Raw genomic sequence first — 72,089 nt, 5'->3', positions numbered from 1 at the left:
ACAGGGAAGTGCATTGATTTCAGGTAAAAGATTTTGCCATTAGAACGAATTCTTGACAACTTTACATTATTTACATATTCGGTTGTCTCGGCAGGCATCAATTTACGTACTTTCACTTTTCTACGAGCAGCACGCAACATTGAATCATGCAGCGCGAATGCAACTACGGATCACATAAAACACGTCTGCGTGCATGCCAAATGCGTTGACATGCTGCAAAACGTGCGTGATGGCACAAATGAGCTCACGACATTTTGAAGTATGAGGAAGGATGTAAGTAAAAAAAAAACGCTGAGAAAGGCAAAAAAATAGGTTTGAAAAGCACTTGCTCCTCAAGACGGGAGGCAACACTCACCAGCTTTTCGACGTACCGTGCTGACCCGCCGTGATGACCCGCCGGTAAGCAGAATGGCGTGAACGGCCCTCACGACCGACATCGAGGACAGGGTGCCTCATCGCCACCGTTGCAGCCTAGATCAATGTCTACACGCGTTGAAATTACCAGCTTTCATAAATTGAGTTCATCTTATTTGACATGTTATTCTTGAAATGAGTTGCAAACTTTAGACCGCTGGCGGAAGCTTGAGGCCACGCGGAAAGCAGATACGAGACAACGCAAAACAACGTGCAAAGATCACAGAATCCCAGCGTGACGTAACATGCAATAAACACAGTGGGCAACCGGTCATTACTGAAACGCACGAAAGACATGATCAGCGTCACGTTGAAGAAAAAAAATACCAAAATCTTGGCAGCCTTTATGTGACTAGAAAACCGGGAAAAAAAGATACAACAATATTGCAAATCATAATCGTGAAGAAGGCGAAAGTTTAAAGTATTTCTGCAGCCTTCATAGCTTTACAACAAAAGCTGACTCCAAAGCATCCGATGATTCTCGGAACCACGTTAGCAGGACTCGGTGTCCAGAAACCCAACAGTCGTTGAAGTAATGCTGGAAGTGCTATAGGTCCATTCCCCGTGAGCCATGAGTGAAACTGTGCGAAATGATGTGCCGGCGCCTGTTTCACACTAGATTCTGTCCAGTGTGAAATATATATATATATATATATATATATATATATATATATATATATCGGGTACGTGAGCTAAGGCTTATTACGCAGTCCTCAATCTTATCAGTATCAGTACAATAGGGGAATAATTTAATAGGGCAGTGACATGCGCGCCACAGACGTGCATACCACGTTATGGAGATTGAGTACTTGCAAGGAGGCGCCATGGCAGTTTAAATGTGTGACTAAAATATAATGACACCATCCAATAGAGAGAACATAAAACGGTACGATGTTTTGATCGATAACAAATGCGCGCTTGTATCAACGTCTGGCCCCCTTTATCCCGATTAAGTGCATGCGTTCCTACGTTGTAATACACCGGGGCCCAGTCCGGAAGCTGGAGATATTGTGCTATGAGATAAGCGGTGAATTTCCCGACGTGAAATCGCAGCATGTGCTACTCAAAACTGTTTCCTCCACTCACTAGACTGTCTGTTACAGCACTGCTGTTGGCACGGGAAATTTCAGCACTTTTTGTCAGTATAGGACTATAACCAATCCGAAACCACGTCGTACAGAAGAGCGCTGACGCGCAGAAAGCTTTGAGATGAAAGGACGTACATGTTTTACAGATATATTATTCTGGCGGCCAGAATAATACCCTCACAGTTGGGCGGTGTGCAAACCGTCCCATTATTCGCGATAAATCAAACTCCTTACTTTTACAAGAAGACGTATCATATCCTGAGAGGTTGACTATCTGCCTTGTTATCAGCCATGACGCTCCTGCCACGATAGTTTACACCACGGATGGGGGCCAGACGAAAGAGGTATCACAAAATGCAGCTACTGGCGGACTGCGCACCTGCACAAGAAGCACATATATCTGAGAAACATTGCATAATCGACATTGTTTTACGATCGATATATGTATACATAGGTAATAGTCGTAGTGGAGCGCCCAGAATTAATTTCGCATTACAGTGGCCCTTCATGCCGCCGTAGCACAGGTGGCGCGTTCACGGAGACGATCAGCGCAGAAACCGTCTTAGAACTCACGAACAATTAACGGTTGCGTCAATGCTCGCGAAGCTTTTCTAAAGATTCAATATTGACGGCAGTCGGAGTGCCATATTTCCTTACGCGTCGCAGTATTTTTCTTACCTGCGCTCTCATAGCCGACATTCATGTTCCTGGCAGTTGGCCGGTTCTACGATCAAAGTTATACCGGTGTCATACGGGGTACTTTCGGTCGCCATCAGGACCGGCCCGGACCGCATTTGGCTATCGCGATTGGCTCCCTTCTTCAACTTGTGTAAGCGAACCAATCGCAATGGAGAAATTCGATCCCTATCGTGCTCGATCGCGATCAAAAGTGTCCCGTGTGACACTAGTATAACTCGCTGACGGTCAGAGACTACGTAGGTGAGCGGCCATTAGCGTTCAACACTTTGCAGGAACACAGGACGCAGCAGACGCCTTTTGTGTAATCTGGGCCACGTCTGGAAGAGCTTCTCCTATCGTGGCCCGAGACTATGATGTTTACTGCAAGAACGCTCGGCAGTAGTCAGGCCAATATTCTCCTGATGAATCTCCAGATGCAGTTGATCCAGGAATCCTGCGCAAGCAAAAAGAACGAAGCTTGCAAAACGGGCATTCAATGGGTTCAAACGAATTAATAGGGCGCGTCCATCATGGTGCAAAGTTCTTTTACAATGGCTACTGCTGCTGCTACTGCTGCTGCAGACATCAGCCATTGGCAGGCGCCCACCATGGTGGTGGGTGCATGGTAATGATGATGATGACCTTAACGTCTTTGGCACATACCCACTCATGGGGATTTTGAACTTTTTTGGACTTTGAACTTTATTTGACAAATTCTGGTGCTACAGAAAAACATGGTTATGGACATCTGGATCCGTAGCATTATGCTAGTATGGATCCATGCAGCAATAGCATGCAAAAGTTTGCAGGCAGGAAACACGTATATATAGTAGTTTAGCAACATATCAAGTTGTTGGCCAAGAGTCGAGCAGATTTTACGTACGGGCCAATTGAATAAATTTCGAAAAGATATAATTTTGATGAATACATTAAAGCGAGTAAATTTTAAGACAATTCAGCGGACAGTTATTCAATATTTAAACGGAAAATATATATATTGTAAAGATGAAGAGATGCACTTGGGCTCGGGCGCACGGACACCGGGCGCTAGGAGGCGAACGAGTAGACGACGAAGAAGAGAATAGAACAGGTGCCCAATTCTAGTTAAAAATAAAAGCCGTCATAGCGACAGATGCCTCGCAGTCAGAAGAAAAATCTGGAATTGGAATTTTCTCTTCCGCTTTCGACTGGTCGTTCTCCTTAAGACTTCCAGACTATATACCAGTATTTCTAGCTGAGTTTCTTGCGGTTACATTGGCTCTACGAAAAGTGCACTCATCAATCTCGGAAGTTGTAATCGTAACGATTCTTTGTCATTGTGTTCAGCTCTCACTGCAAATAGTGGCTCACAAGTTTCGCGTACATTCCAATGTCTCATTCCTTCTAACTTAAAGCTAATTAGATTGGTATGGGTGCCTGGTCACAAAGGCTTAGTTATTAATGAATTAGCTGACAGCTTAGCGAGCGCTGCCCTTAGTGGTCCAATCCTTCCGATTCCTCCTGTATCAGCTTACATAACCGCGGCTAGGTTCAGGAGACGGGCAGTCATGCAAGACTCCTGGAACCTGCCATTAACAAATCTAACTGATTATCGACACCTCCTATTTCCTTGGAACAGAAAATTCTGCCATAATAGAAAACTTGAAGTCCTCTTTACCAAATTCAGATGTCGCATTCCTACATTAAACTTCTATCTACATCGGTCTGGTCTGGCGCCCTCCTCCTTGCGCTCATACTGTGGTGAAGACGAAACAATAGAACACTTCTTCCTGTCATGCCGCCGTTTTTCCTCATTAAGAAAACATGCTTTAGAAGCAAAATTTAACAGTGCTGGATTAAATTTAACGATACCCAATATTCTATCTTTTGGTGCCTCTTCTCGCGGACACTGTCATAGGGATGTTGGTGCAGCTGTTGTGGGGTACATAATTGAATCAGGACGATTTCCGTGCTAAATTCTTAATTTTTACATGAATAATTTCATTTCGTCATTCAAAAATTTTCAAAGGTGATCCTGATTAAACTCCGATAATTGTTTTCCTTAAATCACCCGATTCTTGGTCAATCCCCCATAGGGGGTACGAGCCACATTTAAAGGCCAGCAAGCAAGCAAGCAAGCATGCCCAATTCTTGGCCAATCCTCCGGAGTGGGTACGAGCCATGTGTTGAGAATATCATCATCATCATCAACAGCCGGCCCAGGAACGGGTGCTGTCTGTTTCCTTTGCAATGGCGCCGTCTACAACGAACCTGCCTTAAGGCGTTCCGGCTTCCTCGCACGGTTCTTCGGCGTGCCAAGTCCCTCCTGCCCAGGAACGCAGTCCACGCTTCCTCGGTTATGAAGCCGGCCGCTCTACCACCGTCGCAAGCACCGACCACACCATCCGGGGACGTTGTCCAAGCCTCCTCGGTGGCTCTAAGGCACGACTCTACCGGTGATGTCGTCCAAGCCATCGCCAAGCTGAATCACCAGCTCGCGCTTTTGGCGAATACCTTCGCATCCGTCGGTCGTTGCGCCGTTGCACGTCACACACAGAAAGCGCTTCGCCCCCCCCCCCCCCCCCCCGTCTTGAACTTGTCCTGCCTAGGAACGCCGTACACGCTTCCCTTGGCCAGACTATCATCCAAGGAACTACTTCGACTCCTCAGCTACCAAGGTATGCCGTTGATGCTTCCTTGGTGGTAGAACTGACTGCCGCAACTACCACTATGACTGCACTGTCCGTGGACACCGGCCCTGGTTCCTCGGGTAGCTGGAGAATCAGCCTGGCGGCGATGAGGCACTACAACTTCCACTAGCTGGCTTGCGTAAAAAATACCGCCGTTTCGCGGTTTTCAAGATGACGTCATCCTTTGGGTTCATACTATCAATGCCTTGGGTGATCGTCATGCTTGGCCAGACCACACAAGATGGCTGATGGCAACAAAACGACTTTGCGGTGCCGCAAAGGCTTCGGACAACTTCGAAGGCAGTCAAGCAGCAGTCCTGGCCTGAATGGAGCGCAGCTCTTATGGCTGCTTTCGGCCCTCTTCCTTATGCCTGCGCGGCCCCTACATCCCCAAGCATCAGCAGCGGCTCGTCGTCGTCGAAGATCGCGGCCGAGAACCAATGGTTCAACAACAGCGGCAGCGAGTCGAGCCCTCACCTGCCACTGCATCAGTCACAGGCCTCCGCTTCGAACTCCATGTCGGCGTCCTCCAACATCCATAGCAAACCCAGCAGCAATGCCTCCAAGACAGTGGATGAAGCTGCATCAGCAGCAGCGTCGGCAACAGAGGCATGCGGCTATGACGCGCGCTGATGTGCAGCACTGCGACCCTTGGGACACCGGACCAGCCGCCGTGGCTCTGCGGCTGCTGAGGGCCTTAGAGCAGCGCAACAAAAGCCCCACTCCATCACACGCCATCCCTGCTGCAGGGAGGGCGTCGTCCTCCGACGCGATTGCCCGCCAGCGGCACATCTACTAGACTGCGTTAGACTTGCGTGTCGAGTAGCGAGTACCGGACCAGGGCTTGGATCAAATGGCCCAGGGCCATGTGCTGCTCCTCCTTGGGCTGCAGCAGCAGCCGCATGCCGGCCCCCTCCACCCGGTGCCGTCATCGTCCTCGTCTTCAGGAAGTGTCAGTTATACCAGGTCGCAAGCGAGGCATCACATGACAGCCTTCACTGCAGGATGCCTGTTACCCGAAGCCACGACCGCACGAGGGGAGCAGTTGCAGCACTTCAGCATCTTCTAGTGTTCAGCATCAAACCGTGCCAACACCTCGTGGTTCCAGCATCAGTGGCGGTGGCAAGTTCCGATTCCTGTTACCCAGCAGAAGGCAGGGTTTGGCGTTCAAGCAAGCGTCAGCGGCCGACAAGGACCATTTACCAGAACCACCCATTAACACGGTCCCATACTTCCGAGAACCCCCCTGCTGCCCCTATCAGTGATGTCGCCGTTAAGCGCCACATCCACGCAGGGGTGAAGGTGCGCCATTCAGAGTCAGTGCGGCGCCCAAGGCATGGTGGCCACCGCAGAAAAGTGCAGCCGATGGCCCTGGCACCCGTGCTGCTCAGTATGTTGCGGTCTACATTCTTGGACAATGTGAAGTCATCTTTTTCCAACAACAGTCGGCAAGGCCTGCGACCAGCGCGCAACAGCCAGTGCCGCCCGCCAGAGAAGCTGGTTGCGCGCTGGACGGCTCACAAATGACTTCAATACCTGGACCAGTTGCGTGGTTCCAAGCGCGCCGGAAACTTGCAGCGTGGCCGAGTGTAAAGATGAAGAGATGCACTTGGGCTCGGGCGCTCGGACACCGGGCGCTAGGGGACGAACTAGAAGACGACGAAGGAAAGAATAGAACAGCCAGCCGAGGAACGGGTGCTGTCTCTGTTTTCTTTAGTATATATATATATATATATATATATATATATATATATAAATGAAGCAATAAGAGAAAGATGAACGGAATAACAAGATTAGCAATGAAATCGGTTTGATTCAACAATCAATTTCTCAAGGGCGACGCATACATCCCTGTGTGAGTGTCCAAGCACAGAAGCTCCGGAAGACAGTAGTACCGGATAGTTCAATGGCAGGCCGAGATGTCGCAGCGTAATTGACAATGTCCTTTACCTCAAGGATGAGAAACGCCGGCAGTCCAGTAAGTTGTGGTCAATCGTGTCTAATGCGTTGCAGAAATGACATGAAGGAGAAATTGCCGCACCAGATCGGGTGCATGTAGAACGTGGGACTCGACATCGCCGTGTCGTTAATGTCACTTCTGTCTGTCTGGTTTTGCAAAATGTCCTGCTCCAAGGGAGTTGTGAGTGATGCAGTTGCGTGGATGATGTTAAATTTGATTTTGATGTCAAAAAGGTGTATCATCTAAACCCAACAGACGTGATGCAACCAGTCGTTGGAAGAAGGGCAAACACAGGACCTCTAATTGAAGGCTTCGCCAAGCTATCTGTCGCTTCATTCATAAATATGCCTTTGTTGCCAGGTACCCATACTAATCGCAAATTCCGCAAATGACTTGGAGACAATTAGGGCAAAGTTTTTACTATATGCGACTCGCCGGGAGCAGTAACTGAGGTGTACAACGATAACGATTCTATGATTATTACCGTGGTTGTCATGGAAAGCTGTAGCTTACGCAAAGCTAGGACAACAGCTAGAAATCCCGCTAGTAATATTGGAGTGTAGTCGGGGAACCGAACAGAAAAAGACCAATCTCATGACGACGAAAAAAATCCAACTCCGGCCTTTTCCTCATTCTGCGAAGCATCCGTTGCTATAATTACGTTTGTGTGGAGCTGATTCAAATGATTCTGGAGTAAGTCGTTAAGAATATGCCAGGGAAGGCTGCTTTGCATTGTCCGGGTATATGTCATCATAGGTCATCATCATATGTCATCATTATACTCAACCAATGAACTTGGGATACTGCTTAACGTGATATCATTCATATGTACATTTAACAGACTCAATAGTGGTCGTGCTCTATTCACCTGTGGTGTGTGAATCCGAGGCCATGAGACTCCAAAAAGTAAAGCTGGCTGACTGATAAAGATCGACTGGGACCTTCTCATTGGAGATTCATAGAGCCTTGTGAATGTTTGAATGGTGAGTGTTTTAAATCTCATTTCTAGGGAAGGTTGTCGGGATTCCTTGTAGAGCACGGCGTTTGCTACAAACTTTGGCAGCCCCAGACATTAGCGAAGCACTTCCCGTTCCAGCAGAACCAGTGGACGTAGTTTATAACAATGTTAGCCGTAGAATAAAACACAGCCGAACTCTAGTATAGGTCGAATATGCATGCGGTAAATCATTATAAGTGTGTCTCGGCGCATGCCCCATCAATTATTGTTTATCTTTCTCAATATCCCCATTGCACGGAGAGATATTGAACTTATGTGTTCAATGTGTTGACGCCAGTTAAGATTTCCATCATAAAAAATTCCAAGGTACCTTACTTTTTCCACTTGTGGAATAGTGGAATGGTGGTATGAAAGGTATTTAATAACTGGGTCCTGTAGCGGAAAAACAAGAACAGCTTCTTATTTAAACAAAGCTCTAAACTTGCTTATTGAAACGATCTCTAGTATCGGAGATCGCCAAACGATTAACCGAACGCTGAAAATAAAGAAACAAAGAAACTGTTTCTACGTGTACGAAACCTGTATTGCCGCTTTTCATTCCAAAATAGTCTACGGTTCTGTCATATCCTTAAGCCGTACTCGAGGCGGGCGCGGTCGGACAGCTCTTCTGGTCAACAAGGGAATACAAAGGGTACGTATGTCATTCTCCTCGCTGCCCACCCCCGACACTTTACAAACAGGCAACATGCCTTTTCGACATCGCACTGCTACTTCACTGAAGCGTATGACTAATTCGCGGTGCCTTTTATCGACTGGCTCTCCTTTGCCATGCCTAGCACACCTCCCAAAAAACCGAACGAGAGGGAACATAATGGCCCCCTTGCTTTTGTCCGCCCACTCGTCGAACGGCCATTTCTTTTCTCCCTCACCCAGCGGCTCGGACGCGCTCTTACTGGAAACATTCCAAGCGACAGACGCGTTTCGAACTACTTGACTGCACTCCCCACAGGGATTAGGTCTTTCGTTTTATTCGGCTGCGTTGCCTTCTCCGCCGCATTACGGACTCGGCGACACCGCATCTTTCTCCAAGCATGCTTTCTGGTGCCAATTTCCGAGGCTTCCGCTCGCATCTCGTGATTACTCACACTCATCTCGTCGGTCACGGTTTCTGCCTCAACCGCTCAGTCGGAATGATTAGTGGCATTGCTACCTGGACTGGCGGAGAACTTCAAACACTTCGGGACAATGTCGGTATTTTTCTTTGTGCAACGCAGCTCGCATATGGGAGCTGTCCACAACTGCACTGTCCTGCCCGCATTGAAATTTGGCGCACTCTTTTGACCGATTGGACTCCACACTGGTGCTCTTGCCTAACTAGTTTGTGTCACTTCGGACTACTTCTGCCAGAGCTACCTTCGCGACGTACTCCCGAGATAACTGGGCCAGTTGCGTAACAGCTGGCCTAGTTGCGTGCCGGACCCGGTTTTCCATCATCCACGAGAATCGACCAGTCGCCAACACCAGCCTTCGCCCCGATCTCGTCGTGGCGTGCGGCGAGAAGGCGATCGTCCTGGCCGTCTGCTGTCCCTTCGACAACAGACCCGACGCCTTCTCCGCAGCCCACGCTGCCAAAGTCACCAAATACAAACCCGTGCGCCTCCATCTTGCACAGCGGTACCAGCGTGTGACAGTCGATGCCACCATCGTTGGTGCTGTGGGCTCGTGGGATCCAAAGAACGATGCCATCATGCGACGGATTTGTACACCATCCTACCTTAAGCTTTTCACAAAGCTGGTGGCGGATGAGGTAATCACCACATCCCGGGATATTTACCACGACCCCGTCGCTCACCGTTAGTTGATGCACCAGCTGCTGTTGACTCGACATCCATCGTTGGTCACTGAAGTCAGTCAATGTTTGGTCCTGGTTGGACTGTTCTGTGCTGTGTCTGTGGACATTTTTCACCTTTTCATGTATTTTTGACCCACTCCTTACTCCCTTCATGCCTTTTTTTTTAATTTTCCTTACCTTTCGTATTTTTCATTACCATGGGAATAAAAACTTCCATTGGCACAGTATCTTGTCGCGCTCAATCCGGTCCCCATCAACGGGTTCCCCAACAACTATACCGCGGTCTACGGATCTGCCATCACCTGTGAACGTGCATTAAGGATCACAAAGAGTAGCCTCTCTTTCTACCATCGGCAGAACCGTGCGTGCCACTTCTTCGCACATTCCGTGGGCGACTTCTACGGGCGCCTGACATTTCTGCTGCTCCCCCTGTACTTCTAGGTGCCCGTTGCTAGCCCTGTTCTCGTTGCCGCTTTAAACAAGCTGAATCTTTAATTGTAACAACAGTATTTCGCGCTCTCCAGCTTCCTTCGCCGCCACACGCTCTTTCTCCTTTTCCTTTCGCTCTTTCTCCTTTTTTTCTCTCTCTCTCTCAGGCCAACGCCAGCTCTTCTCGGGCCTGCCCCTGCAGTTCCGTAATCCATGTCCTCAACTCAGCGCCCTCTAGGCCTAACTGATTGCCTTGTTCTATTCACTTTTCGAACTTCATTCCCTCCAAAATACGGCTACACCACCGAAAACCGTGCGCTCACGATTCGCACGCACGTGCGTTCGACACTGCATAAGAATGTGTCAGAAGCACGAATCGATGAATCTCCGCAATTATCGTCCTCCGTTCACCGTGCAGCTTTTGTACAGAAAGTCCTGTCTGCGGACGCCAGTTTATGTCACGGCTGTCACCCGTTCGCCGTCGGCGCGAAGTCGATCGACAAGGTATACAATCCGGTTGGTCGTTCCGTACTCAAGCGAACACAGTGAAAGAGTCAGAGTCGGGAGTAAACAGATATTTATCGACTGACAACAATACACAAATTACTAAAATAAAATAAAAGAACACAAAAAACTAACACACCTGAACTTATTATAGCTCAATGATGACAAAGAAATATGGCGAGCAATTAAGAGTGGATATAAAAATGAAACAGGGCCCGGATCAAATATACAAGAATACACTTAACAGTAGTTCACTAAAACAAAGTCAAAAAGAAAACAAAGTTCGAAAGAAAACAATCGATGGCATAAGCATGGCTGGGCAGCAGCAGCAACTCCATAAACCGTGAAGTCGGCTCGCAGAGCTTTCCCGAAAAATGCCAACGAGCCGATCTTGTTGAGGTGGATGCGATTGCTGGGCTGGGTTTCCCGGGAGTCTAAATCTGACGACGTCCCTCGCGCTGGTTGAGCTAACTTGAGGCGAACTACCGTGAGCTTCGTTGCAGACGTTGGTTTGTCGTCTCGTACTTCAACTATTTACGCGGAGTTCCGACGTGGCTAGGCGGCCCAGACGATATTGGACGGCACTAGACCCGTACTACTTCTCAGCAGATTACAGATTCAGCTTCTAGGCTGATTAGCAGGAAAACCTGCGCTTAAATAACCTCTCCTTTCCCTAGTTCCAAAGGTGGGGAACAGCAGGTATGGGTGAAGGTTCACCTAATTATCTCATGACTCCTCCCCAAATATCTTGGCCGCGCCCCTTTTAATCAGGGGCGAGGAAATGGATGATACCCCCCCGCTGTCAGAGGTCGCACCCCCACGCTGCACTACACAGACACACACGCACACACTTGGGTCCGTTGACAAGCACAGAAGCAAAAGCGGCCGCCGGCCATACGGCGACCGTTAATCGGCGTGTCCCTGTCTCGAATCTATGCCGTAGCGTGAAACCACGACGTTTTTGGCACCCGTTAATCGGCGTGTCGATGATTCGAAACTATGCCGCTCCGTGACACAGGCCAACGTAGCGCGGTAAGGGTAAAATTAGACCAATTCAGGCTGGTGCTCGCAAACAAATATGCAGCTTTACAGCAGGAAGATGAAGACAACATAAAGGTAATGAATAAACAGCAACTAGGCTGATCGCAGAAGCAGCAATTGATGTGGGAGGTAAGGCACCAACTCAACCAGTAGGTAAGCTCTCCCAAGTAACAAAGGACCTAATATAGAAACGCCAAAACAAGAAAGTGTCAAACTCGAGAGATCAGATAGAATTCCCTAAACTATCGCAACTGATCAACAAGAAGAAAGCAAGGGATATTCGAAATTATAACGTGGAAAAGATTAAGGAAGCAGTAAAATATGGACGCAGCATGAAATCAGTGAGGAGAAAACTTGACAAAATGTATGCGTTGAAAGATAAGCAGAGTAATATCATCAGCAATTTCGATGACATAGTAAAGGCAGCGGAAGAATTCTGTACTGACCTGTACAGTACCCAGAGCAGCCAAGCTACTTTCATCCGAAGTGGTGATGAACAGGATACAGAGGTTCCTTCTATAACTAGCGATGAAGTTAGAAGGGACTTGAAAGACATAGCCAGGGGGAGAGCTGCTGGAGAAGATGGAATAACAGTCGATTTAATCGAAGATGGAGGAGATATCGTGCTTGAAAAGCTTGTGGCCCTTCATACGCAATGCCTCCCGACTTCAAGTGTACCAGAAAGCTGGAAGAATGCCAACATTATACTCATCCATAAGAAGGGAGACGCTGAAGAATTGAAGAATTATCGACCCATTATACTTTGAGTATTGTGTAGAATATTCACCAAAATAATTTTCAATAGAATCAGGGCAACACTTGAACACTTCACTTCAGCCAACCAAGAGAACAGGCTGGCTTCTGGAAGGGATATTCTACGATTGATTATATCCACGTCATCAATCAGGTAATTGAGAAATCTGTGGAGTACAATCAACCTCGCTATATGGCTTTCATAGATTATGAAAAAGCATTTGATTCAGTAGAGATACCAGCAGTCACGAAGGCATTGCGTAATCAAGGAGTACAGGACGCATACGTGACTATCTTGGCAAATATCTACAAGGATTGCGCAGCAACCTTGGTTCTCCACAAGAAAAGTAGGAAGATACCTATCAAGAAAGGGGCCAGGTAAGGAGGAACAATCTCCCCAATGCTATTCACTGCATGCTTAGAAGTATTCAAGCTCTTAGACTGGGAAGGCTTAGGAGTGAGGACCAACGGCGAATATCTCAGCAACCTTCGGTTTGCAGATGACATTGTCCTATTCAGCAACAATGGGGTAGAATTACAGCAAATGATTCGGTACCTTACCCGAGAAAGTGTAAGAGTGGGGTTGATGATTATTATGCACAAGACAAAGATAATATTAAATAGCCTGGCAAGGGAACAAGAATTCAGGATCGCCAGCCAGCCTCTAGAGTCTCTAAAGGAGTACGTTTATATAGGTCAATTACTCACTGGGGACCCTTATCACGAAAAAGAAATTTTGCTCAGCAAATTACTTGTTCAGTTTGTTGGCAGCCTTTGTCAACCTTCCAATAGCTCAGCGCTTAAGTAGGTATACACTACAAATAAAGCACTGTTAACCCAAGCAGTTAGGTTGGCTATTGCCACTGTTATGCAACATACATGCTCAGCCATTGGCTTCACCATAGCTCTCCAAGTTCATTTGGTTGAACGTTTAATGGGGAGAAGGCAAAATATAAAAAGAGACCAGAATTTTTCAAATTCCATCCCCCCCCCTCCGCTCCTTTTGTGATAATACAATCGTATATTCAACGCAACAGAAGTAAAAAAAGAACTATGGCACTAATTTCATTTTCTACCTCACTTGTAAAAAGTAGCGCCATTCTTTAATTGCACAAGTTGTGACTCACGTTTGCACCCTAATTTATTTTTCATGCTCCAACCAGAGCTAAAACTGTTACCTCATCAACAGCTATCAGAACCTTATGGCACCTTAGGACGTTCTTTGAACTGAGTAAATGCTACACATTCCATAATTTCTCAATACATTTTCACAGCTGCCTTAACCATCTTTAGTTGCTCATTAAAGGCATCATTTCCCTGGTGACCAACCTTAAAGGGCTTGTGGAAATGTATACCTACATGAAAGATGGATACCTTGTAGTGCTGGTGTGCAGTCCTAGAGAATCTTGTTTTATGTAGAAATTCCCGACATACAAGTCGGATAAATGCCGCATCCAGCATTGGTGTTTGCTATATCGCCTTGTGTGTCAATTTTACTGCATGTACACATTATACTAGTGCACCAGTAGAAAGGGTTCAAAGCTGTTCATGAAAATTTTCACGAGCACTCGTGCGAGCATTTCCCCATATAAGTGGTTTTGCTGAAAAGAATACAAGAACACATGCATAATTATACGTCCAGGACTGTGGGCAGGAACTATTTATTTTCAGCACGCATCTTTTTGTTGATGAACTGCTGCTAGACTGCTCAGAAATGTGCTTTTAAGTACACCCTCCTGCTTCATCACTCCATGCCGGGTGCAAGTATCCTGTACAAGGAAGTCAAACCAAGACGTGGGATGTTCAGTCTGAAAATAAAAAGGAGTTTGAAACATTGACGTGTAAGCACTACAGCACACTCAGAAAAATAATAACAGCACACTAGTAAATCCAACGAATGGGAATTACCTTTGAGAGCAAACAGGGTTTCTATGACCCAGTGAGGAAACCTTTGTCTTTCGGTTTCATGTGTGAGATAGGATGAAAGCGCAAGTGTTCGTCCATTTTGTGTTTATTTCACTTTTCTCACCAAAAAGATGCCTCAACGTGCCTAGCTGTTTTGCATCGCCATTTCTCTGCATCCCACCATGATACCTCAGTTAAAGACTGTAGTAATACTTAGCTTGAATGAACCTGCATGGATTGTGCTGTTGAACACGACAATGTAATTTAGGTTCATGCATAGTACATGCATGTTCTGTATATATTTGCTTTTGATTGTAGCTAAGACAAATAAAAGGTATGTAAATAATGTTCCCTGATGAGCTACGCAGAAGTGCTCTCTCATTTGGAAAGAAGCCAAATGCTAATGCAGTAAAGAAGAAGACAACTTATACAGCATGCCAAATTCGAGAAGCTCAATGTTCTGGATGTTTTTCCGAATTCAATGTCAAAAATGTAGTTATTGAAGGTCACCCAGATTTAAACAGGCCTCTGCTCAAACTGGTAATGCTTGTAATAAGCCCGCACATTTCAAACAGATCAAACAAGCGTCATGTCGCCATTTCTAACTTCTTTATTCTCCTCTTCAATCCCCCCGCTCCCTCCGATGTTCTCAGACTTCTTCTCAATCGGTACGCTTCACTCCCCCCACCTTTTTTATTCATCCCTCCTGGGATGGTATTTAAACACATTTGCTATGGAAGCCGATTCTTCATTTTCGTTCGCGCCGATATACGAGACAGTTTTTAAGTTGCCTTGCTGACTTACAGTTTTCACGACACGATACGGTCCTTTATAGATAGATCCAGTATTTGATAGTTGCTTTCTCACGAGAACCAAGTCTCCTACCTCCAACGCTGGTAACGTTGTGTTTTGCTTCTTATCGAGTTTCTTTTCATTCTTTCACGGTATTTCGCTTGGCTGTCTTCTGTCCTTCTTTCTGTAAGCTGTACCATCTTGTCGACTCCCAAGGATAAATCAGCGGGAAGATAAGTTGGTTTTCCAGTAGCAACGAAGAGTGCTGTGCATCCTAGACCAGTTGTGTGCGATCGGTTATGATGAGATACTGTTGCTTCAAGGCAGCACTTCCATCCTCCCGGGAAACTTGGGTACATGTTTATGTATTGCTTCAGGTCCCAAATAGTTCGTTCCGCCAATCCATTAGCTGCTGCATGGTACGGGGCAGGGAATCTCAGTGTTACTCCTCGTCGTTCTGCCCATTCCTGCAGTTTATGGCTTCGGAAGGCTGGACCATTATCCGACACCCAAACTTTGACGTCAAACATTTTGCGGTTGAGCAATGACATCACGCTGCTGGTGTCCTCTTTTCCTGGCTTCGCTGCTACCATCCTTGTGCACTCGTCCACGCACACAAGGAACGCTTGCGTTTTCTTCACACCTTCCGACTTCTTACGGAGTTCCGCGAAGTCTAGGTGGACAACTTCGAATGGTGTCCTTGAATGTTTCGGCAATGTCATTTGTTGAGTTGGTTGTTTGAATTTCAACTTATTCAGTGGACATTCGTGACATAATTGCACATACATCTTCGCGTCTCGTTTCATGTGGGGCCATGTAAATCTCTTCGTGAGCTTCATGTAGGTTCGCCAAAATCCATCGTGTCCACCTGAATGAAGGCTATTATGGTAGAGATCCAAGATTTTCGGCACAACTTTGGTATTTTTAGTGGTACCATCCAATACTCGACCCAAAAAGGTAACATTGTTTTTAAAGAACTCGCTCTTCTTGAAGTTGACCTTGAGCATGGCTTCTGACAAGGCAGTGAGAACATGCTTCATGTTGCTGCTCACTCTAGGAGTATACAATGATGTCGTCTACATATACATTGCAGAAGCGACCAATAAAAGGGTTCAGAACTGTATTCATCTTCTGAAACCAACTGGGCAAGTTTTTCCAACCAAACGGAAGACGATTATACTCATAAATGTCAAATGGAGTCACAAAGGCGGTGTATTGCTTGGTTTCTTCTTGAAGTGGCATTTGCCAGAAGCCTTTGCACAGATCTATCCTGGAAAACCAGGTACAGCCGCCTGTTACGTCAATGATGCTGTCTATCCGAGGCATTGGAAATGGGATCAAATGCGTTTGGTTGTGGATCGCTCTATAGTCAGTGCACAGCCTGAGGCTAACGTCTTCTTTTGGGGCAATGGTGATTGGCGATGCAAATGGTGATACAGATGGACGGATGATACCAGCATCTAACATCTTTTGAAGCTCCTCTTTTAGCCATGTCTTCTTTTCTCTCGATAGGTTGCATGGCTTTTTCCGGGGTATATTAGTGTCGTGTAATTGAAAGGGGACTTCAAACTTGGTGGTACCAGTAGGATAGCCTCCCAAGCAGAACGATTCCGGGTAGAGTTTCTGAATACTTTCTCCATTTTTCGGCCTGCGAATTCGGTTTGCATCAGTCAAAGGTTTGGAATTCTCTTCATCAAGGCTTACAGACACAGTGTCGACCCAATGAATGTTTAGCCTCAACGCTTTCATGTCCGGGTGAGAGAGAAGGAAGTCGTATTCGACACCTTCTATCACCAAGGCAAGAACCTCCGCGTACTGCGACTGATATTTTAGCTTTAAGCTTATCCATTCACAGTGTTCCGTTTCACGACCATCATACCCTCGTACAAGGACTGATCTGCCTGTGCATATGTATTCTGCATTTGCTCTGCTTCTCTTGAGTATTGACATTGAAGCTCCACTGTCGACAAGAGCTTGCAGGTTCTGTCCGTTCACTTCAAGGTGTATGTGAAGTAAACTTGAAATTAGTAGGATGGTCTCGTTTAGTTTCGGTTCAACACACTGAGGCTTTTGTGGCATTTGTTTCTGTTTCAACAGTGCTGGTGACTGCAAGGCGTCACCGGGTCGTGAGTCGGTGGCTCTAAGTCTAATATTTGCACTGTCTTTGAGTTGCGGCGACCTTGCATCCGAGTTGCTCGACTGAGTATCTGACTGGCGGGGAACATCTGGCCGCGTCTCGCAGCTCCTCTCAGACCAGTAGTGAGGGAATATTTGTAGCAGCTCTAGTAGAGCTTCGAGAGTTTGCTGCCCTTTTATTTGTGCATGCCATTGCAAATCTCTCGGGAGACCGTGAATTACAAGTGCTAAGACTGATCTTAATGGCAACTCTGGTTCAGCAAGTCGAAGCAGTCGCTGCTTCTCAAGGAAATAGTCAAGCGGTGAACCAGACCTAAAACGGTAGAACAGCGCCTGGTCCCATCGCTGTACGCTATTTGTTTTGAATGTAGACAGGAAGTTCTCTTTCCACATGCACCAAGGTTCGCAAGCATGCTCTAAGAACCGCAACTCCTGCCACTTTTTTGCTACACCACTGAGAAATTGTCGCATGTTTAAGATCCGGTCTTGGTCAGACATCCATCCGTTGTATTTCGCTGCGGCCTCATAAAAAGTCATCCACCCTTCTGGGTTATCCGAAGACCCGTCAAAAGTTTCAGGCCGTAAAATTTCAATTGGGTGGTTTCTTTTGTGGCGTAAAGCAGACAGGAGAGTTTCCGTCGTGGCATTCTGTCGCAAAAATTGTTGCTGTTGCGTCGTTATGGCCCGAAGAATTGCTGATATCTCGTCACATGATGCTGCACGACCGAATGGTCGTCCGAGTACAAGCTGGTTAAACAGAGTCACTGAGATATTCACCTTCGCCGAACCTCGTTTAACAGGCTCTTCAGGCGACATAGAAGCTCGATCCAGAACAACATCCAGGAGCTCACCCGTTGTTGTGTCCAAAGGGAGATCATCCTGGACTTGGTAGCCTTTGAATACCACTCGGTCGTTGTACGTCTCCACTAAAAAAGTCACCCACATCTTCGTTCACTTGTCGGCTGCGCCAATATATGTAATAAGCCCGCACATACCAAACAGATCAAACAAGCGTCATGTCGCCATTTCTAGCTTCTTTATTCTCCTCTTCAATCCCCCCGCTCCCTCCGATGTTCTCAGACTTCTTCTCAATCGGTACGCTTCACTCCCCCCACCTTTTTTATTCATCCCTCCTGGGATGGTATTTAAACACATTTGCTATGGAAGCCGATTCTTCATTTTCGTTCGCGCCGATATACGAGACAGTTTTTAAGTTGCCTTGCTGACTTACAGTTTTCACGACACGATACGGTCCTTTATAGATAGATCCAGTATTTGATAGTTTCTTTCTCACGAGAACCAAGTCTCCTACCTCCAACGCTGGTAACGTTGTGTTTTGCTTCTTATCGGAGTTTCTTTTCATTCTTTCACGGTATTTCGCTTGGCTGTCTTCTGTCCTTCTTCTTTCTGTAAACTGTACCATCTTGTCGACTCCCAAGGATAAATCAGCGGGAAGATAAGTTGGTTTTCCAGTAGCAACGAAGAGTGCTGTGCATCCTAGACCAGTTGTGTGCGATCGGTTATGATGAGATACTGTTGCTTCAAGGCAGCACTTCCATCCTCCCGGGAAACTTGGGTACATGTTGATGTATTGCTTCAGGTCCCAAATAGTTCGTTCCGCCAATCCATTAGCTGCTGCATGGTACGGGGCAGGGAATCTCAGTGTTACTCCTCGTCGTTCTGCCCATTCCTGCAGTTTATGGCTTCGGAAGGCTGGACCATTATCCGACACCCAAACTTTGACGTCAAACATTTTGCGGTTGAGCAATGACATCACGCTGTTGGTGTCCTCTTTTCCTGGCTTCGCTGCTACCATCCTTGTGCACTCGTCCACGCACACAAGGAACGCTTGCGTTTTCTTCACACCTTCCGACTTCTTACGGAGTTCCGCGAAGTCTAGGTGGACAACTTCGAATGGTGTCCTTGAATGTTTCGGCAATGTCATTTGTTGAGTTGGTTGTTTGAATTTCAACTTATTCAGTGGACATTCGTGACATAATTGCACATACATCTTCGCGTCTCGTTTCATGTGGGGCCATGTAAATCTCTTCGTGAGCTTCATGTAGGTTCGCCAAAATCCATCGTGTCCACCTGAATGAAGGCTATTATGGTAGAGATCCAAGATTTTCGGCACAACTTTGGTATTTTTAGTGGTACCATCCAATACTCGACCCAAAAAGGTAACATTGTTTTTAAAGAACTCGCTCTTCTTGAAGTTGACCTTGAGCATGGCTTCTGACAAGGCAGTGAGAACATGCTTCATGTTGCTGCTCACTCTAGGAGTATACAATGATGTCGTCTACATATACATTGCAGAAGCGACCAATAAAAGGGTTCAGAACTGTATTCATCTTCTGAAACCAACTGGGCAAGTTTTTCCAACCAAACGGAAGACGATTATACTCATAAATGTCAAATGGAGTCACAAAGGCGGTGTATTGCTTGGTTTCTTCTTGAAGTGGCATTTGCCAGAAGCCTTTGCACAGATCTATCCTGGAAAACCAGGTACAGCCGCCTGTTACGTCAATGATGCTGTCTATCCGAGGCATTGGAAATGGGATCAAATGCGTTTGGTTGTGGATCGCTCTATAGTCAGTGCACAGCCTGAGGCTAACGTCTTCTTTTGGGGCAATGGTGATTGGCGATGCAAATGGTGATACAGATGGACGGATGATACCAGCATCTAACATCTTTTGAAGCTCCTCTTTTAGCCATGTCTTCTTTTCTCTCGATAGGTTGCATGGCTTTTTCCGGGGTATATTAGTGTCGTGTAATTGAAAGGGGACTTCAAACTTGGTGGTACCAGTAGGATAGCCTCCCAAGCAGAACGATTCCGGGTAGAGTTTCTGAATACTTTCTCCATTTTTCGGCCTGCGAATTCGGTTTGCATCAGTCAAAGGTTTGGAATTCTCTTCATCAAGGCTTACAGACACAGTGTCGACCCAATGAATGTTTAGCCTCAACGCTTTCATGTCCGGGTGAGAGAGAAGGAAGTCGTATTCGACACCTTCTATCACCAAGGCAAGAACCTCCGCGTACTGCGACTGATATTTTAGCTTTAAGCTTATCCATTCACAGTGTTCCGTTTCACGACCATCATACCCTCGTACAAGGACTGATCTGCCTGTGCATATGTATTCTGCATTTGCTCTGCTTCTCTTGAGTATTGACATTGAAGCTCCACTGTCGACAAGAGCTTGCAGGTTCTGTCCGTTCACTTCAAGGTGTATGTGAAGTAAACTTGAAATTAGTAGGATGGTCTCGTTTAGTTTCGGTTCAACACACTGAGGCTTTTGTGGCATTTGTTTCTGTTTCAACAGTGCTGGTGACTGCAAGGCGTCACCGGGTCGTGAGTCGGTGGCTCTAAGTCTAATATTTGCACTGTCTTTGAGTTGCGGCGACCTTGCATCCGAGTTGCTCGACTGAGTATCTGACTGGCGGGGAACATCTGGCCGCGTCTCGCAGCTCCTCTCAGACCAGTAGTGAGGGAATATTGTAGCAGCTCTAGTAGAGCTTCGAGAGTTTGCTGCCCTTTTATTTGTGCATGCCATTGCAAATCTCTCGGGAGACCGTGAATTACAACTGCTAAGACTGATCTTAATGGCAACTCTGGTTCAGCAAGTCGAAGCAGTCGCTGCTTCTCAAGGAAATAGTCAAGCGGTGAACCAGACCTAAAACGGTAGAACAGCGCCTGGTCCCATCGCTGTACTCTATTTGTTTTGAATGTAGACAGGAAGTTCTCTTTCCACATGCACCAAGGTTCGCAAGCATGCTCTAAGAACCGCAACTCCTGCCACTTTTTTGCTACACCACTGAGAAATTGTCGCATGTTTAAGATCCGGTCTTGGTCAGACATCCATCCGTTGTATTTCGCCGCGGCCTCATAAAAGTGATCCACCCTTCTGGGTTATCCGAAGACCCGTCAACAGTTTGAGGCCGTAAAATTTCAATTGGGTGGTTTCTTTTGTGGCGTAAAGCAGACAGGAGAGTTTCCGTCGTGGCATTCTGTCGCAAAAATTGTTGCTGTTGCGTCGTTATGGCCCGAAGAATTGTTGATATCTCGTCACATGATGCTGCACGACCGAACGGTCGTCCGAGTACAAGCTGGTTAAACAGGGTCACTGAGATATTCACCTTCGCCAAACCTCGTTTAACAAGCTCTTCAGGCGACATAGAAGCTCGATCCAGAACAACATCCAGGAGCTCACCCGTTGTTGTGTCCAAAGGGAGATCATCCTGGACTTGGTAGCCTTTGAATACCACTCGGTCGTTGTACGTCTCCACTAAAAAAGTCACCCACATCTTCGTTCACTTGTCGGCTGCGCCAATATATGTAATAAGCCCGCACATACCAAACAGATCAAACAAGCGTCATGTCGCCATTTCTAGCTTCTTTATTCTCCTCTTCAATCCCCCCGCTCCCTCCGATGCTCTCAGACTTCTCATTCGGTACGCTTCAATGCTAAGTGTAGCGTAGATTTATAAAAGGTGTTCTACCACTGGTCCCCTAAGCTGAGGCTCCTGTCCAGCTGCAACTGGAAATCACTCAATTCTGTCTAGGGCGCACTTGAGCAAAAGGCGGACAAAAATAACTTCACTGCTGAGAATGCACTAGAGGCTCCAGCAAAGCAGCTAATTGTCTGCATCTGCATAGACTGGAGCAAGAGAAGTGCGCTTTAGGACTAGGTCTGCACAGCTTGAGCTTGCAGTTACTCATGAATGCTATTTAAAATATTTTAGATATTTCATTTAGTTATTGAGATTATACAAAAAGCCAGCAGATCCCACGCCCTGTGGGAATCGATGTTGAGCGAAGTATTGTGTGGAGAGCCTACCAAGTTAACGAAGTGATCTTGAGAGCACCAAGACATAGGTGGCTCTCTCATGACCTACATGACACGCATGTCATGAGTCCTCAAGTGTCTTTTTAGCTGCACCTAAGAGACCTTAAGCCGAAAGCCTTAAGGTCACTTCGACCATTGACCTTTAGCCTTTTCATTCACTTAATACCACATCCGAACCCATTCCATTGATTTTTGAGTGTTAATCTTTTTTTCGCTGAGTCATGCTCATGACTATAACTTCTACCACCATCCTTTAGTGTTTCCTTCAATTAGTACCCACGTCCGAAACCATTTCAATGGTTTTTGAGTGTTAATCTTTTTTGCTGGAACATTGTCATGACCTAACTGACACGCATGTCATGATGTTTCTGTCATGACCTCTCACTTATGTTTTCCATACACTCCTGTCATATTATGCCACTTTTGGTACCTACAAGTTAACGAAACGACCATGAGAGCACCAAGACGTAGGCGGCTGTTACATGACCTACATGACACGCATGTCATAAAATTCATGTCATGACATATCGTTTCTGTTTGTCATATATTCTTGTCATAGTATGCCAATTTTGGTACATACCAAGTTAGAGAAACGACCATGAGAGCACAAAGACGTATACAGACAGACAGACAGACAGACAGACAGCAGATAGATACTATCGAAGTAGAAAATGTTCGCCAAGAAATGCTTCGCATATAAAAATGCTGATGTATTTGGATCTTTTCCACCATCAAATACTCCGACCCTAGGTACCACGTTTGTTTTTGGCATCTGACTTCTTACCAAAAAGCTACCTCTCTAAACAAACCTTCACAGGAACCTCAAGCTCTCTTGAGAAAAGTCTTCACATTGTTCTTTGAACATGACAAAGCGACTAGTTACATGGTGGTTACTTGCTATGTGATATGTGCGTCTGCACCTAATAAAGTATAGGAAAATGTAATACTAGCAATATCTCAGCTACACAACAATGCAAAACATTGATGCATCACATGCTGTCAGGAATGTTTGTTTCCATTTTAATGTGGATGTTTTAGCAGCGAATATGTCTTTCATATTGTGATTGTCGTAACATCAGAGAAACCAAGGACAAGGGTCTTTGCATTCTAAACTGACAAATATGTTTTAGTATGTTTCACCGCAATACACAAAATGTGTACTGCAGTGAAGCATGCTTTAAGTGGCGCGAGTGAACCTGTCACGTTGGGTTCCAGCCAACTATGGAAGACATGTCCTGCAGTGAGGCATATTCTGTATTGTGGTAAAGCATAGTGATAGTGGCAAGAGCTAGCAATAAAACTTGTCAAAGCATCATCCTTCCGCAAAAATTTGTTTCGTTGAAACCAGAGCATTAGGTTCGTCACTGACGAAAACCCTACATGACCGATTTGCATCAACGCTTCCCACTATACACAAATACGTTACGGTGATTTACCAGTGGTCGAGCAGGCTGGTGCATACGTTTCGACAAGGGGGCTTGCCTTCATCAGGGCAACTGCTTTTCTTGGCAGCGTTCATACCTGCGACTCTACCCCGCTCCCAACGGGGGAGAATTATCTGGTAAAACATTTGCCAAGCCACGTACCGACAAGCGTTTGGTAGTGGCTGCTAGAGAGGCAAAGTTAGCTTCGCCACAGTACAAGTATGTTATGCGGTGCGGCACACACTAGTTTTGCGGTGAAGCATACCAAATGTGGAAAGGGACCACAAAGCAATGCATTAGGAGCTAAAAACATCTTGCAGGAAACTTAACTGTCGATTTAGCCAAACCAGCTAAACCATCTGCTCCAGCTAATAAGAACGCGGCCAGGAGACTTCGAATGTGAGCGATGAGCTCACCTTCGACGCGTGTGGCGCCGCAGCCCACCAGCAAGTGGGATGTCAAATCTAAAGCAAGGGGTGTCTGCAAAGCAGGTTCTCAAGAGGCACGCTGTTCTCACAGCTAGTTATTCAGTTCCACGCGTGTGAGTGAGTACCCCGCGTTCGGAGGTCTCCTTACGAGATTCAAAATAACATTCATTGACTGCATTGTAAATTGGCGAGGGGCGCCGTAAAGAATGGACACAGCATGAAATCAGTGAGAAGAAAGCTTGACATAGGACAAGGCAAGATGTATGCACTCAAAGATAAGCAGGGTAATATCATCAGCAATTTTGATGACAATGCAAAAGCAGCAGAAGAATTCTATACTGACCTGTACAGTATACCTTGAGCTGCCAAGCTACTTTCATTCCAAGTAGTGGTGAAAAGGACACAGAGGCTTTGTCTAAACTTGCGATGTAGTTAGAAGGGCCTTGCAAGACATGACCCGGGGAAAAGCGCCTGGAGAAGATGAAATAACAGTCAATTTATTAAAAGCTGGAGGAGATATCATGCTTGAAAAGCTTGCAGCCCTTTTACGCATTGCCTCATGACTTCATGTGTACCAGAGAACTTGAAAAAGGCCAACATTATACTAATTCATAAGAAAGAAGACGTTACAGAACTGAAGAATTATAGACCCATTAGCTTGCTTTCAGTATTGTATAAAATATTCACCAAGATAATTTCCAATAGAATCAGGGCAGCACTTGACTTCAGCCAACCAAGAGAACAGGCTGGCTTCAGGAAGGGATATTCTACGATGGATCATATCCATGTCATCAATCAGGTAATCGATAAATCTGAGTACAATCAACCTCTCTATATGGCTTTCATAGATTATGAAAAGGCATCTGATTAAGCAGAGATACCAGCAGTCATAGAGGCATTGCGTAACGAAGTACAGAAGGCATACGTGAATATCTTGGCAAATATTTACAAGGATTCCACAGCTAAATTGGTTGTCCACAAGATAAGTAGAAATTTACAGAAGAATAAAACTCGGTGGGAGTGCATACGGCAGGCATTGCCAAATCCTGACTGGGAGCTTACCACAGTCGTTGAAAAGTGTATAATCGCTGCATTCTACCGGTGCTAACATATGGGGAATAAACTTGGAGGTTAACAAAGAAGTTCGAGAACAAGGTAAGTACCACACAAAAAGCGATGGAACGAAAAATGCTAGGCCTAACGTTAAGAGACAGGAATAGAGTGGTGTGGATCAGAGAGCAAACCGGGAAAGCCTATATTCTAAATGACTATAAGAGAAAATAATGGAGCTAAGTACGCCATGGAATGCGTAGGAAGGATAACCAGTCGATCATTAGAGTTACAGATTTGGTACAAAGAGAAGGGAAGCGCAGTCGAAGACGGCAGAAAAATAGGTGGGGTGAGGCAGGGGCCAGTTCAAATCAGCTAGCGCAAGACAGGGGTAATTGGAAATCGCAAGAAGAAGTTTTCGTCCTGAAGTGCCCATAAAAATAGGCTGATGATGACGATAACGCGTGCGAGTGAGTACCCCGCGCTCGGCGGTCTCCATGCGAGATGAAAAATGACATTGTTTGACAGTGTTGTAAATGGGTGACGGCACTACTGGTGCACAAGCGTCGTATCGTCTTTCGAAAACTGCACATGGCTAGAACGAATGCCTTGACTTGCATATGACCAAAGCATTTCGGCAAAAAACACGAAAGCACGTAGCTAATATTATAAAATTGAAGCCTTCAGCATGAATGACTCACGGAAAGAATGGCTTGCGAGTTGGAGGAAACAACGACTCAAATCACCACGTCCAAAATAGATCTTAAGGCATGCCAGTAAACTTATTAGGCGGATGTAACATGATGGTTTGCAGTGGAAGGAACGTCATTGGTGAACGCCCACATTTTGCGCCCCCTTTGCCTGCTGGAACTCGGTCACAGCAGACCCGTAGGCTTACTTTTGTTTTAATGCACAGGAAAATGCATTCAATTGTGTGCGTGTTCTTCATGCGAGACAGCACGAAGATGTACGGCTAAAGCATACACCGTCAATGGAAGTAGCTAATAGACTGCCGCTTCTCCTCTTGTTTTCTCAGATACTCCCTACTCCGAGCCAGAGTCCGTAAGTAAATCTATTGCATATTAGCAACTCCTGGACTCATTGGCATCACGGGAAATGTTGAAAATAGGCTTCCTGTGAATACTCACAATTCGGCAGCTGTTTTCACGACTTCCTATACAAAAGCAGATGCAAAATGTGTCTCGGACGACTATGCAAACGTCTTACCCAAAGCATAAGTATTTAGTCAGATTCCATGGACAGCCTTCCGCACAAGTTTCTTCATAGCTTCGTATTCCAGATGCACACCGGTGCAATTATATTGCATGCATAGCTTCATTTACCTAATATGCTCTGCAAAACTGTCTTCTTCCAAATACCGATACATATGGGAATTCCTATAGACTGTCTTCTATATGAATCAGATAGCACAACTTTGAGATCAAAGCTTTCCTGTGTGAATTATAGTCATTTTACTGCATAAATATTTCTTCGATGATGTGATGATCCACAAGCAGGAACTAGAGCTTTGAAATTGAAACATTTAGCATGCTTATATATGAACAGTGATATTGTACACGGTTTGAGACGCAGAGTTTGGTCTATTAAACAAGCTATATTCTGTCTTTCCTTTTGGCTGATTGGCATGTACCGAGTCTTCAATTTATCTCTTCATTCTTCAATCTTCTCTACGCCTATGAAAATTTTCGTCATTATTTGTTTACATTCCATTGTTTACTTTAATGAATTCTTGTTCTTCAGCTATACGTTTGTGTACAAGTAGTGCCAAGTTTTGTCTCGCGTTCACAACATTCGTCACTGCTTGAAGAGCACTGATACTGAGTGCTAGTCACTTTGCGCATCTGCACTTTCTTTTCCTTATTTCGCCATATCTTTTTTTTTTATGAAGTCATTTTACAAGAAAATTTGTAAAACTACGCGAATAAAGATATCCTCGTTTCCATTGTCGTAAAATAAATCAAATCGCATCCAAATTTTTGTAAAAGATTAGTATTCCTGCTTCGAACTATAAAAAAATTTTCGGCTCGTGACGCCCCACCGAGCATACCCTTGGTTGTAAGTGAAGAAAGCCTGCATGGAAAAAACTTGCATAACCACTGTTGAATCACTGCCAATACTTTTCGAAGGCGACACAATTACACTCTAGATTGTAGTCTAAACACTATGATCACTGATAGGATCTACCTTTTTACTAATTTCTGCATCTGCCAGACTGACTGCCATGCTATTGTCTTTGACGCAGATTCATGTCTTATTTTTGTGTTCCAGAAAGGAAGAGATTCACAAGAATATGGAATTCCGGTAATCAACAATAAACAACAAAGTATGTCACTGGAGCCACTGTTTTAAAACGGGGACTAGTCTTCTTGAGGGTGGCCAACTTCTTTCCTTGACAGCGTTTACATGCCCTTGATATATACTGAAGAAGAAGGAAAACCAAGGGACCCACTTTTTCTGGTCACAGTCATTTCAAGCCAACAGACAATAATACCAAGAAAGCAAATGGTCAATTAGATGCATTTACTTGAAGGCTGAGTATTTTCAGATAGTACATGTACGTTGCCTGGCTGAATAAACGTACACTCGCCAACTGAAGAACACAGAAACAACAGATTGACGTTTCGGCGCCCAGTACGGGTGCCTTGTTCACAATGAACGAATGCATGGTGATCTTTATTATATATGCGTCGGAAGGCGTAAGGCGCTTGCGTACAACTCAGGGAGGGGGCCCCGTGTCCTGTTTATTGTGTTAGTCGTAGATTGTATGCAAAATTATTCAAGAAGCAATCAGGATGATAATTTCTTCTCTCTTTCGATGATGGAAGCCGAATGCCATTTAATACTGTGACCAGTCTTCTCATGATGATCTGCTAGGGCGCTGGAAACCGTGTGTCCTTTAGCTACATCATTGCGGTGCTGCCGTAGCCTTCTTTTAATCTGTCTTTTAGACGTCAATCTGTTGTTTTTGTGTTCTTCAGTTAGCGAGTGTACGTTTATTTAGCCATGTTCTTTCTTGGCCAGACGAGTTTTCGTCGAACCCTACACTTCATGTATGTTGCCTTCTCCAACCTTCATGCTCCACGTGACGCCTGCAGTAGCATGGACGTTCATCTACCGCCATGGTCGTCAGCTATGTCACTGGCTCACGCTCCCAGGTATAATTCTAGTAAACTATAATAACCAAGAAAGTGGATGAGAAAACGGTGACATGATAGCTCAATTGGTAAAAGCATAAAAGGTATACTGAAAAGATATTGGTGCAGATCCCAACTGCGGCAAGTTGTTTCCTTGTTCACTTTCATTTCCTTTTATAATTTCTACCTTTCAAATAAAACAATTTACCCTATGCTTCCTTGGTTTCATTGTCTGTTGGCTTCGTATGATGTTTGAATTTTAGATTGAAGATAAGCGGAGTCAAGGGGTATGACTTTCAAAAATTTAGCGCTGATTCTATCAAGTACAGGACAAGCATTGCATGAAAGCTGGTGTATCGAGCCGACTATGCCCTTTTGCGCTCCCAAATTTGTTATAAATTGTGTAAATTCACTTTCCCTGAAAAAATCTCCGATTTTGACAGTGACAGTGACAGCCCGGTTACGCTGTCCTTCGGGCTTACTTGTCAACAAAAACATTCAGAGGTGGCTTCCACTGAGCTTGGCAGAGTACAGTAAATATAGTTGTGTATAGCTTCGTAAATTGCGGTTTCGATTAATATTGAATCTTTTGTAGTTTTGTATATTATGTATACTAGTAGCTTTACTAAACGCTAGTAATTTCTCGCTATAACTTCTCTTCACGTCACACGTGAGCGAAGGGTCGCATGTCTTTTTATCCAAGTGTTGGGTTTGGTCAGCTGCAATATTCTATTTTTAAGGCTGCTTTTAAATAACGGCCACTTACCCTTAGCTAATTTACAACAAATGGTTTAGGATGTCAGCTGACAGAATGTAAGAGTAGGGTCGAAGATTAAAATGCAGAAGGCACATGTAATGTTCAATATTCTGGCAAGAAAACGAGAATTCGTGACGGGCAGTGAGCCTCTGGAATCTGTGCAAAAGTACATTTATTTAGGTCGATTACTGACAGTGGACTCCGATAGCGAAAAGAAAGTTTACAGAAAAAAATTCGATGCATAGGTGGAAATATGTTATATGAAACGCGTTCTTTGATGTTCACTGAAATGCCTTCCCTTCACGTTTCCTTCATTCTTTCTACGTAGGTCAACTCTTCCCGCTCACTACACTCTCCGGTTATATTTTGATCACTCAACTTGTTTTCTTTTCACTCGGCTGTTTCTGCTGCCAACGTCTTTACTTCTCTGAAGTCGACTTCATTTTTTTTTTTGTTGCCGACTTCCTCACCGCTCTGCCGTTCAGCGCTCCTCACTCAGTGTGCCTTCTGGTCCCCATTTTGTTTCCTTTACTGTTTTTTCCACACTCAGACGCTTTTGCTGCCAACATTTCGCTTCTTGCCTCTTGTTCCACGTTTCTATTCGCGCACCTACCCAATGGCAAATGCCCATCCTGGGGGATTGGCCAAGAATGCTCCCCTACTACAGTGGCACATTGCCATTTGTACACACCTGGTGGCCCAAGTTGTGCAATATGCAAGAAAGCACCAGCCAGCATGCGCACAGTGGGGCGAAGAGGCAAGTCAAGCTTCGCTCTAATAAAAGTGTTTTGGAGCGCATGCAGCGGGCATTACCAAGTCATGACTGGCAGTTTACCGCTGTGCATGAACATAAAAATGCACAATCATTGCATTTTTCGCTAATAACATTTGGGACAGAAACTTGGAGGTTAGCAAAGAAGCTTCAGAAAACGTTAAGGACCGCGCAACGAATGAAGGAACGAAAAATGTTAGTTAAGAGACAGGAAGACATCAGTGTGAATTAAAGAGCAAACGGGGGTCGCCGATAACATTTAGAGGAAGAAATGAAGCACGTCAAGCTATGTATTGTGAAGGGCAGGCAACCGGTGGTCTATGCCAAGATAGCCGAAAACGGTAGAGGTCTAGATGCTGTGATGAAATGAGAAATTTCGCAGGCATAACATGGAGCCTGGATTAAAAGGTAAAGCCAAAACGTGGTCTGCACTCAGGAACTTCTGGGCGGATTCGCTCGACAGCATCATTGAAGGGTCTGCGAAATCGTACAGGCTGTTAGAAGACCGGTGGCACGTACCAATAACACATGAAACATGCCAATGGCATGTACCAATCGAGGTCATTTTGTTCGAAGAGTCAGTGAATACAAAACAAGGTGGTTGAAATTTCTGTTTGACTGAAATTATCATACCACCTGCACGTGTTGCATCTCGGTCTTTGCGAAAGTTAGCAAATAATTTTGGCAATGAATGTCCACGCTCTGCAACGTGCTCGATGATCCACACTTCTGTGTGTGAGACAACTTTAATGAATATCCTGCAAACTGATGGCCTGTGTCTAGGCCGCGCCGGGGGCAGCAGAGAGGCCCTGTCTCTCGGTAGCTTCCCGGGCTTGCTGGATGGCCCTAAGTTGGTCTTGGAGATCAGAGCTAGTCAGTGCAGCTCTCCACCGCACCCTTAGTTCATCCGGGGGGACTGCACTTCTCCTCTGAACTAGTTCGCAATCCCAGAGTTTGTGCTCTTGAGTGGCTCCTCTAATATCACATAATTTACATTTGGCCTCAAGGTGTAAGTCCGGAAACATGCGGGCAAGATGTACCGGGTTCGTATAAGTTCTGGCTTGAAGTCGCCTCCAGTCAACCGCCTGAGGTGGATATATACACCTCGACTTTCTATATAATTGGGTAATGTAACTAAATGAGAAAAGTCTAGCCCTATCTATCCGTTCCCTCTCCTCCTCGGCCAGAGAACCCCCCCCCCCCCCTAATCGGGCACGGTTATTGAGTCCTCGGATTTCTGTGTCAGTGACAATATCAGCATCGCATGTGTGTATTAGTGCTTTTATGTTATCCATTTTCTTAGCTAAACATGAACCGTTTGCCAAGCAAGAGTAGCGGTTGATGTCATGCTGGTGATGTCTTGCTCTAAGTTTTTGAGTTGCTCTGGGCGGAATTCATTAACTTGCAAGATTGCATGGTGAAAACTAGGCCCGAGATTTGCCTTTACGTTCTCGGCAGAAAACATGAGTAGGACAAGAAATTAGGACAGTATCAATCAAGTTCCACGACCCATAGCAGTGTTAATGGGTCTATTAGTATTGGTACTTTTGTGTTATCAACTTTCGTGAGTAAATTTCAAAACTTTGCCAACATCAGCTGGTGATATCATGCTGATGCTGACCTCTTCTATTTTATTTATTATTTTAGTAGCTTGTGTGTGGAATTCGTTCACTAGGGCAATTACAACGAGAATACTAGACCCAAGATTCACCTCCACAATTACCTCACAATACTCAATTAAAAAAAGAAAGAAGGTTAGCATTCAGCAAGGTCTCGGGAAAGGAAGCGGACAAAATTTGTTTCAGTATTCAAATGCAATATTCCAACATTTTCTCGCTGACAGTGAGCGACAGAAGTGCCAGTCCGGGTGCGATGCGTAGACATAAAAACTCTTACCCTACATCATGGCAGTGCAAACAACGAAGGCAAGGATCAACTGTCACAGGCTTCACCAAATATATGATACGTCAAGAATGAAGTACCTACCTATGTAGAAATGAGGCACAGCGTAACCACTGAGATTGATGGCCATGAATCCGTAGACTGAAGTTTTCAGGGCTGTTTTCAGGCTGTGGTGGCACTCTTGTCGTCGTGACGTCAGAGATGAGTCACAGCTGTTCCGAAGTTCCAGATTCTTGATAAGGTGGAAGGGGCGCCTAGATTCTTGTGGTAGTCAGCGGCCAGGCCCCAGCAACAGATGGCACGAGGAAATGCTAAAAAAGAAACAGAGCATGGACTTTTCACTGCAAATAGTTACCGCTATGCTCAGGAGTACCACGTTCAGGTCGTTATGGAATGAATAGACAGTTTTAGCAGAGCGCCGCCTACGCTCCGCTCCGCTAAGATTTCACGCTGAGAGATACTGCAGGGAACTGCATAGATTTCGCATTTGATAAGCGCGTCTTGCTGAGACGCGAGCGACGCGCTTTCAACTCTGCTGCAAAATTACGAAGAGGCCAAGTAGACACGCTGTCACGCTCCGCTTAGTCGGTTTTGTAGCGGAGCGAGGGATGCCGTTTTCGTTCCGATGCCGGTATGAGCGTTGTGCGCAAGCGCAATGGCGTCCCCGCTAATCGGTTCTGTTGCATTTGCTAGCATATGCCGCTCTGAGCGGAGCGGACAGCAAGCACTCAGCTAAAACACTCTAATGAAGCACTCCGTCTTATTGAATCTAAACTAAGCTTATGCTAAAGCTCCAGTACATGTTTAAGTGCAATTACATGCCAACCAAGGTGCGACCCAATAAGGTAGCCCCACCGAGAATCGAGAAGGCACTCTCTCGTAAGAATTTTAGTATCTAGCTTTTATCGCCTTCATTATTCTGATGTGAAGTGTGCCAGTACTTCATCTGTTAGCCGAGATAGTGCTATGGCCCACTATGCAGCAAAGACTACGAAGTCTTTCTCCATCTCTCAGGCTGCCACTGGGAGAATTTGGCACGTAGTTTCTCGAGTGAAGCTTCATTAACGGTGACCTTTAAGGAATTACCAGGTGTTAGCGCGGATATCAGAGGCCTTCCAGATAAAAAAAAGCGTAGTAAGGGTTTTTATTTCATAAACACACAACAGGCATCAACTCTGAAATATATGGTTTATGAAGCAGTACCTTCATAAACCACAAGCAACGAAGCTAAACAACGAAGCTACACGGGAAGACAACGAAGCTAGGTGGGCATACACGAAACTAAGCTAAGCATAAACAATGAAGCTAAACGGAAACAGAAAAAAAAGTGGTTATGATGCCACGTATTATGGGAATCAGTGTAAGAAAAACTTTATGTGTTGTTTGTATTGATATACGATATTTGGTGATGGCGTGGTAGCGTGGAGCAGAGATAGAACACCCGGCTTCTAATCTGAAGGTCGTAAGTTGGAATCCTACTCCACTACATTCTCACGCATGGACTGGCGCCTGCCACCGGCAAAAAAAAAATATTGCCGTGAGCTAGTGGGGCTATACTAGTCCACGTGCAACCAAATTAGGAAGGCCCACTCAGCTTCAATAGTCATTGCCTCATCAGAACAGGAATTGGCCTCCCTGAGGTATCCGGCCGCTACCTTCCTCATGACGCGCACAATCAACCCATGGCCCTCAGTCCCCAGTGGCTGCGGAGCACCTGACCAAGGCGGCGGTCAGACCTGCTACGCAGCAAAGGGTGCTAAGAATCTCTGGGTCCGGACAGGCCGCCACTGGAACCGAACCTGGCAACGTTCAACACGTGCACTCTATCGAGTGAGGTTAGCTTAGCAGGTCTATTTGAAGAGTTATCATATATTGCCTGGGATATTATTGGCTTTCGTGAGGTTAGAAGAACTGGTAAAGCTTATACAGTGCTGACTAACGACCACGTCCCCTGCTACAGAGGTCTTCCAGACAAGAGAGAATCCGGGCCAGGATTTCTAGTCCATAAGGACATAGCGGGCAACATTGATGAATTCCAGAGCATTAATGAGAGGGCAGCATTAGTCCTAGTAAAGTTGAATAGAAGGTACAGAATGGAGGTAGTACAAGCCTGCGCCCAAACCTCCAGTTACGATGATGAAGAAATAGAACAGTTTTGTGAAGATGTTGAATTAGCAATTAGTATACTGTAGTCATGGGAGACTTCAACGCTGAAGTGGGGGAAAAGCAGACTGGTGAGCAAGCAATTGGCAACTACGGCACCGGTTCTAGGAACGCTAGAGGAAAGATGTTGATAGGATTCGCGGAAAGGAATAGGCTCCACATAACGAATACCTTCCTCATGAGGCGCAGCAGCAGGAAGTGGACCTGGAAATGCCCTGACAGAGAAACAAGGAATGAAATAGATTTCATACTCTCTGCCGATACCAGCGTAGTGCAGGATGTAGACGTGTTAGGTAGGGTAAAGTACAGTGACCTATGTTAGTGAGGTCTAGGATTTCTCTCAATTTGAAGAGACAAAGAGTCAAATTAGTCAAGAAGAACCAGGCCAACCTAGAAGCAGTAAGGGTAAAAGCAGACCAATTGAGGCTGGTGCTCGCAAATACCCAGCTTTAGAGCAGGAAGATGATGACAACACAGAGGTAATGAATAAAACCGTAACTAGTCTGATCTCAGAAGCAACAACTGAAGTGGGAGGTAAGCCGTCAAGGCAACCAGTAGGTAAGCTCTCCCAAGTAACAAAGGACCTAATAAAGAAACGGCAAAACATGAAAGTGTCAAACTCGAGAGATCAGATAGAATTCCGTGAGCTGTCGAAACTGATCAACAAGAAGATAGTAAGGGATACCCGAAATTTTAACGTAAAAAAAAGATTGAGGAAGCGGTAAAATATGGACGCACATGAAATCAGTGAGAAGAAAACTAGGCATAGGACAAGGCAAGATGTATGCACTGAAAGATAAGCAGGGTAATATCGTCAGCAATTTCGATGACATAGTAAAAGCAGCAGAAAAATTCTATACTGACCAGTACATTTCCCAGAGCAGCCAAGCTACTTTCATTCGAAGTAGGAATGAACAAGATACAGAGGCTCCTTCTATAACTAGCTATGAAGTTGGAAGGGCCCTGAAAGACCTGATCAAGGAGTACAGGAGGCATACGTGAATATCTTCGGAAATATCTACAAGGATTACACAGCAATCTTGGTTCTCAACAAGAAACGTAGAAAGATACCTATCAAGAAAGGAGTCAGGCAAGGAGACAATCTCTCCAATGCTATTCACTGCATGCTTAGAAGAAGTATTCAAGCTCTTAGATTGGGAAGGCTTAGGAGTGAGGATCAACGCTGAATATCTCAACAGCCTTCGGTTTGCAGATGACATTGTCCTATTCAGCAACGATGGGGACGAATTACAGCAAATGATTGAGGACCTTAACCGAGAAAGTGAAAAAGAGGAGTTGAAGATTATTATGCAGAAGACAAACATAACGTTCAATAGCCTGGAAAGGGAACAAAAAATCAGGATCGCCAGTCAGCCTCTAGAGTCTGTCAAGGAGTACGTTTATCTTGGTCAATTACTCACAATCATGATCATGACTGATCATGAGAAAGAAATTTAGAAAAGAATAAAATTGGGTTGGAGTGCCTGCGGCAGGTAATGCCAAATCCTGAGTGGTAGCTTACCACTGTCGTTGAAAAGAAAATTGTACAATGATTACACTCTACCGGTGCTAACATGTGGGGCAGAAACTTGGAGGGTAACAAAGAATCTCGAGAGCAGGTTAAGGACCGCACAAAGAGCGATGGAACGAAAAGTGTTAGGTCTAACGTTAAGAAATAGGAAGAGAGTGGTGTGGATCAGAGAGCCAACGTGGATAGCCGATATTGTAGTTGACATTAAGAAGCAAAAATGAAGCTGGGCAGGCCATGTAATGCGTAGGATGGATAACCAGTGGAAATTTAGAGTAACAGAATGCATACCAAGAGAAGGGAAGCGCAGTCGAGGACGGCAGAAAACTAGGTGAGGTGATGAAGTTAGGAAATTTGCAGGCGCAAGTTGGAATCAGCTAGCGCAAGACAGGGGTAGTTGGAGATCGCAGGGAGAGGCCTTCGTCATGCAGTGGACATAAATATAGGCTGATGGTGATGATTTGGTGACAGCAACGGCATACGATAGTCATGAGGTGATGTTAAATGATACCTTACGTGCACCACTTAAGTTGGTCTACGTACTACATAGAACTCGGAGGGAGATCTGTTTGCTCGAGCCGTTGTGCTCAATTGTTCATAGCCTGCTCGAATATTAGCAGTGTCATTACCTCACACAGCGCATCGCATCTTGGCTGAAGTGTTGGCTTGCCGTACGGCTGCTTGCATGTTGTCAATTTAACACCAGGGTGCTTTAATAGAGCTTTGCGTCTGTATGCCCTGCGTCAGTGGCCCGGACACACAAGCTTGCATGGATGTTATTTTTCACAAATATCAGAAAACGCCATGCCGTACCTTAAATTAAAATGTCTCCACATTGTAGTAGCATGTCCTTTGTTTTCTTTTATTATGAGACCCCTAACAAGCCATGCTTTCCGATGGGGCCTTTTTTAGTCACCCGTTTCGTGACGGCATTAGCTCTACGCATTTTCTGTACCTGTACATATGTTTTATCTGGGATGTTTCAGGGGAGTACAAAGGTAAGCGCTACAGCTTTTGCAATGCTTCTGTGGAAGAGAGGGGGGGGGGGGGCTCATACATAGTTTGCAGCCGTCCAGATGGCATTGCGTTGACGGTCAGGGAGTTCTAGAGGGCATAGTAGCAACAGCCAGGGAGCTCCAGGGGGCCTTGTGGCGACGACCACGGAGCTCTCGTGTGGCAGGTCTCCTACACCTCTCTCCTCCGCACCTGTCATGTACATTAAACACCTTCTGAGTCAACTCCCGACGCGGCATGCCAAACAGCAGCAGTAGTGGCAGTGGAAACGTTGAAAGCAGAGGAAAAGAAAGGTCCGCTTTAACAAGGCTGGTTCCACCCTTTGTACCAGCGCCCATTCAGGAAGGTGATCTAGGAAAGCATGGTGCAGACGTTAAATTAGCAATTAGAAAACTTAAGTGTCCTGTCATGGTTTACTTCAGCGTAGAGGTGGTGAAAAACATCTAGAAAGTCAGCAATTGGTGAATATTGCACATACTGTAGATGTGCTAGAGTAGAGACAAAATAAACATTTATGTTGTCTCAATTGCCAAAGCCTTCGCTCCTCATTCTTCAAGAAATTTCTGGATGAAGTGCACCAAAATTTTGTCGTGAGGAGATATGTTCATAGCATTCATGAAAAGAAATCTATTGCAATGAGTGAATTGCGATTCCTGCTATCCGTTAGCACAGTTGTAGGAAGTTGACCAGGAAAATCCTAAACTGTAAAGAAAAATTGCCTCCTCGGTACCATCCTCAGCATTCTGTAGAATGTAGATGTGTTAGGTATAGTAGAGGGTGCTGCACATAGTTGAGTGAAGTAAGCGATTGCTCTCAATTTGAAACGAAAAAGCAGGAAAATTTGCCAAGAAGGAATAGGCCAGCCCATCAACACTAAAAGAAAAAGCGATAAAAAACAGACTAGTGCTGGCAAACTTATATGAGGCATTAGAACAGCACGATAACATCATAGAGGTAATGAATGAAACCATGGCTCAAATCATTTCCGATGTCACAAACGAAGTCTGATAAAAGGCAACCAAACAGCAAATGTGTGAGCTATACCAAGTAAAGAAGGAATACTAGGGAAAGAACACAACATGAAATTTTTCTACTCCAAAAGTCGCATCGAATTGACAGAACTCTCAAAGATGACAAACAAGAAAATGTATGTTAGGTATTTTAAACATGGAAAATATTTAAGAAGCTCTGTAACAAAAAGGGATTAAAGTTAGAAAGAAGCAATCTGTGCATATGAAAGAAGAAAACGTAGGGCAATGTCATCAGAACTTGTCATGATATATTAATGGTAGCAGAGGATAATTATACTATATTTATGTTGAACTCCACAGTACAAGAACAACCACATAAGAACCAGGCGTTGTAAAATGCCGGAAAAGGATGATCCAGTTGCAAGTTAAGATTTTTCAGAGACAGGTCCAGGAGAAAAGCGGCTGGAGGAGATGGAATCATAATTTTTTATATAAGGTAGGAATATTGTACTTGAACACATAGCAACTCTTTTTTAAATGTCTCACGACTTCAAGTGTACCAAACAATTGTAGGAATGGCAATACCGTAAAAGTTCTTTTAATTAGCATTAAAGTTAATGAACACATGAAGAATAAATGAAGTGAAAGCCCACTTTCTTGCTTTTGGGATCTTATAAAATGTTCCGTAAAGTATTTTTCAATGGAATCAAAGCAGAAGCAACACTTCTCCACTAAATCAAGAAACATGCTGGTCTTAGAAAGGAATATTGAACAAATTATCACATCAATATCCTCAATTAGGTAATTGAAAATACGAAGATAATTATTATCTCGGTATTGGTTTCATGGATTACAAATATTGTGGTGAAAAAATATTTATCAGAAATGTCTTAGAAGGAGGTACAACCTTACTCGCTGTATACTTTGAAGAACTAGTAGAGCTATTATAATGGGAAGCATTGCTGCAAGGCACAACGGGTCACATTTCAGCAACCTGTGGTTTCCAAATGAGATTCTCCTGTTCAAGAACGAAAATGACTGGCAATTGCCAGTTTTAGGCAAGAGTGGCTTGCAGCAGGTGAGAAGGTTTCCCGGAATAACGCTAAGCTAAGGTTCATTCAACGCAGCAAGGGCGCTAGAATACATGATTGCTTGACAACCTTTGGAATATTTGGAAGAGTATCTAGGCAAACTAGTTAAAGGTGTTGTATTTGTTGAGCGCAATAAGGGGGAAGGAAAACGATGTGGACAGCAGAGCGTCTGTCCGGTCCACATCGTTTCCTTCCACCCTTATTCCACTCAATATTGCATGATGTCCCAACTCTCCCAACAATGAAAATTCCTATAGTTTAAAGCGATTTTGGTTATTTAAAGTAACATTACAAGAAATAAAACTGCATTCAATCTCACTCACTGCAGGCACTACCGGCAGCTGGCCGGTACACTTAAAAAAGAAGTACAATCATTGTATTCTATTGTAAGTTACCTAATAGGAACACACTTGGAGTTCATAAAAAAATCTTGAGAAATGGCTATGAACCCCACAACGAATATCTCCAAAAAAATTGTAGGCATGACTTTAAGTGCCACTTGGCGTGACTACATACGTGGCTTCAGAAACGAGAACGCCAGTGGTGTGAACTAGAGAACAAACAAAGGTAGCCAAACAAAGTACGTGTCCTATTCAACTTGTGCCAAAATTTAAAAATATATGTGAATGTCACGTGGTTAGACAGAACAAAAGCAATGTTGTTTGTCATCGCTTTGGGCAAGTCAAGTATTTTTTTTTAATTTTGCCTAATCACATGATTACTGAGTGGTAATTAATAAACTGCCCAAATATTGTAGTCAGAGCGAAGGTGTCAATCAGAAAATTGTAGGCCATCCTGAAAATTTCATATATAACCTTCTGTTGCTCAATAAGTTACATAAACGTTTTTTTTTTTTCATGCCTGCAAAATACGAAAAATTGCAGCCCGACTAATCAACTAGCACTATTGCATGATCGAGGACATTCATCGTGAGACAGATTCTGCCAAAATTCTTAGCCCCTGCGATTTAGCTGTCCTACTCAACTGTACTTCTTTAATGCTATTAGCATTTTTGGGAGCCTCGCGCAGTTTGCAGTATGTATCTATGTAGACATGTCCGCGTCTAACTTCTTTCCCGCCAATTTGGGTAACTGGGTAGCCCATGGTCAAATAGATAGAGCTTCGGGCTGCTGTACTGAGGGAACCGGGTTCAAAATTAACCGTCGGGCGAACATGGGTCACTGCATGTAACTCTGGGCGGGTGGTTGTCTTCAATGAACCTTTTTGACGCCAACATGGGTCACTGGGTAGGAGCCACACATCAATAAACCTCAACAAAGTTTTTTCTCGGCACATATCTTGGCGAGCCCTTCTTACCTCATCGCTAGTTACGTAAGGAGCTTTTGTATCCTTTTTGTCACTGCTTGGAGTCAATGTGAGGCGGCTGCTGCTATGAGTACTGTACAGTTCAGTACAAAATTCATCTGCTACCGCTGATATACCATCAAAATTGCTAAGATATTGTCCTGCTTATATGTTACTGCATACATCTTGGTCTTTCCGATGCCAAGTTTCTTTCGTCCTGATTTCTGACTGTCCCTATCTTTTACGGATTCCTAAATCTACCCCACGTTCTAGTTCTGGAAATCACTGACCTTTTCTTGTTTATATGGTTTCAACAGTTCATCAAAGTCTATCTGAACACTTTCATGCTTTCTCGTTTCCTTATTAGGTTCTTCGTTACTTAAGAAAGTTTACCTACTTCTTGCTTGGTGCCTTACCTCCGACTTCAATTGCAGCTTCTGAGAGCTGTCTAGTTAGAGCCTTATTCATTGTCTCTCTGTTGTCTTGATCTTCCTCTTCTAAAGCCGTGTACGTATTGGCGAGGGCTGGCCTGAATTCATCGCTTTTCCCCTAACTGCTTCTAGGTAGGCTTGTTTCCTCTTTACCACAGGGTGCGCCACGAATACTGCCATGAGGCTTGCGCCTAAAAATTTTGTTGAGAATAAAGACTCACAGGCAATATTTTATAGAGCATGCACCCGATATGTTAAGAGTGCTCAAAAAAATATTGCATTAGATGGGTCTGTTCTTGTCCCAGATCATGGTCTTTAAACGTTTTGGGTACGTTCTAGGGGGTTGACCTCCCTGCCTTTCCTCTGTGTTTATTTTTTTTCTCTCTTTCTCTCTCTTGTCTAAAACATGCTCAAACTCACCGCAATAGTTCAGTGGCTATTGTGTTGTGCTGCTGAGTGCAGTGTCATGGGTTCAATCTGGGACGTAGTGGCCCCATTTTTATGGGGGCGAAATGCAAAAATGCTCGTGTGCTTATATTTAGGTGCATGGTAAAGAGCCCAAGGTAATCGAAGAACCCGACTACGGCATCCCCCATTAATATCGTGGTTTTCGCACGTAAAACCCCAGTACTGTATCAATTCATCAGTAATTTCGAGCATTTCGTCAGTCCATAGACCAGCATGACTTTCTATGTATCCCGCAAGTAAAACTTCTAAGTAAGAACACAATTCCCAAACCATTATCAAACACTTCGCTGGGAGCACCACCACAATTAGACAAATACATTTTAAATGGAAATTGGATACCGGATGGTAATAGCCGACCTGAAGTGCAAGCCAGCCGTGCATAAGCGACAAGTCGCTATGAAGCTGCCGCTCCCACTCAAAAGCCTCAACAGCGGGGGAGGCTTTATGTGATCCAGGATGGCTTTTGGACGTCCACTCCATTAGTATATCTGAGAGGTTGGCCCAGGTGACGTCATGCTGCTGGTAAGGCGATGATGGATCCGGAACGTGACATTCGCTGCCTGTGGCACTTGATACTGCGCATTGGAAGATCAGCGGGAAATCTGCAAAGCAAGTCAGTCATGTGTAAGTGGCGTGGTCACTACGAAGTGGCCGCTCCCACTCATATTCCACATGCCATCTTGATAAATCAACAAAAGTTTCCTGAATATGTCAAGTCGTGCAGTTTATGAATTTTAAAGGGCAGAGAATTTTACTTCTTCCAAAGATGTGGTTTGCCGTCGTGATATAAACACACACGCACAGTACCAAAGGAGTCGTTCTTTCTCCATGCCTGTTTCACAAAATTTTAAGCTATATTCTTGTTCAAGACGTTGAGAAACTTGTCTATAAAGATGTGGCTGTTTTCTTCGCGTCTACTTTTACAAATTCACTTTGCTGGTTACTACAGTTACTGGTACACTCTTCAACATCACTTACGAACATACATGCGTCGCTTAATGTCACCAAAAGATTCCTTCTCATTTTGTTCATCTATTGCTGCTTACATTTCGCTGTTGGGCGTGCACGAGTTCATTCTTTAGGTCCAATCTTCAATGTCTGTGCATTACCCATGATGGAAAGTTAAACCAAAAATTTCCCATGAAGCATGCAGAGTGTAGGACAACCAGCGCTGTTAAGTTGCTACCTAGCCTCAGTAATTAGCGCACTGAATTGCGGAACGATATGCTGTTGTGGCTATGGTATATAATACAACATGTGTTGGGGTCCCCTTTTGTTATCATCGTGCGCCTTTTTTTTGTTTTTGTTTTTATTGCAAACCGGCTTGTGCCTCGGACTTTCCAGGTATAAAAAACCAATCTACCATGTCAGGTAGTTTATATTCTGTATTCACACTGTCAAGACGCCCTTAAAGTTGTATGGTTTTCAGTATACGACCTCAGTAAGTTTTCTTTTTTAGTGTGGTTTTTTTTTCAATCATACTTTTATCCGAGTTTGCCTACCTACCTTTCAATAACTTGAATTTCTACCAACTTGCTCAAATGGTCACAAATACAGGCCCCTCAGATTGCATTTCTGTCGGCTCAACTATCACGAGGAGTTACTCATATCGGTAACGTTGCCTCAATGGCGGAATGCATACCGTGATTTAACATCGCATTTTGTTGTAGGCTTTCACAAAATATGCTACCGAATTTCGACCATCTAGATTATCAGTTGCCAGGCCAACTCACACATCCATAACGAAAGCATTGTAGCAGATACGGAAGCCTTGTTGAGTAGAAGGAAGGCTGATGTAGGCATATAGCCTAATTCTTTTTGTTGGTACTCTTCCTTCCGCCTTCCAAATTTCACTCCCATTGTCCATGCTGAGCTATTGGCCATGGTACTAGGGCAACGCGAAATGTTCTCAAAAGAACCGGCAGCTAATATTGCTGCACAATCTCTTTCCTTTCTTCCCTTTCTAAAGCCACGAACACGACTAAGCGTTACACTGTTCCGTTTCTAAAATCGTGTTTTAATTTTTTATAGCGACAAGAGAAGCTGGTCTCAGGAAGACAAAGACTTCAAATGATCAACAATGGGCAAGAGAGGCTTAATATTGCTGCCAACGCTTCGCCAAGACGGCTTGTCGTCTTCAGGGCAAATAAATGCTCTGACGCAGAGCATTTATACGAGTATAGCTACCTCTCGTCTCAAAGCAATGAGCTTAAGCGAGTACCAAGAAGCAGTGTATGGACACGATAAGGGAAGTGGAAACTATAAACATCGCTCCTTCAGGGCGCTTGGCCGTGGCATGATGTTTTTAAATAAATAGGTGGAACCATTAGCCTCATAACAAAACCCAACCATGGCAGCCTCTTGTCTTAGACATACTTGTAAGAGAAAGTAGTGCAAAAATGAGCACGATACAAGGGAATGGCACGACCTACATGCGCTGAACTCACACTGTTTATTCACCGGTATGGGCCGCTAATTATCTAGGACATACATGAGAACAAATAGCACATGCGCGAAACAACACAATCATAACGAGCGGGTTCTCATACACATGAGTTTCATTAAATGCTTTCTCTCTATTGTAAGAACTGACAGACGAATCGCTGACACCGTCGTTCCCACTCTTTGATATTAAAAAGGCTTCTAACATCAATCATGCGTCTGCCTTGTCACTTCTACCAAGAAACTCTCGAAATAGGGGATCCCAAACGCATGTTTTACTATGCTCAGATAAATTATTCATATCTTTTCTTTTTATATGCTCTAAAGTGATGGACACTCAGCTATCCCTCAGTGAGGCTGTAAGCCCTCTTTTGCCAGATACGACTTATGTTACGGCTACCATTTGCAGGAAATCTTTTTACGTAGTGGTTTCATGAAATTGTCACTGTCAATATCTCAAGGCTTCAGAATCTCCTTTTTTTTCCTCAACCAAACAGTGGTGTTCTTTCCAAAAATGAAGTTTGTTGACAATATTACAAGAACAGATCCCTCGTTGAACTTTTACTTAGAGAGATTTGTCTAGTATAGTCTGGTACGGCCTTGTAGTGTCTGCTCAACTTCAAACCTGCAATACTATTGGATCAATAAACCAATTATTCGTGTCCAGCACCCGTTTCAGAACAGGAAACAGAGCTTGTCGATTTTGCTTCACAAACTGTGACTGGGCTTAAATGTACCTGTCATAATATATCGAGGTTCTTCGTATCAGGATATATGCCCCGGGATGTTGGCGGAATTGTAACTTAGAGGTTAAAGTGGAATAAAATTTTGCGTGGTTGTGTCTTTCTTTGTTTTCTTCTAACAAATCATTCGTCGTTTGACTTCTATTTCTGCATACACCGGATTCTTTATTGTAGCAGTCAATATTTCCCTTACTTCTGACAATTCAAATTGAGAATCTGCAATCTTCATTAGGCATCATCCTTTTCCTGCCATTATGTTTTTGGTTTTCCCTCTTTATTATCGATATGGCCTTAAATATCTTCCTATCACCCGATTCTTTACTTATCCTTAGTAGAACGCATTTTTCATTGTAAACAACCCTTAGCGTCATCATTTTGCCGTCTGACAAACAATCATATTGTTTGGCACCTATTCCGCATAATGAACACCCATGATTTCGCAAAAACAAATTTATTTGCGAGCATTAACATCATACACCAACTTGTATCAATTATTTACGCTTGTGCATATTGTCCTGCTGCTACAAACAACCCTATCCATCCAATATCTATATTTTGACAACTCCCGAGTTTTACCGACTAATTTCGAAAACCTGACAACGACAAAACATTTCAAACATCTTGATAAATAATCAACAGCCTTATAACAAAGTATAATTTAGAATTATTTGCTTGTAAATTTATTTAAATACCACCAAACGACAGCCAAAATGAAATACTTTCAGTCAGGCACTACAGGCATGTGGAACTTCGCAAGCGTCATAAAACAAAACATACATTTTGCTACGCTCGCTGTCTTTTGGCAGTTGATACTAAAATGCAGCTTTCGTGATTTCGCAGCCTCCATACACAAAGTTACCTTCAGAACAATAGACAAGTACCTAGGACCTCAGGTGACTAATTCTGCGAAATCATCATTGTACTGCATGATTAATGCTGATTTTGTAAAGATTCAACTGCTGAAGCTTATCTCGGAAAAATGTACTTACAGATTCGCTCCTCTGCAAGAGGTTGTTCAAAAACTGGCACGTAACTAAAACTTACGTTTGAAATAGTGTCTCTCGCAACATCGCCAGACGTAAGCAGCTGGATGATTTCCAAATAAAGGAAAGGCAAAATCCTTCTGCGCGTACAGTTAGCCTAATTAAACTCATCTTTGATTCAAAATGTACACATCTTCTTTCACAAAAAACACTGTTCAAGAAAGTTGTCAGCTGTCCAGTTAACACTGACATCTTATATAATGAAACTAGCAAAAAAAGAACGTCGTGTTGTCATGGTTAAGGTAGCATTTGTGCCACCAGGTATAGCGTTGGCAATGCTTCTTTTTGTCTTGAATGGGATTTGCAAGAAAAGGACTTCACGCTTCCGAGTGGATTCGCTTTAGAATAAATGTTTACCAGTGCACAATTTTTACTGTCCTCTTATGAGGCTAGGTACTTTCTCAAGACAAGAATTCATTTTACGTGCAGTCCCTAAAAGGGATAAATTATTCAATTCATTCCACTCAAAAGCTGAATTTATTGGAGCAAAATTCGCACGTGCTGTTTTCTTAACCTCATAAAGCGTGAAGTATTTTTCTTTGCTACTCAAACTTAAGATCAATCATGTTAAAGAATAAGCTATGTGTTTTGTAGCATAGATTACATTCACTTTGCAAAACAAGCTCAGGGCGACTTTTGCAGCCACGCGCAGTTAATGACAAAAAAACGGTGCTCAAAGGTGAGCTTTATTTCACCACGGAGGAGACATAATAGTGTGAAATAACTTACTCACATTGAAAGAAAGCTCACGGACGAGTGCTGACCTGCTCATGCTGTCCATTCTGTCGAAATTGCAAGGTGAAGTTCCCTGCACCAGCCTTCCAGCAATGCAGCCCTTCGGGTACATCGTAGAAATCGTGCTACAAGACAAGGGTGTTGCGTGCCCTCACCAAAGAATGGTCCAATCCGAGACGACGCAACCTGCATTTCTTTTGGTTCAGAATGCGAAAAAGAAAGCATCACTTTTGTTAAAAGCTGTAAGTAATCAGTCTCTTTAGACCATTCGTTTGGTTACTATGCCACCGAGCCTATATGTAGAATCGAATCAGTGGTCACTTCATCTCCAGCGATCATATAACAGTTTTATATATTATCTGAAAATACACGCGAACATTGAACATCCTTCTTATTCAACTATCAATGACGTCACCGCTGCCACACTCTTCCATAATCGACCGGGAGCGAGAAAGCCGTTCTCTTTGCGTGTGAGGAACCTCAGTGAGGAAATGGGTGTTCCACTTCTTGAACATTCTCCTATAGCTCCAGCGAAACAGTTACCACCTTGGCAGTGGCAACTTATAGATTGCGATACATCGTTTGTAGAGGTCACGAAGCACGCACCAGAGGCACACATTAAAATGCATTTCCTAGAGCTTCAATCCAAGTACTCGTGCACAGAGTTTTACACAGACGCTTCTAGGTCCCATGCCGGCGTGTCGTATGCAGCCGTCGGCCCACCCTTCTCAGAATCCGGTGTACTCCACCCGGAAACGAGCATCTTTACGGCTGAGGCCTATGCACTATTGTCGGCTGTGAATCATATAAGGAAATCAAAATTTCAAAAAAACAATTATATTTACAGACTCCCTAAGCATCGTTAAAGCCCTGATGTCACTCTGCAAACACAAAAATCATGTTCTCACTGATCTCTATTCCATTCTATGCGGAGCGTATATATCAAACCAGCATATCATTATATGCTGGGTTCCGGGTCATACAGGCATTGAGGGTAATGTGCAAGCAGACCAAATGGCCACATCAGCTACATCGCACGCTACTAATCACACAGTAGCTGTTCCTGCAACAGACTTGAAACCTTTCTTGCGAAAGAAACTGCGAAGCCACTGGCAACGCTTGTGGGACACTGAAACAAATAATAAACTTCACTTGATTACACTACAGTTAGGTTTCTGGCCCCCCGTAACGAAAACAAGACGAACTAATGTCCTATTCTGTCGTCTCAGAATAGGACATACATTTGGCACCCACAGTTTTTTGCTGACTGGTGATGAACCGCCGACCTGTGGTAGACGTGCTGAGAGGCTGACCGTCCTCCATGTCTTTGTGGAGTGTCGGAAAGCCGAAACAGAGAGAAGGAAACATTTCTCTGTAGCATACCACTATCATATCCCTCTTCATCCTATTATGTTTATTGGTGAAGAACCGCTGTTTAACGCCAAAGCAGTTCTCGGTTTCTTAAACGACGCGGTCCTGCATGTTATAAGCCCAATAAATTCGTAGCGCATCCTCTCTCAAGAGGATGCCGCTGTGATAGTAGTTCTGTATAGCACATACCTCCAGGCCCTTGTGTTTCAAGGGCTCTGTTCAGGTAGAAGTGCTTCTTGCCAATTTTTACATCTTGCATATCTTGCATGTCTTATCATTCTTTAGCAATGCATTTTTTATGTTCATAGTACACGTCACTAGTCATTGCCATTATCTTACTACATGTCGATTTTACGCAATTTACAGTGACTATTTTAGGCCCCTTTACAGCCCCGTCACATCTACTTCTCAGAATTCATCACTTCACTGCGAACTAACAAACACTGGCATGGCGCTCTTTGGCCACACCTGGCCCTTGTGCCACTAAACCACACACATTCATTCATTCACTATGCCACCACTATTCCCATGCAGTAATCATTGTTCATTTTTTTAGGCTATGCGGAAGGCTGATTTAACGACAGCATGTGCAGAACTGTTCCACACTTTCATAAAAACAGACTTTTTCGGCCGTCCACGCACGTAAACAAAAGCCGGAAATCTGCATTTTGAATTATTTTATTGTGAACACCACAGAGTTAAACATACACTAGACAGTTATATATGAAATTTCTCATGTGGAACTTGAAAGAGCGGAGTCCTTTAACAAGAAATTGTGTGGTGCCACACACGCCCTGAGGATGCCATGAGTTGGGCTCGCATTGAGGTTGTCATCGCCACCCCAGATGTTTCGCGTCAGGAAAGAAGGCCCAATGACGTAAGCACAGCGCCCATCTCAGCCGACGAAGGAAAAAACACGCGATCTCTGGAATCTGTGTGGAGACTTTGAGAGGAGTCGATATAGGACGCGTTCATTCTCTCCCACCGGCTAACCGTTACTCAGTGCGGCCCTGCTGCCGCCCATGCTCTTTAACTTTTTGTGGACCTGCAGGTCATATTCCGGTGGACTTGGCGTTGCGTGTATGACATCGAGGTCACGGGTTCAATTCCTACCGCGGTGACCGCCTTCCTATGGAGGCGGTATGCAAGAACGATCGTGTTCTGTGCATTTCGAGCATGTTAGAGAACATGCTCGAAATTAACCCGGACTCTCCCACCACGGCGTTACTCATAATCGTATCGTCATTTTGGCGCCAAAAACCGCCGATTTTTTTTACCTTCCTGCGGCAACGTAGGAAGAGGTGCGGGGCAGACTCTGCGCATGCGTTACTGCACCATGTAGTCGGCAGCGCTTTACAACGGAAGAAAAAAAAGCAGCAAACTAGCAGCAAACTTGACACGGAAGAAAAAAAAGCAGAAAACTAAATCAAATTGAACACTGATTAGTGTGATTTTTCTTATTGCATTATTTTAAGTACATTTCTATGTATTTTGTCTCCTCCTTTCTGAAGGGTGGGCAGGCGTTGTGCCCCTTCCGGGCAAGTTGCCAGCCAGTTCCCCGCTTTCTCTTTCTTGTCCAGTGCATGTATGTTATCAAAACAAATAATAATAATAATAATAATAATAATAATAATAATAATAATAATAATAATAATAATAATAATAATAATAATAATGAGGTGTTTATCTTTTCTCTACATTAGCCTGGGGGCGTATTCTGCAACTGTCACTTTGGCTATACTAGCGCCATCACCATGCTCAACCAGTGAATCAGCTCATCCAATTTTGTTCAACCAGCGCCATTTTTCTCAAGCACGTAGAGTTGTCCGCACGTGCATTGCGGCTTCGCCTTAATCCACCGTTCACGGCCGGCTGATCAAATTACTGACACGAGTTGAGCGTCACTTGGACCACTGACGAAGAGCGAAAAGCACGAAAAAAAAATTGCTTCGGGAAAGTCCTCCCGACAAACTACGCGCCCTCCATCACAAACCGTTATCGCAAAGGGCGCGAAATCTACGTACGGCTCCGACAGAAACCCTCTAGTTGGAAGAGACGCACGAACATTCATTATCAGGTAAGGCCGGGCATACCACGTTATCGCTACAATCTCCCGTCTTAAGAAACCACTGGCACCCATGTTCCTCTACATCTATGTTTCATATTGAAAATAATCTCTTCCACCGCTTACCGGCACCATCGTCAATGGCTTATCAGCAGCAAGGCACCGAGCCGGCGTCAGCTCAATTGCATCAGACACATGTGCAGCTGAATTTTGTGCATATTTCGGGTGTGCCGGTGACAACAAATGGCGGTATTTCGTCCCCAAACGGCACCGTTCAACATTACACGTGCATGACAATTTTTTCCACGGCACAGGACACGACCAATTTCATTCAGACTGCATCGACAGATACCCTCGGCGTAGAAATAATAAACCCGGCAAATGAGCCCGGAAGGGATGTGAATATACCAATGGACATTGCTGATGACGAAGAAGTCATGCATATTGATGCACCGGAATCCGAGCACACGGTAAATGAGCCGGATTTTGATGTGGACATGCCGTCGGATATCGATGATGGAGACGAGGAACCCATGAACATTGGAGCAATACTGACATCCTCTTTGTCTTAGTGATATCCTCAGAAAATATTGAATAAAGCATTTGTATGTGAAAAACTCACTGCACGTGTTTACTGCCTATTCAATGCCTCCATTTATGTGCCTTTGCGTGAACCTATCACTTGTTGTCTTATGTACCCAGGCATTGTTGTAGTTATGTGACTGGACTTGGTGTTGCTGTGCTTCTGAGTTTATTGTATGATGTATCCCTGAGTATCATATGATAAAAAAGGATGCAAGGTTATTGTGTCACTTGTGGCTGGGTGTGGCATTCCGAAAGAGCAGTTCGTTCCTCATTGAGACGAGCGACAATGTTTGGCGAAGCATAGTGAGTAAAAATTGATTCACATTCATTACTGGTGACCATACTAACAGTGCCAAATGTTCAGACGGGACAAGCAAAAGGCAGACAGAAGGGACGCCTGACATCAGTTAAATTTTTCTACACCGGGATAAAACGAGCCCACTGGCAATTGGACCAGTTTTCACAAAAAGAGAAGACAAACTTCGTTCCATGGCATCCCACGGGGCTTTCAAACTGCACTTATGGCAATATTTCATAATTGTGTAGTCTTATAAAAAATCCTAATATCAGTGAATATTTATTTCCACAGACTGATTGCATGAGTGAAGAAAAAACAAAAGGAAATAATTTTGCTGTGGCTTTCGAATTTAGTCGACAGATGGCAGCGCTGACTTGTGGCTCAGAGTACTGATGAAACAAAAAGGAGGAGATTGATAAGACCAGATCCGTTACAGGCGCACGTAACGGTACAAGGTAGATGGAGAAGTTTTGAGGCAGAAAGATAAAAGATTAAGGAGACGTATACAAAAATGCCAGAACTAAAAACGTGTATAGCATGCCTGATTGCCTCAAGCAGGCTAGGTGGCTTTTTGTCACCGCCCCGTTCCGAAGGGGATGTCATTAAACCATCACCACCATCAACATTAGGCTTCTGACTGAAGATCAGTGTCGGCAGCGGCTACGACACAGGAGCGCACTTCACGTGAGTTTTCACAAAATTGCTTCGGTACGAGTGCACTATGCCTGCTGTTGTGTTCCTACTGATTTGCACCTTGCTTTTATTGCTTGCTTTTCTAGCTCTGCATGTCTGCACCGCATGGAGCATTTTTGTACCTTTAACATCGCAGTGAGCTCACGGTGGACTCCGCGCCGCGGCCGCATACAACCTCCGCATGCAACAAAAGTCAACGCCTGGTATCGCTACGGAGGCCACTCATAACTAATATATATGGAATAAACTGCCGCAGACATAAGGGTAATTTGTTTTCTACGCAAAAATTACACAAATTATTGTCACGCAAGAGGAAAGCGGGCATCGGTCGCTTATCACCATGCTAGCCCTAACACACTCAATGTATAGCGGCAAAAAGCTTTTTAGGGAACCCCGGTTCGTTTATGTTCACCGCGACTGGACTGCCCGCATGAAAACGAAACCGTAAGATTACCTGTACGTTTTGAAACTTTGATGCCGCCCTTCAGGTGGCACTACTGATTTCACTCGGAGCTCTTTAATATTCGGACACAAAGTGAACTTTCATCTGGCCACCTCACCTATGCTCCTCTGAAGAGATTGTCATAGCGTCAATTATCAGGCTCACAGCCGTTTTTTCTCGTTGTGCCCTTAATGTTTTAGCATGCAATTAATCTTAACGAGGGCAATTCTTTATCGGAAGACACTTTTCGATTGTGGAAACATCTCATTCTCATTTCAATTTCGGCGACTTGACATCTATCCTACAATATCTTACATTTATAAAAGTAAAGGTCTTATAGAGCTTTACATTTTGGGACACACAAGCATTTCATTTGTGTCCTTATGATTCAATACAGTTTTTATTTGTATTGGTACGTCACTCTGTGATTCACACCCATTGCACGCCATCTGGCGATTGAAGACGCCCGCGCGCGTCAGAAAAATCTACCTGGCTATTTACTGCATACTGCTCAAGCCTTCAAGCCTTAGGTCACTGCGGTATATAGAGTAATATAATTGGGATAGCGTTCTTACTGATCATAAGCGGGCCGTCATGTAATGCACCTTGTATGCATATCAACAATTAAACCTCTGGGTAAGTTTTCAACTCAAGCTTTTCCAGTTGCTAGCCAGTTGGTTACCACTGAGGCAACGGATGGTCAATTACTTCAACGTGTTCAAATTACCAAATTGCCCAGAAAACTATAAATGTATTGCCAAGCAGCTGAAGTTTGCCGAATATGCTTTCATATTTCAATCAAGTCCTGATTGATAGTTACGTTTTTTTAGACAGATTCGATTTTTTTAACTCCATTGGCAATTCAGACACGCAGCGCCGAGCATGTGACAACCGAGAAATGGCCCTAGGTGTCTCGCACAACCCGCGTCCTGCATTGATGGGGATTCCAAAGTGAATTGTCGTAGCTTTTTTGTCCAAGTTTCAATGCGCTGTATCGATCGCTTAGGCGCACAGTGGAAGAAGGGAGCACATGAACTTACTCACCCAGCTCTCGAGGTCGTCGAAGAGAAAGTGCATAGCTTGCAGGTATCCAGATTGCACAAGAATTTCTGCACTCACTTGCATATGTACGCAATCCATCCGCAATAACTTCTAGCACACACCAAACACCAAAGAATGCCAAGAGCCATCCCACGGTAATTCTACTCCACCACGAGACAAAAACGTAATACCAGATCCGCACTGTCACCATCCTCATACATACCACAGCCTTGTGAAACCATATCCTCTCGGCTCTAACACTGCTTTCGTACGTTATAACCGTTTCTCTTGCGAAGACTGCGGATGTAAGTTGCCGAGTAGTGTTATTATTTGGAATAATCTTGATTATTCGAAAATTGGCGTGCTATACTGCTAGAACCACATGCGAACCCTGCCCTGCCGCCGTTATGAACAGCTCCGCTTAACTGACAGTAAGTTCCGTTTGGATTAGTAGGCGGGGCTTTTATCGTACATTTAGTGAAGCATGACATGATATTTTTCCGATACCATTGTGCTGCAAGATAGAACAAGACAAACCCATTGAAGGTTGATAATAGCCAAGATAAACTTCCATTGTACTGTTGGAGATGAACCCGTGATGGTGAGTAGATAATGGCCCCCAGGGGCGTAGCCAGGGGGGGGGGGGGTTCAAACCCCCCCCCCGAAATTTTTTGCGCAACCCCCCCCCTCCCCCACTTACCCACCCATTTTTCTCGTCGCTTCGCGCTGACATAAGTCAAGAAACCGGTGCTACTATCACAATTTCATTCCTGGGCGCTTCCGTTTGGGTTGATAATACAGCGAATCATGTCTGCATATGGAAAAAAAAACTGTCACGGTGTTTGTCAAGGCTTTGACACTCTGTGAGGTTTTGGGCGAGAATGTGGCGGTCGCATTCTGCAGCAACAAATGCGGCAGCCTCATTTTGGATGAAGGTGAAAATGCTCGAGGCCCGTTTAGATTTAGGTGCACGTTAAAGACCCCAGGTGGTCGAAATTTCCGGTATACATTTCCGCTGCTTCCCTTCAGGTGCCGGTTAGGCCGCGCTCGCGCAGGATCTTATAGGCTACGTTCACACTTGGTCTCGAAGCTGGCGGCAGCGGCAAAATCTTGCAAAAATCCGCCCGCCTAGGCGGCAAAACAGGCAGAAAAACAGTTTAGGCTACGTTCACACTTGGGAAGCGGCAAGCAGGCGGAAAGGCCAAAGCGGCCGGAAAATCTTTTCCGCGCGTGTCCAAGTTGCTCACATTTGTTTTCCTACCGCCGCGGCCACCGCTGACGCTTTCGTCCACATCCATCTAGTCTGCGTACGTTTGTCGGCGTAGTAGCGCTCATTATCGCATTTCGAGCATGGTATGTTCATTCATTGACCCACCCGTAATCAAAAGTGATCATTTTGCGCAACTTCGCGTATCATCTGCGACCTTCGATAAATTCCTCGTTGGCGTTCCGTAATTCTCCTCACACGGGCGCGGTAGCGCTGAGTCACAGGTTGGTGCCTAGGCATGATTATATTCATTAATAGCTTTTATTTACAAGTTCTAATAGCATTTCATCATTTCGTATTATTGTCGGCGCCTCCAGAACACCAAAGCGGCAACGGGAACACCAAAGCTAAAACCCGGGCTGGCCCTTGTGTTGGGGCTTGCCGAAGCCTGCGCGTCCTACGTGAGACCTACGCTCCCAATCTATCGTCGCGACGAGAAAAGCACCCCGCGACTACTGCAACATACCGTGCACATGCGAGGAGAATTATGGAGCGCCAAAGAGGAATGTGCCTAACTATTGTCTGCCATGGAAGTGGGAGAAGAAAGGGCTTTTATACTTCAACCTACTTGTTTTATAGAAATGGACAATGAATAACGGAAGACGCGGACACCTCGGAAACGGCGGTGGTGGGTTCGCCTGGCTTTTCTAAAGTGTTAGGGCCCATTCACACTTGCGACTAGGTGAGGTCGTGCGACCAAGTTGGTCGCAAAGCGACCAGTCGGAAGTAGTCGCAAATGGTCGCTTTTCTCGAAATGCGACCGTTTCGGGCCAGTCGCTCACTGCTCGATTTTTCAGTCACGCGACCGCAGTCGCAGAACAGCTGAACCAATCAGATGCGAAGGAACAGGACGTCCGTATACGCAGGCGCTTATTTTACGCGGCGATGACATTTCAAGCAGACGTGAACGGCATATCGTGATACATTTCGGTTTAGCGACTCGTCGGTCGCATTTGTAAGTGTGAACATCGTTCGTTTTGAGTAGCTTTCTGGTCGCCAGTCGCAATCGGTCGGGCGACCTCGCCTAGTCGCAAGTGTGAATGCGCCTTTAGAAGTTGGGTCAAGCCAAGGCTTCGTTGCCGCACCTCCGGTCGCACGACGTTGGATACTATCGCGAGTATTGCTGACAGTACGTTTTAGTACCACTCTTGTCGTAGAGCAAGGGGTGGTTCTTGATCGCGTCGATCACTTTTGGTGCCATATTCAATTTTACGACCGGATGTTTACATGCTAGTGTAGCTTCCGGTCGAGCATAACGACTTTCCGCCGCGTTTTAGCTTCACCATGGCGAAAAAATCGGTCCGAGACCGATTTGACTCGGTCTGCGCGCGAAACGTCTCTTGTTTGCGATTGTGCCCCTACGGAAGGCTGGTAGTCACTGTTGTGTTGTTGAATCCCAAACCAGCAATTACGGAAGGCTGGTAGTTGCTGTTGTGTTGTGGAATCGCAAACCAGCAATGTACACACGAAGGGGTTGATGCCACCAGTGAAATTCCACCGACTCGCAACAGAATGCACGAAACAGACAGCCGACAAGCATATATTACTGGTGTGCGCAGTACAGCGTAAGTAAACTCTTGTTGCAGGCGCCGACAGTTCTCGTCGGAGTTCACGCGTCCTGAGAAATTGATCATGTGCACTATGTACTGAACAAGACCGGAGTTCAGTCCTGCATCACTAGTACACCAATCAGTCGAGATTCTGTGAGGTACAAGGCCGCTTCCTGTTTGCCCCGGCGTAAGTGAAGCAGAAATGAGTTGCACGCACTACTGCGTACACATGCCATATCTATGCTGTGCGGTTAAATATTCTGTACAATTCTGAATCTGTTGACGTAAAGGCAAACGACGGCTGCACGCTCGCACACAGCGGAGAAGACACAGCGGCCCATGCACTTGCCGCAGGAAATGTAGCCATCTCGTATGAGGGAGCAGGGCGACGAAAACTTCGAAAGAAAACAAGCATTACGCGTTTTTGCGCGTATTTAAGTTTTCTAGCGCAAAGACGCAGCGAACAAGCTATTGCTATGGGAGTAGGTATAGCCTGGTCACACGTACATTTTCACGTGTATAGCCGTCCTTGACTTGTGAAACGCACTTCGCCCCGACGAGGACGACGCCATCTACGCTTAACGGAGATAAGCAATTAATGATGTCTTCTCCGATCGGGCGGGTCATCTCAATGATGCGTTTTCGAAGACTGGTCCATTCAGCGGCGCGATGAGAGACCGTTGCTCCAAACGCCCACTGTACCTTTTGTACTCGCTGTATTTTACTGAGCTAGCTTACTTTACTTTTTACTTAATTTCTTCACAAGCACATGCGAGAGGGGGGGTGTCCCATGTCTTTGATATACATGTAGAGAGTCTGCTTAAACTACCGATATTTATTATCGATCACGTCACGTAGAGGAAAGCAAACGCTCCCCCCCCCCGGTCGGGCCGGTGAACCCCCCCCCCCCCCCCGAAAAAAATTTCTGGCTACGCCCTTGATGGCCCCGGTTCCTGCTGTACAATCGATGTTTTGTGACGATCTCGTGGGAGACTAACGTGTACTCACCTGTGTTTCAAAAATCAATTGCATCCGATCGTCGCAATTATGTGTTCCCTCGTTAGCAAAAAACACGCACACAATCTGAGGAAGTATCCGGTGTACCTGCATGAAGACGTTCATATACACCGAAGATGTTCTAATAAAGTTCAAAAAGCCTTCACAGAGAAATATTTGTTCCATATTTTCCTTTCTCACAAAAGGTGATGTTGGAGTATATTATCATTCATGAACTTGAGCTAAAACATCATTATGCGTGATATCGCGCACACCTGAAAAAGCACAAACATCTGAAACCAGCTCCGAACATTTACCTTTTAAATGTCATTAGAAAACGAAAGACACGAAGGCGAATAAATATTTAAGGGATATGGTGTTTCGTGGCTCTTTTAATTTAAAAAATATATTATGGGGTTTTACGTGCCAAAACCACGATCTGATTATGAGGCACGCCGTGTTGAGGTACTCCGGAAATCTGGACAACCTGGGCTTCTTTAACGTGCACCTAAATCTAAGTACACGGGTGATTTCGCATTTCGCCCTCATCTAAACGCGGTCGCCGTGACCCGGATTCAATCCCGCGACCTCATGCTTAGCAGCCCAACACCATAGCCACTAAGCAACCACGGCGGGTGTGGCTCTTTTGAGGGAATGTCCTGTTTTTCCCGACAAGACAATCTTTTGGGTAACTCAGGCAGCACTACCATCTTTACTGTTCTTACAGGCATCCCTGCTGCTGGCCCTGTTACTGCAGAACTATACGCAGTGATAGAACAAACTATACCTGAATATTCTTATTGCAACAGATACGGGTCATGAAGCAAAGTTTATTTCATAAAGCAAACCTTTCTATGCCACAATCCCCCGCCCTGTGGCCGTCTTCACTAGTAGGAAGGTAATCTGGTGCGAAACACTGTGCCGGGTTAAATCTATAGAATGGCATTTCCTTAACCACTTCACGAAAGCTTTGGTTCTCAGATTGAAACATTTGGGTTGGATCGGCATAATTCTCTTAGGTTAGATAAGAGGGATCCGATCATACTAATATTACAGCACGATTTTATGTGAATCCAGTGAGATCGGTTTGACCAAGTTTCAACACCGAGCTGGGGCATTCTAATTTGTGTTGGATTCGAGTTTTGTAAGCTAGCAGTTTTACAGAAGTGCAGGCCTGCGCAAGATTATGTCTGAAGTAACCTAGAGTTTGGTTAGCGTCATCACTATTCTTGTTTATGTGTGTTGCCCAAGTTAGGTCACTGTGAAATGATATTACCTTGGAACATTGCGCAAGTGTGGGAAGTTATGTTGCCATGAAGAGTATACATATTTTGGGTAGTCATGGCGTCTATGGAAAGAAACCAAAAATGTTTCTTGTCTATTCATAAGCATGTAGCAGTCGCGACACCATTCATCCAATTTTGGTAACTTTTGACAAATTTAATCGCAAATAAATATTTTTTTCTTTTGTTTGCTATAATCAGGCATAATCAATGTGTACACGCCGTATCAGATGGAGAGTTTGCGCGGTTTTTGTGACGTCACGTGAATGACAGGCGAAGTGGAGTTGCCCCGGTAAATTTTTACCCATAGTGGCGGGCTGACTGCAGAAATGGAATAGAAACAGTCTGCAATAGTTTTACTTCAATAGCGCCCCTGATTACGCTCACCGCACTGCGATGCAACCCTCCTGAGACATAGCAGGGCGGCGTAAGAAGAAGCAACCGTCACATTTCTCTCCTCCCGCGATCTTATTCTGATTGACGCTGTGTGAAACTCCCGATTGAATGCATCTTCGCCTCAGCAGCAGGAGCGAGAGTGAACTCTTGGTCGCGCTGTATAATCCACCTTCAATTTACGCTGCCCTGCTATGTCATAGGAGGGTTGCACGGCAAGCCGCGCTTCACAGTGCCTTCGTGCTTAATCAGGTAAATTCAACTTACAATATGAGGTCAATTACTTGGGCTTATGCAGCCATCTTGAAATGGTAAAACAGGGAACTAGACGCTTATGACGATTTCCTTTACTTTGCAAAATAAACATGTGCCGTAGACTGTTACTAATAAGGTAAATAATGTAATAATCATCAATGATGTCCTCCTGGGCACATAATGAATCTGTAGTCACGTGATTCGAGTACAACTTGTGAAATTTTTTCCATAAAAAAAGTGCTCGATGTAAAAATAAATACGCTTTATGTGTAGATGAAATGACGAGTGAACTCTTTCTCTCCAGTGTAAGGGCTAACTACCCCATGGAGTACTGCGTTGTGTTTTCGGTGTTCGTGCCCGTATAGACACGCTCTTTCCATGCTTCAGACGTGTTCGCACGTGTATAGTATAACCCAAAATTCAAAATTTTGGGTTAGCTGGCCCTAACGTAGCCTACCTTCACATTCGTCGACATCTGAAATAAAATATAAGACAAACGGGAGGAAAAGCAGAATACTGCCGGTGATTAAAACTTAGTGATGGCGTTCAAAAATTTCCAGGCATAGAGTGGAGTCAGCTGAGGAAGGGCAGAGGTAATTGGATATAATTCGGAGAGGGGGAGAGGGGTTGGAAGACCTGTGTCCCGCAAAGGGCCGGAATAGGCTGGTGACGGTGATAATGACGAATGAATTGTGCTAGACAGTCCGTAAAATTATCGAACTTATCTTTGAAGGCACCCGTCAATAGCTACTGTTCACATTGTTTTTTTTTTTGCTTTGGTTCAGTTTTAGAGCCAAATAATTTATAAATAGAACCTATTTAAGAACAATAGGCACAAAAATTCGTGTATATTAAGTTTAATCAAACTGCTCGCGCATATGGCACGCACAAACGATCGCAAACGGGTTTCTATCAGACATGGCACGATGAATGTTATAAGGAAATTGTGTAGAGGTTCGCTTTACAAAAGGCGGTACTACTTAAGTGAATTCTGAGTGAAAACAGCTTTCTGTCTGGTCTGCGCACCATCGACGTTGTCTGCTTGCTGCATAGGGGTTCGTCTAACCGGAAAACCTGAGCTGGAGCTCAAGAATGTTATCAATAACCGTTATTGTTATCTGTTTCCCTCTGTCAATGACGACCTCTTTGTCACTTATCTGCTCTTGTCGTCCTTCTTATCAGACCATTGTTTCTGAATCCTTTTCACTATCTTACGCTTCTGTATTGACGCCAGACCTACCTAAAAACTAGGATCGTTCAGGGGTGGACAAGTCTGCACAGACACTGCTGCAGCTCTTGCACGATGCATAGTTGGAAGCTTATATTTAACTGTGTTGTCCTTTGTCTTGTGGCCAATCCTCCCAAATAAAGCAAACATCCTGTTAGCCTTAGCTAGTGATGCAAGTCGGCGTTGAAAAAGGTCATTGACGAACGGCGCATGCCTTGTCACACATTCCCAGTGAACCAAGTTGATGTAAAGAGGTCCATAGAGCAGTGGCACATAGCCTGTTGCACATATCAAGTGGCTCCAATGGGACATGAAAGAGATGAATTGAAGTGTGGCACATTCCTTTAATGATTTCCTTTAACTTTATGAAATAAACGCGCGCCATACATTTTATACCTAATAAGGTAGATATTGTAACAGCTTAATTTGCGAATTGGTTGATTGCTTTGGTTTTTCTCACACGCGATGTCCGCCTGGGCACAAAATGAATGACGTGATTCGAGTAAAATTTGTGAACTTTTTTTTCCTCAAGAAAGTGCTCCAAGTAAAAGAAAAATGCACTTTGTGTGTAGATGAAATGACTTGAGTAAACTCCTTCTCTCCAGTGTAATGGGTAACTATACCCCATAGGTACTGCGTTGTGTTTTCCGTGCTGGAGCCCACATAGACACACTTTCTGTAGGCATGTGATGTGTTCGCATGTGTATAGGGATTGTCAATATTAAGGCGAAAGCCTTATCTGTCTCATCGTGCGCCTGATCTTGAAAAAACCTTTTTGATGTCCGAGTGAATATAAAAACCTGCAACAGGCTTTCGCCTTCAAGTTTTACAAGCATGTCACACCTGCCGAATTTTTTTCTGCCTGTTCTTGTATTTTTATATATTGTTTTGAGTAACAAATTAAAAATTCTGGGATAGCTGGCGCTAACGTAGCCTACCTACCTATTCTTCGACATCTGAGTTGAAAAAAAATAAAATGGAAATAGAAGGGAAAGCAGAAGACAGCCGGTGATTAAAACGTAGTGATGGGATTTAAAAATTTCCAGGCACAGAGTGGAGTCAGCTCAGGCAGGGCATAGGTAATTGGAGATAACTGGTACAAAAGGGCAAGGAGGACGGGAGGGGAGACCTGTGTGCTCCAGAGGACAGGGAAGAAGGAATTGTGCTAGTCAGTCCGTAAAATTACCGAACTTATCTTTGATATGCATCCGTCAACAGATACTAGCCACACAGTTTTTTTTAGCTTTGTTTCAGTTTTAGAGCCAAATAATTAATAAATAAAACCTAGTTAAGAACAATAGGCACACAAACAATCGCAAACGGGTTACTACTAGACATGGCATGAATGTTATATAAAAACATGGGAACTGTGTAAAGGTTCACTTTACAAAAGGCGGTACTACTTCAGTGAATTCTGAGTGAAAACAGCTTTCTGTCTGGTCTGCGCGCCACCGGCTGCTTGCTGCAGACAACCGGCTTTCCGGTTCGTCTAACCGGGAAACCTCAGCTGGAACTCAAGTACTTTATCTATTTACCTTCATTCTTATCTCTGTTTCCCTCTGTCAATGCAACCTCTTTGTCACTTGCCTGCTTTTGTCGTGCTTGTCATCAGAGTATTGTTCCAGAATCGTTATCACTATCTTACGCTCCTGCGGTTACTACAGCGAGCGATATCGGGAATGGCCAGGTTGGAAAGAAACTCAATTGCAATTTCAACCGGGTCAGCACGTGGGGTTATGGAGGTGCAACAGAACAAATGAATCAAACATTATCAGCCTAGTTTCAGATAAATTAAATTATGGGGTTTTACGTGCCAAAACCACGATCTGATTATGAGGCACGCCGTAGTGGGAAACTCCGGAATAATTTGGACCACCTGAGATTCTTTAACGTGCATCTAAATCTAAGCACATTATTGTTTTCGCATTTCGCCTCCATCGACATGCGGCCGCCGTGACCGGGATTTGACCCCGCGACCTCGTGCTCAGCAGCCCAACACCATAACCACTACGCAACCACGGTGGGTAGCTTCACACGCGCTAAGGTCAGCCGATGGCGCGGCAACTGCGTTTTCATATTCATTCGGAACCACTGTTTAAGGATTTCTGTTTCACGAATTTTTAAAGACAAAGTTTTTCTTGGCAAGTTAACCCCGCTTTTCTATACGACGTGTGTGTGTTTCTAACTTCTTTCATAGGCCGACCCCGGAGATAGTGCAGTCTAAAAAAAATCCGGCAGAAGTCATCTCACGATGAATTTGAACGTCAGTGCAGTTAGCATTTAAGCAATGCGTCAGCATACCGTATTGCAACCAAGGTAGATGTATAGGTAGATATACCTGGTAGCGAAGCTTCCATGGAAGCCCATACGTTCAAAACATGGCGGTTCATCGGCGGTTCATGGGGCTTAGCGCCATCTGTGTGAGGAGGGAACACTTCCGGCGGAAGAAAAAATAATGTGACGTTATATCCGTTAAAAACAGAAGTGATGTCATTTTGTTCTCAAAGGCGCGAAATTTGTTTTCGGAGGCCTGCCATTACAGCTGTATATTCAAATGCCCCGCCATACGACTTCATGGGCATTCCGAGCTTTCAGCACGGAAAGCGATGCAGGAAAAGGTCAGCCGTACGGGTGTCGAAATCGCATCCCTGCAGAGAACATACTTTCTTTGGAGGCCGCCGAACGCTTTGGGCGTATACAGTGCTCGTCCTTTCGTCGACGCCAAGCCCGTCGGCCAGCGCTGTCGCACGAAAACAACTAAATTAAACAATTATCTGGCGGTCGCTTAGTGCTTTTGCCTGAACAGCTTAAGAAAGAATGAAACTACCCGCGTCACCAAATTTAGATAAACGTCGGCAAGCAAAACAACATGTGAGGGGGGCGTATTCTAACAGGTGAACTTTATGAGTGCGCCTTTCTGCACACTTCAAGAGCTGCAATGCATTGCAAGTGATAGCGGCGTGAACGCCCGCCGCTATCGATGGGCGCTCTTACGGTGGGCGCTGAAAAACAGGTATTTAATAATAATGACCAAGTAAAACCAAATCGTCTCTTCTTTTCTCGCCATGCGTATATAAAATTGATTAGGAACTTTATTTTCGTTGAATGAATCTAACTGTATCTCTCGTTATTTATAAAACGCTTTTTTCTTTCGCAATGTTTGTTCCCTCCAAACATAGTCGCGCTTCAATCGCTGCTCCCATAACCACCCTTGCTGATGTCGGTGACAATCCGTTCTGAACCGCATTTCGCCCGAAGCTTCGCGACCTATGTGAATCGACCTTGTTGCAACCGCCGAAACGCATCACCTATGAGGCATACATGCAGTCGGGCTGTTCTCTCGCGCTCTCCACTAGAAACGTGGCGCAAGCTAGCGCCACCGCAGCGAAGTCCCCGCATGGAGTGTGTGTGAATATATATTTAAACAAGATTGTCTAAATATTTATTTATTTATTTACAGCATACCTACGTAGCAATAAAAGCATTACGTAATGGGGCACGAAACAGAAATTAAGAGCAGAAAAGCATTTTGCACAGATACACTCTTATGCATAATAAGCTCTCCAATGTTATTTAAATAAACATGTATAAATAAGGTGAAGAAAAAGCTTTTCAAGAAATTAAGCACATACAGTTGTAGTTCAGGAGCGTTATCACCGCATAGAAAATAATAATTCGTTATTAGATGCATTTACCAAATCAGATAAACTCTTCCATGCTCATATTGATTTGGGGGAAAAAGAGTTGTAAAAAGTGTTTGTTCTGCAGTATAGGCTGAATTTTTAAAGCGAAGGTTTATATGTCTAGGCGAAATCGTATATGCATGGCTAGGCGAAATCGCCTGCGTACAGAAAGCTATCAACATCAGCATGGGCTCGAGCGTCGTCGCCTTCTTCCGCAGTTGGCTCAGTGGCGCCCCTCGGGTTGCGCTCATGCTCGGCACGCGCTCGTGCCACTGCTCCCGCGTTCGTCGTCGTCGTCTTCTGCCACAGCTGGCGCCGTTGCCGCTCATCATTCCAGCGTACAATTTCACTTCTCTTCTCTCGTCGCAACTGAGAGACCGCGTTTACGGGGCTAGGAGTCATTGCTTAAGGGGATATGAGCCATTTATTAAATTCGAAGCATTTCTTGGCGAACATTTGCTACTTTGACAGTACCTATCTATCTATCTAGCCGCCTGCGACTTTGTCCTCTCATGGTCGTTTCGTTAACTTGGTATGTACCAAAATTGGCATACTATGACAAGAGTGTACAACGAACATGAATGATATGTCATGACTGTCATGACATGCGTGTCATGTAGGTCATGAAACAGCCGCCTACGTCTTGGTGCTCTCGTGATAGTTTTGTTAACTTGGTAGGCACCAAAATTGGCATAGTATGACTGGAGTGTATGACGAACATAAGTGATTGGTCATGACATTAATGTCACGACATGCGTGTCATGTTGGTCATGACAATGACCCAACGAAAAACAGTAACACTCAAAAACTACTGAAATGGGTTCGGACGTGGGTACTAAGTGAAGGAAACACGAAAATATTCTGGTAGCAATCACAGTGATGAACATGATTCAGCAAAAATGACAATGACTCAGCAAAAAAAAAGATTAACACTCAAAAGCCACTAAAATGGGTTCTGACGTGGCTACTAAGTAAAGGAAACACTAAAGGATGGTGTTAAAAGTCATAGTCATGGCCATGACAGAGCAAAAATGACAATGACTCAGCGAAAAAACGTTAACACCCAAAAACACTGAAACGGGTTCGGACGTGGGTACTAAGTGAAAGAAACACTAAGGCTACGTTCACACTCGGGAAGCGGCAAGCGGGCGGAAAGGCCAAAGCGGCCGGAAAATCTTTTCCGCGTTTGTCCAAGTTGTTCACATTTGTTTTGCTATCGCCGCTGCCACCGCTGCCGCTTTCGCCCACGTCCATCTAGTCTGCGTATGTTTGTCGGCGTGGTGGCGCTCATTATCGCACCATTTCGAGCGGTATGTTCATTCATTTTCCCACCCGTCATCAAAAGTGTTCATTTCGCGCAACTTTGCGTGTCATCTGCGACCTTCGGTAAATTCCTCGTAGCCGTTCCGTAATTCTCATACGGGCACGTTATCGCTGAGTCAAAGGTTGGTGCCTAGGCGTGATTATATTTCTTTAATACCTTTTATTTACAGGTTGTAATAACATTTCATCATTTCGTATTATTGGCAGCGCCTCCAGTACACCAAAGCTAAAACCCGGGCTGGCCCTTGTGTTGGGGCTCGCCGAAGCCTGCGCGTTCTACGTGAGACCTGAGACCTATGCTCCCAATCAAAAGTCTTTATAGGAGGCGTTGTCCCAATCTATTGTCGCGACGAGAAAACCACCGCGCAACGAAACAAGCGCCCTGCGACTTCTGCAACATACCGCGCCCGTGCGAGCAGAATTGCGGAGCGCCAACAAGGAATCTGCCCAACTTTTTTCTGCCACAGAAGTGGGCGAAGAAATTGTTTTTTATACTTCTACCTACTTGTTTCCTAGAAATGGACAATGAATAAACGGAAGGAGCGGACACCTCCGAACTCCGAAGCGGCTGTGGTGGGTTCGCCCAGCTTTGCAAAAGCGCGAGAAGTTGGGTCACCCCAAGGCTTCGTTGCTGCACCTCCGGTCGCGCGACGTTGAATACTATCGCGAGTATTGCTGACAGTACGTTTTAGTACCACTCTTGTAGAGAAAGTGGTGGATCTAGATCGCGTCGAGCACCATCGCAGCCTACACTTTTGGTGCCATGTACAATTTTACGACCGGATGTTTACATGCTAGTGGAGCTTCCGGTCGAGCGGAACGACTTTCCGCCGCGATTCCGCCTCGCCATGGCGAAAAAATCGGTCCGAGACCGATTTTGCTTTCCGCCTGGTTTTCCGCCCGCTTCGCCGCCTAGGCGGGCGGATTTTTAGAAGTTTTTGCCGCTTCCGCCTGCTTCGAGACCAAGTGTGAACGTAGCCTAAAGGATGGTGGTAGAAGTCATAGTCATGAGCATGACTAAGGCTTTCCCCTTAAGGTCTCTTAGGTGTGCATCTAAAGGAACTCCTGAGTACTAGTCACATGAATGTCATGGCATGCGTGTCATGTAGGTCATGAAAGAGCCGCCAACGTCTTGGTGCTCTCATGGTCGTTTCGTCAGGCTCCCCACGCACGGCTTCGCGTAACATCGATTCCCACAGGGCGTGTAATCTGCCGGCTTTTTTGTGTTACGTAATGGACAGATTTAATTTTGAAGTTATTTAATTTCTAAGAATCTCAAGTGGCAATGGCGGGCGAATGCTACTAACCACGCCGCCGAGCAAACTGGCGACATCGAACGCAAGCAACAATGGCGGACTGTAGGTATACTGTCCGTGATGTCGTTATCTCCGTCGCAGCCGAACGTGTGTGTAATTGAGAAATACTTTAATGAACGCTCGGGATTAACCCAGTGATAAACACCGGGGCCACACGTTTCAGCTTCGCTGGTTAACCATCTTCACGGAGTGAAAAGGCCGACGACTTTTTTTCTGTTTTAAAAGCGAGTGTATATGTAATCTGGTTTCAGACGATAGTTGGCACCTGTCTGACTGATAAATTCGGTGTATTAATTTGAGCCTTAGTTCCTGCCTACGCTCACGTAGCAGATCCCATCCTAAAGTGGCCTTCGTTTCTGAAGAGCTATAGTCTACTGCTGTAATTATTAAAAACATACCTTACTGCTTGACTTTGTAGTTTCTCCAGTGTATTAATGAGGTAATCTTAATGGAGATCCCATATTGCACAGGCATAATCAAGTATTGCTCAGACATGTAAAAAGTATAGAGCATCCTTAATTTCGCGCGTTTCCTGTTTAAAATTTCTTCTCATAAAATGTAGCAATCTAACAGATTTTGCTATGAGAGTGTCACTCTGTTTATTAGATGCAAATAATTCGCTGAAATAGATTGGTAGGTATTTGTATTCGGACTGCGTGTCCATAAGCGGGCCATTCGAGTTATATCGGTGCGGTAATCTGGATAATTTTCTAGAAAAGCGTTCGCAACTGCATTTCTTAATACTTAAATCCGTGCTCAATTTTTCACATCAGCTAGCAATTTTATTTAACTCATTATGCAAGGAATCTTATTTCATTTTCAGTAGTAATTTATCGGTATATCACACAGTCGTCGGCGAATAGGTTTATGGGTGATGTAATGTCTTCGACAGTGTTATTTATTCATATTAAAGACAATAAGGCTCCCAGTACGCTACGCCTGAAGTCACAGTTCTTGCTGAAGATATGACGCGGGTTCGACTGCTACCAGCACCGGAGACATTTATTGTATTTTTTATTGGAGAACGGCACATAACCAGTGACACAAATTTGCGTCAAAAAGGTTCGTTGAAGAGCTGCACATATATAAGTGTCTCGGACGCGGCAGGTTATTGAGCTAGTTGGTCTGCCATGTCGTCGAAACGATACCAATCATGCCCCTGTACCCGTGACGCCTCAGTGCTAAGGCGCGAGTACCTGTGGACTCTGTGGATGTCTTGACATATTGGTGGGATCCCCGCGCTCTCCACAAAAAAAAAAAAAAACACTGAAATCTAACCTACGATGGGACAAACGCTCCTCGATTCCCCCGTGTGTCTGTTTTCTTCCCCGTAACCTTACCAGAACACAGGGAGTATAACTTCGTAAGCTTCGCGCTGGAGTGTCCCATGCGCATAAGCATGGAGCATGCTCATGACCATGAGCATGGAGTGTCCCATGCACCATCGGTCACCTGTGCTTGGGGATCGACAAAAGACGACCAAGAAAGATGCCCGACGTGCTCGGATGATGTGACAATGTCAGACGCTCGACACCTGCCTTGGATTTGTCCTGAAGCACAGGCGATCCGACTTAAGAATTTAGGAAAGGCTGGACTGAAGCCAGGCCTACCTGAAAACTATGATTGTTTAAGTGATGGACAAGTTTGCACAGACACTGCTGCAGTTTATGCACGATGCAGAGTTGAAAGCTTATATTTAGCTTTGTATTGTTCTTTGTCTTGTGGCCAATCCTCCCGCATAAGAAAAATATTATAGTTACCCTTAGCTAGTGACCCAAGTCGGCGTAAAAAACGGTCACTGAAGAGTGGCATATCCCTTCTGGCACATCAGCCCAACTGGCGGTCCGTCAGTGGGCTAGTTAGTGCCTAACATAGTTACTTTCATATATAGCGCAAATAAGTACTCATACACACGAAGAAGACACGACAGACGCGGACGAGCGCTACTACCAACCTGTTTATTACAACAGACACACCCTCAGATTTATAAGGTAAACCGCGTACACAAGTGTCGCGCCCCCTTCCTCATGCGAAGGTGATAAAAACAAATCTAAAAAAGTGAACAATACTACCATCTTCCTCAGACAACAGAGTTGTCGGAGGCAGATTATACATGTAGCTGAATTCTTGTGGATAAAGAATGCTTCTGAAGCCACTCGAGCCCTTTATAGTTTGCAGATTTGCCTGAGATGGTGGTCTCATAAAACCGTGCCTTGCAACCACGCGTGGTGATTGGGCAAACCAAATGTGCATATTTGTCGTCTTTTTCCCTTAGCTTTTAGTGCATGCTCCCTAAGCCAGTCATTGATGCACCGGTTGGTTTAGACGATGTACACATTTCCGAACAACGAAATGGAGTATATCACTCCTGTCGCACACCTTACGAAGCGGCTGTCATGCGTGGCTTGGCAACCCCATTTGATGTCACCGCAAATTCGAGGGCAGAGCCTAGGAGCAGTGAAGACCACATGAATACGATGCCTGTTCGCGACCTTCTTCAGATTGTGCGAGGCCTTTGGCATATAAGGTCGACGTACCTATGTAAGGATCTATATATATAAGGGTCTCGCCGTCTATCGCTGGGTCTCAGCCCTTCTTGCTCCAGCTCTGTTCTTTACCAGGAGAGATTCGGCGACCACACCAACAAAGAAATTAGGGAATCCCGCTGCCAATAGGCTGTCAAATTTTTTTTTGTAAGCTAGGCTGCATTGTATGCGGGCATGACTTACGGAGCACAGCATCCAGGCATTGAAGTGCGATGCCCCTTTTTCCTATTTTTGAGTGGGCAGAGTCGAAAGGCAAAAGACCCTTTTTGATCCGTGGGGGTTACTCCCATCAAACATGGCCTACGCTAAACCTTAGCCTGAGATCCAAGAACTGTAATGCCTCAGTGCTAGGCAATTCATGAGTGAAACTCAAACCCTGCCCTGCTTGTATAAAAACATCTAAAATACTCCCAGGAGAAGTGAAACTGCCCTGTTTCTTTAAAAGAATTAAAAAGTCATCGACGTACCTAAACACTTTAAGAATCTTCCCGCCATTAAAAGCGAAACCAAGCGCCGTGTCAATATCAGCTAAGAAGATATCACATAAACTCGAAGCCACACAGGACCCAATACACACCCCTCTACGTTGCAGAAAAGGCTGCTCGTTAAAAAACAAGAAATGTTACACTAAGATAACACTCTAAAAACCTTTAAAATTTTGGAACCGACAAGCAAGCGGAGTTTTTGGAAATCGCATTCGCGACTCTCTTCAATAAAGTTCCTAACAGCAACGAAGAACTTATCTTGAGGTACTGAGTGAAACAAATCTTCGATGCCGACCGATAAACCGTAATCTATACCCTCGTTGTGTATCACAAAATCAGCGACCGCGTCTGTCGTGTCTTCTTCGTGTGCATGTGTGCATTTGCGCTATATCTGAAAGTAACTTTGGGGCACAAACCCAGTGAACCAAGCTTTAAAGAGGTTCATTGAAGAGTGGCGTATACCCACGTCCACATATCCAGTGGCTCTGTTTCACATCAAAGAGAATAATTGAAATGTGGCACGTACCTGTTTCACATATTGTCACAATATGTCATATTGTCACAAGTCGTGACGGTGAAGAACACAGTGGAGACAATCGTTAATCACCTAACTCTTTATCGGGCGAACTTGTGCCCAGCAAAACAAGTATAACACTCAGGCACAACAATGACTTGGGTGAGCTCTGCTATAAAGGCTGTTTCTCTGTCGGTGATGAGCACTTCTGGGCACCATTTCGCAGCAGGTTGTTCTCTACGAGGAATTTCGCCACTCCAGCTGCACTGCCTATAGGTAGGTCTTTTGTTTCAGTGAACCGGGTAAGGTAGTCCGTCGCCAAGACGTTCCACTTATTTCCGGATGTTGACGTCACAAAAGGTCCGAATAAGTCCATGCCGATCTGCTGGAACGGTCGGCTAGGAGGCTCGATTGGTTGTAGCAATCCTGCTAGCGTTGTTGACAATGTCTTGCGTCGCTAACAGTCTTGGCATGTCTTGACGTAACGGGCGACGTCGGTGGCCAGGCGCGGCCAGTAGTACTTCTCCTGAATCTTCGCGAGGGAGCGGGATAATCCAAGGTACCCAGTCGTTGGATTGTTATGAAAGGCATGTAGAACCTCGGGACGCAAAGCTGACGGCACAATGAGAAGGTAGCTGGCATGGACTGGGGAAAGAGTTTTTCTTTAGGAGGACGTCATTGTGCTAAAAAAAACGAAGAGAATCCACGCCGAAACACCCTAGGGACAACGTCGGTCTTGCCTTCCGAGCATCCGACAAGGCTTCATAACTCTGGGTCTGCTCGTTTCTGTTCATCGAAGTCGTTCTGCGGTTATTGTTCCAAGGAAGGCGTCGTCATCCCGTTCGCATTGCGGCGGCCGGTCAGTAGAGGCACGCGACAAGTAGTCGATATCAGAATGCTTCCGTCCGCACTGGTAGACCACGATAATGTTGAATGCCCGGAGTCTGAGACTCCATCGTGCTTGGCGACCTGAAGGATCCTTTAAGATTTCCAGCCAACACAAGGTGTGGTGGTCGCTTACCATTTTGAAGTGCCCGCCGTATATGTAAGGTCGAAATTTCGCCGTAGCCCAAATGATCGCAAGGTACTCTTTTTCCGTAGTGCAATAATGCGCTTCTTTTTTCTACATTGACCGGTTAGCGTAAGCTAATACGCTTTCAACTCCGTCATTCCTTTGAACTAGCACGGCACTGAGGCCTATGCTACTTACGTCGGTGTGGAATTCCGTCTCGGCGTCTTCGTCGAAGTGTGAAAGTACCGGCGGTGACTGCACCCATCGTTCCAGCTCCTCAAAAGCGCCGAGCTGTAACAGACAGCACAACACATCCCGTGGATGTCCCGGAAAGATCCGAACGGCCTAGCTCAATTTTTTATGGTGCCTACTCAGGACGCCCACAGCACCATGCCCAGGGGCGCTATAACGTAAAACGATTCCAAACTGTTTTGATTCCAATTTCTTCAATCAGCCACCACGATTGGTCAAAACATTTTCGGGCCACTCCCAACTTTGCCTGTCTTTCACGCGATGTCACGAAAACCGCGATAGCTCCCCATCTGATATAACATGTACATATTGATTATGCATGATTAAACCGCAAAAAAAAAGAAAATAGTCATTCCTGATTCGACGCCTTTTCACCATTAGCCCTCTGCTATTGGCCCAATGTTTTCTGGCTAAGCCCACTTCGCATGTCTGTCATGCGACCTCACAAAACCGCGAAAACTCACCACGTCAAAGTGACGTGTACGCGAAAAAAATGCATTAATATGCCGAACAAAACTGAAAAACTTTTCTGAATAGCCACATACTGCCCCTTTCTGAAAGGAATAGAAGACGGCTGCCCACCGATCACTCAGGCCCTCGCTACTCGCACCTGCCGGTGAGCATGTATTTATTTGCGCATGATAAACCTTTTTTGCGTGGCAGTAACACGTTATCGAGCCCTTTCGGCATGCATAGGACATCGCTCTGTCAACTCTTCCTTGTTGAGGATCCGTTTTAGCGGAATTCTTATCCTTCTGTAGCACGCCGCCGTGATTTTCGACCAGCCACCGCAAGTAAGGCGAAGCGGACCAATCGGAAGAAGCCGGCACCACCCTCTTCATGCGGTTATCTATTTTCACTGTGCTGGCTCGACACCATCGTACCTTCTCCACTAGAGCGTGCTCGCCTCTTGTCAGCCATGCAATTAGATAAGAAAAACCGCTGAGTGTAGACAATGTTATTGGTTTTTAAAGCGAACAAAGGTGACCTCCTATAAACGAGGAGAGTGTTTGATGGGGTTGTTCAGACAACGCTGCGGGTCACCGCCCGATGCTTTTGTCGGTGGTAACGTAAATTTGACGTCAGGAGATTGGAATAAAAACAGTTTGGGAATAGCTTTACGTTATAGCGCCCCAGGAGTAATTTTAGGCACAAGATCCACTGCTGGACTTTTCGCGAACCTAAATTGACGTATATTCGAGTAGCATCCTCAGTAGGATATTCTCAGGACGTTGCTTCTAGGTGTGTTTATTTGAGAGCTTCATGCTTGCCCGTACGAAATTGAGTATAACCAACAACAATTTCAAATGGCACACTGCAAAAAAAAAGTTTCTTTGTAGACTATCTTGTAATAAACATTATTATTATTATTATTATTATTATTATTATTATTATTATTATTATTATTATTATTATTATTATTATTATTATTATTATTATTATTATTATTATTATTATTATTGCGATAGCAATTATATGGACACTCCAAGCGGATTTAAGTAAGTGCTCCTGTTATTACCCATTAACCCAAGTCGGGATGAAAGAGATTCATTGAAGAGAAGCACATAGGCACGGGCACACACCCAGTAATACAAGTTCGTATGAAACGGGTCAACTGATGTCGTTTAAGTGCACCACAGCGTTCGTTACCCAAGTTTGCCTCAAAGAGGTTCATTGAACAGCGGCACATACCCAGTGCATATATCCCGTGACCTAAGTTGGCGGGTAAATGGTTAGATAGATAGATATATATATAGTCCCCGGAAAGTGTGTGAAGTACGCGAAGAATACTAATCGCATTAATGTAAGTGCTACCGGGGCCACTGGTTTTTCAGCACTGTTTAAAGTGGAATGTAAGCTTGCAACTCTGCATCGTGCAATAACTGCACCAGTGTCTGTGCAAACTTGTCGATCAATGAGCGATCGTCGTAGTTTTCAGGTAGGTCTGGCTTAATACAGCCGCAGAAGCGTAAGATAGTGATAAGGATTCTGAAACTATGGTCTGATAACAAGCACGACAACGGCCGACAAGTGACAAACAGGTCG

General features: G+C 44.8%; 1 long non-coding RNA gene across 9 annotated transcripts; it reads right to left on the bottom strand.

Annotated features, from left to right (window-relative positions):
- Positions 1-13,990: 13,990 nt before the first annotated feature.
- Positions 13,991-52,424, bottom strand: LOC119466543 (uncharacterized). 9 transcript variants are annotated; one of them, XR_007463738.1, is made up of 8 exons: positions 51,944-52,424; positions 45,444-45,639; positions 40,822-41,084; positions 36,260-36,408; positions 31,596-31,822; positions 24,219-24,346; positions 21,388-21,498; positions 13,991-14,154 (listed from the first exon to the last, which is right to left on the bottom strand). It is a non-coding gene; the product is annotated as an uncharacterized LOC119466543 (long non-coding RNA). The 9 variants fall into 9 exon arrangements; XR_007463737.1 differs by having other exon boundaries at positions 36,158-36,408; positions 40,840-41,084; XR_007463732.1 differs by having other exon boundaries at positions 40,840-41,084.
- Positions 52,425-72,089: the final 19,665 nt, after the last annotated feature.

This window comes from Dermacentor silvarum, chromosome 10, assembly GCF_013339745.2.
Source record: "Dermacentor silvarum isolate Dsil-2018 chromosome 10, BIME_Dsil_1.4, whole genome shotgun sequence".
NCBI lineage: Eukaryota > Metazoa > Arthropoda > Arachnida > Ixodida > Ixodidae > Dermacentor > Dermacentor silvarum.
Note: the sequence above shows the minus strand (reverse complement) of the source record. Positions and strands in the feature narration are given on the sequence as shown.